Source organism: Vicia villosa, linkage group LG6 (genome assembly GCF_029867415.1).
Source record: "Vicia villosa cultivar HV-30 ecotype Madison, WI linkage group LG6, Vvil1.0, whole genome shotgun sequence".
NCBI lineage: Eukaryota > Viridiplantae > Streptophyta > Magnoliopsida > Fabales > Fabaceae > Vicia > Vicia villosa.
This window is the reverse complement of record NC_081185.1, coordinates 140,655,010-140,719,330: the sequence shown is the minus strand read 5'-3', so window position 1 is coordinate 140,719,330 and position 64,321 is coordinate 140,655,010. Positions and strand designations below refer to the sequence as shown.

Sequence of the window (64,321 nt, the reverse complement as noted above, 5' to 3'; positions counted from 1 at the left end):
TTAAAAACTCCAAATTTTGCTAAGTACGATGGTGTTTCTTTTCCTAAGCTGCACTTGAGGTCTTATGTGCAGAAGATTCAGCCTCATACTACTTATAAGAAGCTGTGGGTTCATTTCTTTCAAGAGAGTCTGTCTAAAACGCAGTTGGAATGGTTCTATCAGCTAGAAGGGACCAATATTCATACTTGGGAAGATTTGGCTGCCGCTTTCTACACGCAATACCAGCACAATGCTGACCTCGCGCCAACCCGTATGCAGTTGCAAAATATGTCCATGGGTTCTAATGAAAGTTTCAAAGAGCACGCCCAGAAATGGAGAGATCTTCCAGGCAGGGTTCAACCTCCTTTAGCTGACAGAGAATTGGTTGATATGTTCATGAGCATACTAACTCGTCTGTTCTATGCCCATTTACTTGGAAGCTCGTCATCCGGTTTCACCGATCTGATAATGATAGGGGAGCGCGTTGAAAGTGGGATTTGAAGTGGTAAAATCCAAGTAGCTGCATCTTCTGGTACTACAAAGAAGCTATTTAATGGGAAAAAGGAGTCCAATGCTATGTACGGCCACAAAGGTCGTAATAAGATTGACCGCAACCAATCTGTGGGAGCAGTTCTGATCTCTAATCCTACACCTGTGCAACAAAATCAACAACAAAATAATCAGTGTAAGCAAGACGCACCCAAGAGGCAATTTACAAAGGTCAACATGTCGTTGGCTCAGGCGTTGCAACACATGTTGAAAGCGAAGCTGATTACATTGAAAGATCCTCCTCAGAATCCCAATACTTCATCTCGTCGCTACAATCCAAATGCAAGGTGTACATATCACTCCAACTGTGCGGGACATGACACTAACAGCTGTTGGGCATTGAGGAATAAAATTCAGGATATGATTGATGCCAGGGAGATTGAGTTTGACCCTCCCGAGACTCCTAATTTGATTACCTCTCCCGTGCCTAATCACGAAAAGATCACTAGCGCTATTAATGGTTCTTATGTTTCTACTATTGATGACTTGGTAACTCCTCTATCAATTGTTAAAAAGAAGCTGTTGCAAGCTAGTTTATTTTTGGGTTGCGTTGAAAATTGCTACTATTGTGCCTCTCAGTCCAATGGTTGTGTGAAGCTGAAAGAAGGCATTCAACGTCTGATAGACAACCATACTATACTATTTGAGAAGACTCCTTTTGTAGAGGGTTTATGTGAAAGTTTGGCCCAAGGTCTGAAGCTTAAGGACGTATCTGTGGTTACTAATTCCAAAACTCTTGTGAAGACCACCTCTAAAGGTCCTGTGAAGGTTACTACCAAGCCTAGAGTGGCTCCCCTGATTATTACTACACCGGTCCGATTCCACATTCCTCTGATAAGGCTATCCGTTGGAATTATGGTGCTGATGTTTACATTCATGGCGTCAAGCAAGAACCTTTGACTGATTAAATTGCTAAAGTTACTAATTCTGATGTCGACAATATCGTTGGGACTAGTAAGGTTACTCTAAGTGGAAGGATTTTCTCCCCAAAAATCTCTCCGAAGACTATTACTACTCCAGTTCGTATCTCTGCCTCCGAGCCAATAACTGAGACTTGAGGCAAAGAACCAGTGATTGAGCCTTCCCAGATGGAGACCCCGGGTGAAACTACTATCGAAGATTCTTCCAAGTAAGAAATGGAGGAAGTGTTGAAGATTATCTGCAAGAGTGACTACAATGTTGTTGAACAGTTAGGGCATACCCCCTCCAAGATCTCTATGCTATCTTTGCTATTATCCTCTGAAGCCCATGCTCAGGCTTTGGTTAAGTTTCTGAAATCTGCACACGTGCCACAAGAAATATTTATTGATCAGTTTGAGAATTGTGTTGATAGCTTGACGATCGATAATGGGTTAGGCTTTTCTAATACCAATCTGACTCCCGCGGGCAGGAATCACAACAAAGCCATGCATGTCTCTGTTGAATGTAGGGGCACCACTCTCTCTCATGTGTTGGTGGATAATGGTTCCTCTTTGAATGTGTTACCAAAGGTTGTTCTTGACAAACTCAATTGCGAAGGGATTGTGTTGAAGCCTAGTGACGTTGTGGTGAGAGCCTTCGATGGTTCGAAAAGAATGGTGCATGGAGAGGTTGATCTCCCAATCAGAGTGGGTTCTCAGGTCTTTGACTCTACTTTCTATGTAATGGATATTCGTCCCGCCTATTCTTGTTTGCTTGGGCGCCCTTGGATACAATAGGCAGACGCTGTGACTTCTACCATACATCAGAAGTTGAAGTATCCCGCGAAAGGCAAGATTGTCACCGTGCATGGTGAAGAAGAATATGTGGTTAGTCATTTGAATACTTTCAAGTATGTTGAGATGGATGGTGAATTCCTCGCGACTCCCTATCATACATTTGAATTGGTTCCTCAGACAGTTTCTGTGGCTAAGCCGGTTCCTACCGTTCCCAAGGTTACTAGGGTACCTCTTACAATGACTTCTCTAAAGAATGTTAGGGTTGTGGTTGAATAAGGTTGTTGTACTATTTGGGGTCAGCTTCCTGACATTTCTTACAAGTTTGACAAATTTGGGTTGGGTTTCACTTCAGTGGCTCAGAAGGATGTTTGTCGTGCTCGCGCTATCCGTATCACCAACAATGGTTACCTTTAAGGCATGACTTGGCAAAACTAGAAACAAGTATGTCACATGTATTTTAAAGAGGTTATACAAATGATTTCCTTTGTACGTGGATTGAAATGGAGACATAAGAGTCACTCGAGGAAGAAGATTCGACCACATAAGTTCTCTGTGCTAATTGCCAACACCAAAGGAGCCCATGCGATTAGGTTTTCTTTCAAACCCTAGTTGTGCATCTCTAAAAAACTCGGTGCTATGCAAATACGATATTTCTTTCATCAAATTTTGTTTTGATAATTCAAATGGTAAAGGTGTAACATTATATCTCACGAACTTTTTGTCTAAAAATCAACTCTATTCAACACTTAACTGATCCAAAATTATTATTTTTCTAAAACTAAAAAAAATAGTACGTATGAAATACTATGTATGTGTGAAGTAAAATATAAGAAAAAACAATTCAAATTCTTAGAATAGAGCCTAATTAAAAATTGACAATTTTTTTTCACGATGAATTATATTTACTTTCAATTATTTTTTATTTTTTTAATATAATTATAATTACTTTTCCTATTAAGATTGCATTATATTAAATGTCATTATTATTTTTTAATATGCATACTTTTGATATTTTTCCTTATAAATAAACTAGTACTCCAGAAGAAGTATATTTATTCACAACAGACAATTTAGTTATACTCATATATTAAATGAACAAACTAAGCCTTCTATTTGAAAATATAAATAATTCTTTTTTTAAAGAAGATTAGCTGTATTCAATGCATTGAATCTAGAATATTTTCTCAATTTAAAATGCTTAACCAATGCCTCTGGGACACTCGTTAACCTGACCCTAATTTTTTTTATAATAAAATATACAAAAAAATTTAGGAACAAAGATACCAAGTGTAATCAATTAAATTGTTAATTAATTAATGTAACTGAGCAAGTAGTGCTTTTTATCGTTGTCAGCTTCATATCAACTTATTACTCCAGAACAAAAACTGGAGTAATTGACCAGAACAAAAACTATGTGAAACATATTTAGGAAATTGAAATAAATTAAATTAGGAACCATAAATTGAAATACATTAAATTAGGAACCATTTTATTACTACAGTTATACTCCTACTGTTAAAATATTAATTAGCCTTTAATTCTAAGATAGTAAAAAGAAAAGTTTAAATAAAAAAAAGTTCAAATAAAAAAAAGTTAATATAATATTAGTAAGCTTCTTCCTCCAATTCCAATTTCCAAACATCCACACACAGTTCTAACCTCACATCACATTCACACACCAAGTTCAATTCTTCAAACCCAATCTCACACACGAGCGTCGAAACCACGACCCAACAGTAGCGCGTGAAACAAAACCACCCGGTGAATGGTGAAATCCACCTCACAAACGCCATAATCCGAAAACTCAAATCGGAGAACCAAAAAGCGCGATGAGCGACCAACCGCGGTTGCAAAACGTGCGTTCTACAGCACAACTTCTCAGAGAAGCAACCTCATCTTTCTCCTCAAATCTCTTCACATTCCTCTTCCTCTCTCTCCTAATCTTCTCCTTTCGAACCATCGTCGAAAACGGTACCTCGCGTTTCATCACTTTCGTTGACCGCGATCCCGCCGTTAAGGCGCTTCTCTCCCGGATTGATCTTGCTGGTAACGTTAATCATCATCACCGTCAACGGGAGCGGCAGTATCAACCTTCGCCGGCTGCGTTACGTCGGCGTCGGCCGTTTTTGCATCTCACTCGCGTTGGAACCCTAGATGATGATTTTTTCTCCGGGGATGATGATGACGGTCGGACTTTGTTTGGGTCGAATTCTAAAGCTCCGGTTAATGGTAGCGTTGTTGCTTTCGGACCGTTTGCGGTTAATTCTGGATTCTCGGATCTTGTTGCTGATAATGGAGTTAGGGTTTTGGAAGTTGTTCGTTCGGGAATCACGTTGAGGGTGGAGGATTCTTTGATTGAAAAAGAGGATGAGGAGGAGGATGATGATGATGATGATGATGATGAGAAAGAGGAAAAGAAGGAGAAGAGTGATTTGGTGAACGGGAAACAAGAAATGGTGACTACTGTTGATTTGCAATTGTTTGTGAAGGGATTGGAGATAAATCATCGCGATACTGCGGCGTTCTTTGCTTTGTTGGGTTTGTTATCAGTTGCTTATGGGTGGGTGATTATGGTTTTTCTTGTAACGTATTCGTGTGTGTTGGGTGTTGTTATTGTTTCGGTTGTTAATGATCTTTTAGGAAGGTTTAGTTCTGCTACTGGGGTGGTTTGGGATGGTTTCAGATTAGGTCTCAAGAGAATTTCTGCGGTTGTTTTGATAAGGTGGGCAGTGAGGGACGCAGTGACTCAGCTTGTGGGAATATGGTATTTTGCTGAGATTGAGGATCAGTTTTCGTTCTTCAAGCTATTTGTTAGGTTGAAATTGATGCCTTTTTCGGTTATGTCGCCTTGGGTTAAGGGTTTTGAGAAGGAGATTTCTGGGTTTTTGTTTACTTGGTTTCTTATGGATACGTTTGTTACTTTTATATTCTCTGTGGATTTTTGGGTTGCTTTGGAGGATTTCAGAAGGGGTAGTAAAGAGATTGTGAAGGAAGGGTGTTATTTGTTGTCTTCCATGTTGTTTCAAGCTATTCAGATTAAATGCTTAGAAGCTATACTTTGTGGATCGCTTGTTAGGTGGGGTTTGGCTCGAATTTTCGGGAGAGTCTTAGCCAAGATGTTTCAGTCTACCATGGAGGTTTACTTCATGGTTACTTGGCTTGTATTCTACTTTGTGGCTAAGTCTAGGGATGCCAATCAACAGGGTAGGAGGTTTGGGCAGAGGGAAATTGAAGGTTTAATTGATGGGCACAGATGATACTTAGATGTGCTTGCATTGACAGTTTTATCGTGCGGGATTTTGATTGCGAATGCACAAGCAGCTGCAATGTTTCACAGGTTTATGTCACCTACTTATGCAGTCACGGTTGGCCATCGCCACCATTCTGTAGTTTTGTCATGCCATTAGACGTGTTGAATGTAGTTCGCCTCAAGGCCAAATTGCTTCTTGTGTATATTCTAAATGAGGATACTTCATATGTATATTATTCGTGGAATCATTTAGTTAGCTCACAAAAAGTGTTGGTGAATGGTGATGATAGTTTGTAGTCCCAAATTACAAGGTTTGAGAATGAAGAATGTTGATGATTTTTCTCCATGCAACATGGAGTTACATGTTATGATACTGATGATAAAAGTAAACCTATAGCATTTTTGTTTATTTGGTGCTGTATTCTATTTTGTAAGTACAGTTAGTGGCATGAATTGGACGTCATCTACAAGAACAAGAAAATGCACACGAATCTGCAAAAACTGGCAAAATTTGTGAGTTATGCATTTATTTTTCTCGTGTTAGGAAGTCTCCATGATGTTGATTGAGATTAAATTAACTCATGTCTGTATTTCATGATTTTCAGCATCTTTTCTGATAGGTTTTTATGTTTGCTTGCATAAATTTCATTAAATAAGTTTTGTAACAAGTAGTTACTTTGGCAGAGTTTGAATGAGAGATAAAAATTCAAGTTGAACATAATTAGGGGTATATATCTAAGTGGGGCATTCCGAGTATTGAAGTTAGTTCTTGAAACGAGTTGTGTTTAGTTATGTATTGGTAAATTGCTCGCCATGGTAAATTTTTTGACAACCGCTATAGACAATTGATGAAGGGATATATGCCATAGGTCGCAATGACATGTTTATATGTCGGATATTTGGTATTTCACCAGATTCTGCCACCTGCCATTGACAATACTGGTTTAGTTCTACAAAACTGATGTTTAGCAATCAGAATCAAATTTTTTTGTTCTCTGTTTTGTGGCTTGACATGCTTATGTTTTGTTATTTCAATGGTTTTTGGGTTTTCAACGTGTTTCCCTTTGGGGATGAAAAGGGCTCCACTGAACAAATCAGGGATATAAAGATTGTGCAAATGAATCTTGATTGCAGTTTAACGAATGGCACTGTTCCTACTAGAATATATACTATTATTGACCATGAAATCAATGAAATGAAGGGTAGTATGATATCAGTTGAGATGATTTACTTAAAATGTCTTTTGAGGGTGGTTTCCCCAAGGCAGCATGTTGAGGTTTATGGGCTATCCTGTAAAACTAAAATCTTTGCAGGTTTCCCATTCTGTTCTAATTGCTTATAACCATCCCATTGATATCGATTTAGATTATGTTTGATGTGATTTTAGATTAAAATTAAATGCAAACGGCATCATTAGGATTCTGGTTAATATATGGTTTCATTTAATAGGTTCTTTGTGAACCAGGTAATATGACCATATATTAATGCAAAAGTAAATATTACAGTATGTGGCAAAAGGGACATACATAGTCATACAATTCTGGTTTCCTTACAAATAGGAATACTGAATTGTATGAACTTGACAGTTACCAGCCTTAACAAGGATGAATGCCAAACATAAGCTACGTGGTTCTTTAGCCATGTGCCTAAATTATTTATTTATTGTAGAGATGAAGATATTTATGCTGAGTGGTAGTTTCCCAACAGCACTTATCATATGTCTAGCCAATACTGTCCCTCCTTTTATTGAATGGGCGACAGCATATACCTGTATTAGTCTTGTCTATTAAAGTTACACCTGCATTTTAGATTTTCATTCTTGTATGTGATATTATACTCAGAGTGTCAAATATAACATTTCTACTTCTCACAAAGCATATTGCAGGGCTATCTAGTTCGTAACTCGTAAATATTGTGAATTACAATTAGTCTTCCATTTTTTTTTATAAAAATATACTGTTTTTAGTTATGGTATTTATTATCTTTAGAATTTAGATGATGAATATGGCTGACTAATTCATAATCTAATCTACTGTAAGCTCTTCTTTTGGTTCCTTTCCCCAAACCCTTTCTATGCTGTAGTTTTTTTTGGTTTCTTTCACCAAACTCTTTATATGGAGTAGATTACGTATTTCCTTCAATAAGCATTTAGGTATGTGAAAATTAAATAAACTTTCCTACTCTTGTATTTTACATAAATTTGAATAAACTTTCCAACCTCCTTGCATTTTCCATTAAACACAAATAAGCAACTTTTGACATACAATGCGCAGGATATTAGTGTGAATCATGCATTTTGCATTTGTAGCATTAGTTTATACGTAAAGGGTTTGTTTGGTTTAATAGAGAGGAGAGAGGTTTTAATGAAAAGAAGAGATGGAGAGAGATATTTAAAAAAATTAGTTCGGTTTGACGAAAAGAGAAATATTAATAGAGAAATGTAAAATTACATTTTTGAAAACAAAGAACATCCATGTTCTTAAGAAAACCTAAACAGCAATCATCTTAGAAGTTAAATAAACAAGGCAATGGTCATAAATCATCAAAAATAAAATCATGTTCACACTCCATAAGAGACCATGGTTTGAACCTGCTGCCTACTACCATGAACTGAATTCCTAGTAATTGTCTTGGGGGCTGACTAAAATTGTCATTTATGCTTCAATCCAACAGAAAATGGTAGCTAGTAGTAATTAATAACCCATAAAGTCGGCCATGATACAACATCATCACAACCAATCTCCAACAACATGAAAGAAAAACACGAATTATTTTTTTAATTGTCTTCAATTTTAAAAAGATTTTTGACAATTGCATGCTCAATCTCATGGTCAATCATGCTCACAATGCTTGCGCCAACATTACACGAAGTATTTTTTTAATTGTCATCAATTTTAAAAAGACTTTTGACTAACACATTTTTTTTTCATAAACTACTAACAGAAAAGTTCACAAATAGTCAAAAAATAGGTAGAAATATAAATATAAATGTCAGGTGGTTGAAACAGCCAGAGCTAATTTTCAAACCTCTCAAATGTTTAGAAAAGGTATTAGAACATTTGTAGCCCTCAAAACCATCAAACTCTGTAGTACTATATATATTTTTTAATTTTGTTGATTAGTGAACCAGCACATTGTTTAAAGAAAAACAATTTTTTTTTAGTTTTTAATTTTTGAATATAGTGTGGCAGTTTAAACCGCCGCATGCTTAAAAAAACATTGGCTAAAATATTTTTGACTAGTGAAGTGCCACATTATTTAATAAAATAAATAATCATTGGAATTTTGGTGGCTTTTAAGGTAAGGGCTCCAACAAATCCTTCTTTCACTAGTGAACCACTTGAAGAACAAATAAGAGTCATTAGATTAATTTAATTTACAAATACTATTATACACCCTACCCACGAAATCACACCTATTTTGTTTTCCGTTCCCAAATCTACATACGCACCATCACAAAGTCCTTTTGTCTTTCTCATCTTATCATTTCCAACCAATCTTCATTGTAATATTTAATTAAATAAATTTAATTGAACCTTTTGAAACCCGTGTTTCTCAATATGAGAATGATATAAAATAAAACAACAACACTTCAAATTAAAATTTTGTTTTTTTTTCAGAGGAAGTGAATGATAACTAAAGAATGCGATAGAAATTGATTTTAGAATAGGGATAGCAACGGAACGGGTCGGTGTGAGTTTTATACTATTCAAACTCGCACTCGAAATTGGTACTCGAACCCGAAAGTTGTTCGGGTGACAAAATGACACCCACGCCCACACCCATTGAATTCGAGTTTTTTCACCCAAATCAAAACCCGCAATAAAATACATAAAATACATTTTTCTTACAATTTTCTACAACTTTCTAATATATATATATATATATATATATATATATATATATATATATATATATATATATATATATATATATATATATATATATATATATATATATATATATATATATATATATGGGACGTATCAAATGAGAACTTTGGTTATTATAAGAACTGAGAACTTCTAATAATAACTATACGATTTAAAATCAATGCTTCAGATTTCACTTTAATTTTAAGAGACAATAATTAATAGTTAGATTCTGGTTTAAATACATATCACATAGATGTATATCTGATCATTAATTTTAAATCGTATAGTTATTATTAGAAGTTCTCAGTTCTCATTTGATACGTCCCAATATATATATATATATATATATATATATATATATATATATATATATATATATATATATATATATATATAAAAGTGAATGTGATTTCGAATGCGGGTTTCACACTATTCAAACCCGCACCCAAAATATCGGATGGCACCCGAATTCAAATCCAGTCAACTTGAATTTTTATCCGTTGATTCGGGTTCGGATGCGGGTGTGCCCCGCGAGTTTGGGTCTGCTTGCTGTTTAAGAACCCTTAGCCTTTTTGATGTCAAAATGAAATCTTTATTATATATTTGAATTACAATTTTATTTGTCATAGTTGATCATTGAATTTGAGAATTATCATGTCAAAATGAAATCCGTATTATATATTTAAATTACAATTTTATTTGTCATAATTAGAATTGATCATTGAATTGAATTATCAACATCCTCAAAATTAACCTCTTTTAGACATAAGATAGTGTGAGAGTATCATTCAAGGACTCTAGATAGACCGGTTTCGTTTCTGCGAAAAATTAAAGCAGGAATTGAGGAATACGTGATAGAGAATAGAGATGAGTGGGGGAGAAAGATGGTGAAGTAGATTGTGTGAAAAAGTACACACATTTTTCTCCTTTTTGTTTTCAACTCATCTATACCTTTAATTATTTTTTAAATACATCTTACACAAAAAAAATGAATTTATAGATTTAAGAGAAATTCTTGAATGGAAACGACCATAAATCCATTTTTTTTATGTAAGCAAGGATATATTAATATAGAGAACTAAGAGTTCTCAAAACCTGTTTACACATAAACGGGAAATACCCGCCAAAAAAGAGAAATTACAAACCAATTAGAATTACGAAAGGTATAACAAAGGATCTTTGTTAAATTCGTAAAAACTACAGATGAGGTGTGTAATTTCTCCTATAAAAGACTGTTCTTTCTAGTTGGACAGGTGGCCAGCAATGATAGGCTTGATCTTCGGTGATGGTTGAGAGAAAAAAACGGGCTGTACCTGCAAGGCACTCTGATGCCAAAGTCAGTGAATGAGCAAGGAAGTATAACAGAAAGTATCAGATTTTTTTGAGAAAGAGAAAGTTACCTTGCCCTCTAGAGGTAAAGGGCTATTTATAACGGTTCCCTTGGAATGGATTGGATCCCCTACTTTCGTGGGCTTGTGCGCTTTTTGCGGCCCAAACTATAGGAGACCGTTAGACTAGGTCTATGCTCGGAATACTAGCCGTTGTCGAGGACAGGATCCCGCGTGCTCGGTTGATCACCAGTCGCGCCCGACAGAGAGGGGTATGCCTTTGCTTTGTGGACAGCGCGGGTGACATCGCTGGTTGTGGTATCTGGTTATTATGTAATCACTGGAGTGGCACTTAAGGAGCGCCTAAAAATTCCGCAGTTTGACCCATTTAACATGCTACCTGGAGGTAACTGTGGTTAGTGTTATGAATCAATGGATTGAACATAATGCCAATTTTTTTCATCGGAATGTTAATCATCTTATGGTTACTCTCACCCATATATTGCTTCACAGACAATAGAGTATCATTAGTTAGTGTCAGCATACCTTGTGGTTGCACCACTCGACCGAGGCAACTTATTACAGACCCTGACGCCAAATGATGATTTAACGGCGGCGCTATCTTTAGGACGTTATCTACAAATGAAGAAGCATGGTTGCGCAAACCTGTCATCATGATTGTTGGCATGCCATACGGGTAATCTTTAAAGCCTAGAGGTAACGTAAAACTCAGAATATAAGGGGGCCACGGATCCCCCACAATGGCATGTGTAACCCTAGGGTTTGTTGGGGTGTTCGCTAATAGTGGTAACGAAAATCCCACTCTTGGAATCAACACCGAAGTCCACGCGCTACTAGCCACTTACTCGAAGGGTTGTTTTATGTCTAGGGGATTATTTTGGTGGAAAAAGTGTTTTTTGAACGTTCCATTTCAAGGAGGGCCTTACATCTTATCAAATGCATAAAAATCCAGACACAAAAAAGATTCTCCTATAACACATGATTAACAGAGAAAATGTAACACTTTCTTGCAAAAGTTTTGAAATTTCACAAAAGGGTCCCACTAGGTGTGCAAATTTGTTTGCAGGTGTTTTGGCAAGCAATCACGAGTTTAATTAGCTTGTGAGATTAACTCGAAAAATCTTAGGATCAATCTGTGCAAATTGAATCTACGAGAAAGTGTGTGTTTGCGAATTGATTGTGCACACTTGCATTAAGACAAAAAATGACATAAACTTTAATTGAAGAAGAGTTTGGATGAAAGCAATGAATAAAAAGTGAAATAAATGACATTAAATGATAATGTGCAGTAAATGACATTAAAGTAAGAGTGTTCCATTTAAGAAAACATAAAGGCAACTAAAATAAAAGGACGCAAACTCGTACATGTTCCTCAGAAACAGTTTCACTCTTTGACTTGGGTACTCCATTTCTATAGAGAGAGATGTATGAATTTTGCGACTACAAATATAAATGTGGGAGTATGCTATTTATACTACTCTAAAGATAAATGTAGATAACGATTAATCCGTTAAATATCTGACATGATTCCCATTACTTGAACATCCATTTTCTGACTTGCTTTCATGCATATTCAGAGAGATAACTGTCGGGGAATTGGACGTCACGCTGGTAATCATCCTTCAACGGGCTTTGAACTTTTTAACCGCCTCCAAGTCTATATGATTCAGTTACAATAGAGTTTGTCAAAGAGCTTCCTTTCCTACCAGATATTTGGACTTATAAAACTATTCTATGTCTTGGACAACTGGTGACCTTATTGAATCTGACCATTTTGTAGAAATTACCTTTTCGCGATTTTGCACATGTTTAAAGGAGAGAGTGATTTTAATATTATGGATCTGATCTTGATATTTTAACAAACTAAACTTACCAAGCTTCATCGAACCCTTATGGGTCAACGTGTCTGATACGTTTAAGCACCTTCTGTCGAGAGTCCTCAAAACTTACTGAATTTCAACGTAATTACCTAGTCATCTTAATTGACTTTCTCCAGGTAGAATTTCCAGACTAACACATCCTCTAATATTTTTTATTTCTTAGTAAACAAATATCTTCTTCCGCGTTTTTGGATGACTGGTTTAGTTGAAATGTCGAGGGAAAGGTAGTGATACACAACCTTAGTATCAATTTGTGGCATGTTTTGGGAATTCCAAGAGAAAAAATCTATATTTTTTGAGAGTAGTGCGACAAGTTATTTTTGTAAGTTTATAACCATGGTATAATCCCAATGGGGGAAATTCCAGCCGCGTCTCCTCCTGAGAAGGTGTCTTCAGGAATGATAGCTGACTTGGGTGTGGGGGCGAGTTTACCACGTGCATCACTTAAGGCCGGACATTTCAACGAGAAAAAACTACATAATCTATTAGCAAAATAACAGCGAGGGCTGAATGCTAGGTAAAAGGCAAAGATTCCTTAAAATGAACATTAGACGCCACATGCTAAAATTGAGATGGCTCGGGAACAATTGCGTTAATTTAATGAACATATATTAAGAATCACAGTCAAGGCTTTAATATCAAAATGACAACGAAGTTGGAGGTTATTCAACAGGTGCCACAATCTCTATCACCAATTAATAATCTCTTATTCTTTTCTCCCATTGTGTTCCTCATTTTCACTATCTTCCACCATCGTTTGCACCTCATTAATTCATCGAGTAAGAAAGTATCATAATACTCTTGCTAATGTTGTGTTTGTTTTAAGAGAAATTATGAAGAGAGAGTTAGCAAAGAGAGAAATAGGGAAGAAATACCTAACTTATCTTATTTAGAATGCATAGAAATAGAATAAAGAGATTAAATTTTAGTAAAATCCACACCTTTTTATAGTTTTCTCTCGTATGAGAAGAAACAGACTCGGCCATGTGCCTGTGCAACATGTGCCACAACACAGGACCCCAAATGTGTAAAGAGCCTCAAAGTAAAAAATATAGACAATTTCTTTATAAGCCTCTCTGGCTTCTTAGCAACCCGTGGTGAAAATCCTAAAATACCGCTATATTTCGGAAGTGCATCTCCGAAGGCACTTTTTTTTTTTTTTGGAAAAAAAGGGTTATTTCGGAAGTGTATATCCGAAGAAAACCTTTTTTTTTAGAAAAAATGTGACTTCGGAGATGCATTTCCGAAGACGTTTTTTTTTTTTTGGGGGAAAGGGTGTCTTCGGAGATGCATATCCGAAATATTCCAATTTTTGGTCTTGGGATTTTTCGGATATGCATATCCGAAAGAACTCAGTACTTATTAAAAAATTAAAATCAAGGTGAGTCAATACAATTAATAGTATAATTAATTGTATTAATTAAAATATATTATTAAATATATATCATTATAATCAAGATATAATAATAATATTAGCCTAATAAATATTTAAATCAACACCTTATTTTTATATATAAAATTAATGATAATAATAATAAAGATATTTATTTATTTATTATTTCCTAATATATGCATTTTTTAGATTACAGTGGATGCTATCCCACCATGTATAGTTTCTAAGGGTTAGGCCTAAACTAGCTAAGATGTCGGCACAATGATTACCTTCCCGATAAATGTGGGAGGCCAAAAAACTGATAGAAGAAATGCCTTGAATGCAGTTATACTATCTATTCCGAATTTTCAAGGCACCAAAAGAGGATTAGAGAAAGCTTGAATAACAAGAAGAGAATCCGTTTCTAACAAGAAAAATTGCCAACGGGGGAAAATAGCATGCTCCATAACATGAATAGCACCCAAGGTCTCAGCAAAAAGAGCATCACCTTGGCCCAAAAAACAGGAAAAGCTGCCTAAGTGAACCCCTTTGTGATTGCGAAATAATCCTCCATACGCTGCCAAATTAGACGACGAAACACCATCCGAGTTACCTTTGAACCAAAGCTTGAGAGGAGGAGTCCAAATAACTTCTTTGACAATCGTCGGACAAGGAGGAATGATATTAAGCCGAAAAGCTTTAAGCAAACGAAAGTCATCCATATTAATCACCGAATGAGACTTAAGAGCTTTACCGGTAAGCACCACTTAAGAGAACAAACGAGACGCCATGAGCTCCCACCTATCAATGGAGTATTGAAATCTGGATTTATTTCTAGCTTTCCAAATAACGACGAATAGATTAGATATGCCAGCCAGAATGATAATTCTGGGCGTTTTAGAGCTGCGGCTGTTTACAACATTCCAACAGTCCAAGAGACATGGAATAAGAGGGATCCTAGTTTTTTTTTTGACAAAACCAACTCCAGAGCTTCTTAGCGTAACCACATTCAAAGAAGATATGATTCATATTCTCAGATTGCTTAAAGCATAAACTACACATAGAAACGATGTTCAAACCTCTACGGACCAAAAGATCATCCGTAGGCAATTTTTCCCGAATAATTCTCCAGAAAAGAAACGAAGTAGAAGGAGGAATGTTAATATGCCAAATGAGTTTTCCCCAATGAACAGAACGACGCTGCCCCGTGACTAAAGAGTACGCCCTCTGCAAGTTTAGGGTACCATCCTGAGCCAGGCACCACACACGAAGATCCTGCGTGTGATTAGTAATCACCACATTCTGAACCATGGTGTTTAGAGCAGGAAGAAGATGAATTAATGATTAAAAGTAGTTGAATGTACATAATTGAATTCATAACACTAACTAGTTTAATGATGGTTAAATTTTTTTGTCTAGTAGTATAGTGATTGAGAATTTCACCTTTAAAGATAAATAAATTGGATGTCGCGAGTTTGAATTCAAACCCCCTGCATCTAATGTGTCTGCATAGCTATGAACTGATTTAACTATATTATATCCATTATTTATAAAAGAATTTATGTAATTTTTAAAAAGAAATTTAATATATATGTTATACTTTATTTTATTAGAGATTTATTATTAAAATTAGAATAGGGCCTCCAATTTGCTTAGGCCGGCCCTGAGAAGAAATGAGATCGAAATATACTCTTTAGTTCTTTTCCCAATTATAACCCTTGTTAACCTCTTCAAAAATCAATTGCCAAGTTTTTTACATCAATATATAATATTTATAAGGCTATTTTTTAAGAAGAAAATCACTTCAAATTTTTTATGGGCAAATTGTAACGTAACATTAACATCATGTTGATAAAAAAAATTAATTTAAAAATCAAAACAAAAAATGACGCAATATTAAAAATAAATTGAATTAAAATAATTAAATAATAAATAGTTAAAATATAATAAATACGAAGCAATACATATAAATGATATGCTTAAATGTATCATAAAAGCTAAAATTAACTATTTTTGTATTTATTTTATGAAGAAAAGTTAGATAAATTTTTTAAGTGTAATTTCTTATTTTTTTAAAATTAAAATATAACAAATATACTTAAATATTATTTAAGAAGTGAAAATAGAAAAAATGCAAATGTACGGGAGAAAATTATAGATTTATCATATTTTGATTGAAAAAAAAAAGTATAAATCACGTATAAAAAATTGTATCTAAGTTTTTTCCTTATTTTATCAATAGAAAGGTGAATACTCTGATAGCTTTGAATTTAGTTGGGTACCGGTACCTAAGGATGACAAAAATATTCATACCTGCATGATGACAAAAATATTCATACCTGCAGATATCTGTGGATAAAATCTGTCGCGGATACGGGGCGGGTAGTTTAATAGATATTCACAGATAAAATAAATGGATATTTAAAAACCCATTTATTAATAGATATGAATATGAGTTTAATGTTACCGTGCCCGCGGATATGCATATCCGTTAATAAATTATAAAATTACTTAAATATTATTAGTTTATTGTACACTATCTTTTCATCTTCTAAGAAAAAACTAATCTCCTTCAACAATTCCACCGTCCAACCAACAAGTATCGCTTTTTTTCCTTCCAACCAGTGTCATTATTTCTATTCCTCCGTCGTCCGCTCTTCCACCATAACTCACAATCACATTATTATTATTATTTTTTTGTTAAAAATGAAATGTATGAGATATTATGCTTTGGTGAAAATGAAGGAAATTAATTTGATAACATTTTATTGTTAAAATCATAGAGATTTGTATGAATGTTATGTGATAATAATGTCTTGTGTCTTTAAAAGAAACTAAAAAATATTTTTTAAAAATATAACTTTAGAAAAATAGTATTATCCATGGATATTGTAAATATTTGTGGATACCTTAAAACCCACGTATTACCCGTTTAGCGGATATCCGCACGGATACGGGGCGGATATGGATATCATATTTATCCAACGGGGCAGACATGAATATCATACTACCCGTCCCCATTGATATCCATTTACATCCCTACCGATACATTCATCCAATCAAACTAGCGGGATACCCGTGCGTTCGCACGGGTACTGGTACGGTACTGATATTTGTTTTCAAAATGTAATAAAAGAAAGTTAAATTAATTTAACCAACAAATTTGATTTTATTTTTAAAAAATAATAAATTGGTGCCTATATTTTTTGTATATATAAAATTTTTAAATGAATAATTTATTTTTTTGATATAAACTTAATTTTTGTTTTACATTATTTACAAAAATATTGTTAAATATATTGATGTTCCTGTTATTAATTATTATAAATCAGTGAAAAAAATTTGTATTTATTAACAATATAAATAATAAAAAAACACATTTATGTTGTGATAGGTAGTAGTAGTAGTTTAATGTTATATTTAATTTATTAATAATATAAATTTTGATTTATATTTGGTTATATTAAATACATTGGAAAGATTTAAATATTTTATTTAACAAAAGAAAGATAATGACATAACAAATGATAGATGCTAGTATGGATAACAATTGGTAGGGTATGGATAAGGTACTATAGTACCCGTTCCCATACCTGCAGTTTGAAAAATCGTACCCGAGCACATATCTGCGTGGGCACCAACATTTGAGCTTGTTCCCATGCCCAATGGGTACCTAAATACCCATACCCATTTACCCGCATTTCTATTAAAAACTCATGATCATTAATTTATTATGTGATTTTAAGTTTTTTTTAACAACATTCATAAAAAAAATTAAAATGTTATTATTGAGGTAAGAAATTAACAAACGTTTGTATTAAAATGCGTATATATTTAATAGTGATGTATTTAATAAAATTGATAAGCATATATGTATATATAATAATAATAATAAATATATAAATATACATTATGCGGGTATGAGGGGGGTGAGACCTAAGGTACCCGTGCCTGCACCCATACTCGTTTATTTTAGTGGGTAATTACCCGTACCCATTTTACGGGTTTTTACCCTACTCGTTAATGGTAATTTTTACGGGTGCTCATTTAGGATGAGTCTAATTGTCATCCCTAGATGCTAGGTTCGGATAGAAAAGTTGATAATAATGTTTTGAATGTATAAATTAAAATTAGTGATAACTAACACACATTTTTGTATTATCACGTATATTAATTTTTTTAAAAATATTGTATCTTAAATTAAAAATATTAGTAACATTAATAATAAAAAAAAAACACACTTTTTTTTATATTTGAACTCGTAGATTGTTTTAACTATATAAACAATAATATAAATATGCCTTAAAAAACTAAATATATTTGGAGCATAAATATAGTTTTTCCATATATACAAATATTTGGATCAACCATATATTTTTCCGCATGTAAATATTAAATAACAACTTAATAGTTAAAAATATTATTTTAATTGTATAATTAAATATTAGTACCATAAATAAATACATTTTACTCGTGCTCAGATTCATATTCTGATATGGATACCCGTGTGTTCGTATGAGTACTGGTGTGTTACGCGCATATGTTTCTTAAATGTAATATGAATGAAAAAACTAAAAGACAAAATTATTTAACTAAGAAAGTTTAATATTTTTAAAAGTAAAACATATTTTTATTTATATTTGAAACATAAATATAATATTTTTAAATATACAAATATTTGGATCAAAAAATTATTTTCCCGTTTATAAATATTATTATTTGTATTTCATTCATGTAATTTTTTAATTTATAAAGTATTTATTATTATAAAATTCAACAAAAGCATCATTAGTTATTTCATTGTTTCACTTTTTTGCCTAAGTTTATGTTATCAGACACTAAATATTTCCTTACCATGCACAACTGATCAATCCATGCCTTTCACATCGCCAAAATCATATGTCATCTAAAAACGTGAAACCCCTTTAGATAGTCACATTCACCGTTGCCAGAAAACATTGCATCATCCTCGGCACGATTCATGTAAACGTTTATAACTATGAAAATTAATAACAAACTCTAACTCTCGACTTAAAAGTAAATATACCAATGGAAAGAATATAAAACTTTAATTAAAACAGAAAAAAATAAAACCTAAATCACAACAAAACACTGTCTACGGTAACTATTACGAAGAAGAATGTAAAACACAAAGAAAAAGATAAAGAAGGAAGAAGAAGAATAAGAGGTAGTGAGATTTAACTACAAATCATACTATTTAAATAATAGTATGATTTTCTTTTCTAAATTTTCAATATACATCTGTTCAATTAAAACTAATTTTCAATATGTTATTATTAATTATTTGCTATATTAATTGCGACATTGAAATTTTTTCTCTATTGGTATAGATTGCACGATAACATTCTAAGATAATAGATGATTTATTATAAACCAATAATAAATGATTTAATTACAAATAAATATTAAATAAAAGACAAAAATTGAGATAATAAAACCTACAAAGAAATTTATTTTTCTTTATGTAAATTCTTATTTCTATTGCTACACACGAGGAAGAAATTTCTTCACCATTCAACATATAAATAATAACAAATAATAAAAATTATTTCTTCAACATTCAACATATATATATATATATATATATATATATATATATATATATATATATATATATATATATATATATATATATATATATATATATATATATATATATATATATATATATATATATAACTTATGAGTAAATAAAATTAAAGAAAAAAAGATATAAATATATCATAACAGAAAGAAGAAACGAACGAAACTATAAAAAAATTAGTAGAGTTAAATGTTAATTTTTTTTTTATAGTTGGCCATCATTGTTTTTTCTCTTTAATTTGAACCAGAAATGCAAAATGATTCTCAAATTTGAAGAAGATTGTGTTTTCTTTCAATTTTTGTAATTGCCTCGTTTTACCTCAATTTGACATGTTATGTGTAGAAATGCAACTTATTAGAAATAGAACCTCAATTAAATATTTATATTTAAATTTAATTGTTATTATTTACTATAATTTGTTTAGGATTAAATAGTTATCAATAATGTAATAAATCGTAAAATAAAATAATTCAAAATGAAAAATACCTTAATTTTATTTGCAAATCCTTCATCCTTAATATGTTGATTCTCCTCTTAATCACAAAACCTTCAATTCAAATTCAAATTAACATTTAAAACAACATCAAAAAAAGTTAATATATAGCTAACCACCATAGAAGAAAACAACAATAACATTAAGCATTGAAAAAAGAAGAAGAATTAATATCATAACTGGAAAGTCAAGTTAGATACATTCAAAAAGTAAGCATTTGACTAAAAAAAATGGATATAGAAGAATTAATTAATAGAATATGAAATGATTTGTAAAATTTATGAACAATGAATGATAGAAGAAGTTAATGAATTAGTGGAATTAAAGGTGGTTTATGGATGATGGAAGAAGTTAATGAAGTAGTGGATTTAAAGGTGGTTTTTGTAAGTGGGAAAAATTTGTGGGAAAAATTAATTAGTAATTATTATTATTATTATTAATTATTAGTTTATTATTTACTTTTATTTAATTGCTTGAAGTTAGAGGCATCCACTTGGCATGATATGGAGCAAGAAGGGTATTTTAGGTTTTTAAAGAACACCTTATTTTCTTATATGATAGATACTATTATATAATGACACGTCACTTTATACAATTATTTTATTTTAAAATAAATTTAAATTCTAAATCAATTTGAACTAAGGTATCAGTATCCATTTACTTATGAGTACCTAAGAATTTATCTAATATAAAATGTTTTTAGATATGGATACTTTTTGTCTTTTCAAAAAATTATTTTAAATCTCTCTTCTCTATTTCTTACTTTTTTTTTTTTCTTATTTTAAACAATATATTAAATCTTTTATATTTCTCAATTTCTTTATCTCTTCTCAATTTCTTGTCTCACGCACCCTAAATAAATAAACTTTAACATCTTCCATAAATAGGCTGACAAATGGATTATTCATGAAAGGTGGGGGGGAATACCTGGCTCATCTCATGGATGCCAAAAGCCAATTGAATAAGTGAATATGCATTTAATTTTCTACCAAGTCGTATTACCGACACATATCATTGATGGACCAAAATTATAGGTGTAATACAATATAAATAAGATATTATTGTTGTCCCAAATTGTCAGATGTTCCGATATTATAACTAACTTTATAGAAAAATTTATATGTAATTTTATGATAATATTTTTTATTGATTATATTGAAATGAAAAATCAAATTTAATTTAAAAGAAGAAATAATAATACTAGATTGTATATTAGAAAAAATTAATAATATTGAATTAAAATCGTAAAATAATTTATAATTCAATTATTTTACGAAACTCTAATTTATAATTTAAGAGGAAAGAATAATATTTATAAAAAGAAAAAAAATATTTAAATTTTAAATATCAATATTTTTATTTTTAACCATATACTTGGGTTACTGGCAGAAAATGAAAACTTATGGAAAAAGTCACGTTAGTGTAATATTTTTAATTTTGGTTTTGGTTTTTATAACGAAATGTTTTTCAAACGTACGGTGGCAGTAGAGAAAAAGCTAAACCAAACACATCTAAATAATCACATACATACTTAATTAACTTGATAAACAAATATTATATTCAATGTTTATAATATAAGTTTTTATTTTATATTTTTTACCGACAAATAAAAAAAACATTTTCAAAATTTAGTTGACTTCCATGAATATAAAATTACATAAACACAATTAATCAAAATAATAATAAGAAAGATAAAAGGAAAATTAAAATGCCAATAGAAAAAGTACTCTTACCTTTAAGAAAAAACTATTTCATTTACTCAAACTACCAATTCTGCATTTTCTATTACAAGAGCATTAAAAAAAAAACACAAACTTCATGTTCCTGAATTTATTGATTCAAATTAACATAAACATAGTATTGGTTGGCAACAACTTGGCTAATTTGGAACGCGAGAAATAAGTTGATTTTTCAAGAAGAAGGTATCGTATTGGACGACGTCATATGGAACATCAAAACTGTAGCTTGGATTTGGCACGCTATCAGCAATAGAGGTTCTAGACACACTATTTTGTATAATTGGTTACATTCTCCTCTATATTTTCTGTGTTCTGATTAAATACTTGTTGGTCCCTTTATGTTTATGGATTGGAGTACCCCTTGTACTCCTTTAATCTAATAAAATATTGCTTATAAAAAAATTAACATAAACATAGTTGTTAGAACACTTAATATACTTTAATGAACTACATGTAACAATAACAAATAACATAAACATAGTAGGTGTTAGAACTTTAACTCTATGAACTACTAAATACTCAAATCAAAAGATGATTAATTTCTCATGTTAGACACAAACAAACACCCTTTCATGATGTGGAGAGGCAACAAAGCTAAGAATACTAAGAAAAAAATGTTCATTACAAGGAATACAAAGCTTAGAGTCAGCAATGAAATCATATTCTTCTCGAGCTTGATCCAACAAAGCTTTAAAAAGTGGATGATTAAGCAATACAACCTTGATGACAAATCTCTTACAATTCTCTCCTACATAAACAACCAAGTGACCCTTTGGAACATCCTTGGGAATAGAAGACGATAATCTAAACCAATAGTTACAAGGTGTTGTCAATAATTCATTCCTTATTTTCTTCCACTTGTTAACACACCCTCTTAGAAACTTGCACTTCATTGTACTTTGAGAGAGAAAGAGATAGAGAGAGAGGGGGGAGAGAACAAGTACATGGAGTACTTTGAAAAATGGAAAAGGTTTAAATAATTGAGGTACGGGTTTGTACCGAATTTAGAACATTTAATGGTTGACACTTGACATGGTTCTTTGCTTTTTGCAATAAAAAATAATATTATAGAATATAATCAATATCCAATGTACATTGCACCTTGATACTAATTTTCGAATAAGTATGTCTTTTTCTATATGCGTATTTTTGTAATATTATAGGAATATACTTTCTAAATACACATGTCTCCAAACAATTTCTTTTATTTATTAAAAAATATATATGAATTTCTTCAAGATAACTAAAATTTATTATTTTATTTTAATATAAATTTAAAAATACAATATAAAAAATAATAAATTTATTTTAAAGATTTTTTTTTTATAATATGTAATCTAGTCTATTTAACTAAATATACTGATAAAAAGGTCTAGGCCTTTTCTATTGGAAAAGGTAGCCTGACCTCGGCCTGTGTAGGCTAGGTCGTAGGTGTAACACCCGAGACTAACGAGAGTGGGACGTGGTCGCCAGTGCATAAGGCATGATAATGAGCGACTCTTGGTAGCTTTTAGACAAATAAAATTCACATCAGAATGAGAGGGGCCATGAGGCTGTGCAGGTATATGATTGCATATGGTTAAAGGAAGACTTATAAGAATTGATTGATACTACCTATACCAACAAGATACATCTTCTTTTAGGTAACCTAATAAATAAGAACTCCATAGTTAAGCGTGTTTGACTTGGAGTAGTATTTGATGAGTGACCTTATGAGAAGTTTCTCGTAAAACATGTGAGTGAGGAGAAAAGCATGCTGGAAAGACCCGTGTTGGTTTGTGGGGATCATTCGGTAATTCTGAAAGCAGTCTGGGGCGAATATAGCGGAAGCTGGTGGACATGTAACACCTGAGGTTGATGAGGAGAGAGAGTGGTCTCCGATGCACACGGCATGATAATGAGCGACTCCAAGCAACTTCTAGGTAAAAATTGAATTCACATTGGAATGAGAGTGATCCTGAGGTTGTGCAAGTATGAAACCGCATGGTTGAAGGAATGCCTATAAGGATTGGTTGGTAATACATATACCGACAAGATGCATCTTCTTTTCAGTAGCCTAACAAATAAGAACTCTATACTTCAGCGTGCTAGACTTAGAATAGTATTTGAATGGATGATCTTTTGGGAAGTTTCTTGAAATGCGTGTGAGTGAGGACAAAAACATGTTGAAAAGACCCATGTTAATGTATAAAGCCATTCGATAATTTTGAAAGCAGTCTGGAACATTATTGTAGACCCTGTTAGTTGATCTAACTTATTTTCACCCCTAACCAAACATTAATTTATAAAAATATGAAAGAAGTTATTGGGCCGGAAAAAAAAAGAAAAATAATCTCTGTCCTAAAAGTAATGGACTTTTTATTCCTTATCCAAACTTAATAGATTCAATAGAAACTCATCTTTCTTGAATATTACATTAATTGATGATGTGTTGATATTTGGGTACAACAATTCATACTGCTAAGTTTATATCAATTGTATTACTGACTTAAAGCACGCATACACATTGTTAGCATTAAACACATATACACGATTAGATTTCTACTCTTTTAATACTCCTCCACAAGCTCAAAAAAGGGTGTAAGTGGCTACTTTAAGTTTGGTTTGAAGGCCATTACATGTTGAAGGTACAAGAGGTTTTATACGAGTATCAGTAATCTGAGTAGTGCTTGGAACATGTTGGATCATCATCTTATTGGAATAACGTGCTCCCTTACAAAGTGTATATCAATTTCAATGCATTTAATGCATACATAAAAGATTGGATTGAGAGAAAGTCACATTGCATTCAAATTATCACATAAAAGTGTAGGTGCTAATATGTGAATAACATGCTTAGTTAATAGTGACTTTAACATTAGAAGTTCTGAAATGGTGTGTGCCAAAGCTCGATAATCGACCTCTAAATTAAACCTGGCAAAAAGTGGTTGGTTTTTAGAGCTCCATCAAACAAGGTTAGATCCATAATAGATGCACGGTCTAGAAGTTAATTTGCGATCATCTGGATCCTCTGCCCAGACATAGTCATTATAGGCTCTCAAGGAAAACTTGTGTGTCGAGGGATATTGAGATAGATTCAGGCCATGTGCCAAGGTTCCACCAAGATATCTTAGGATCTTTTTTTTCCATAGACCAATGTGAGTCTAAGGGAAAAGGTATAAACTGACATGCCTTATTCACACTAGATGAAATGTGTGTTTTAGTTAGGGTGACATATTAAAGAATGCCTATCATGGACCTATATACAGTCGAGGATCAGAGATAGAGTTCGATTCGTGTCTCCTTAGGTTGTAATTACTCAACATGGGAGTTAGCACACCATTTGCATTGCTCATGCTTACTCGAGTCATCAAGTCCTTGTTGTATTTGGATCGTGTGAGTTGAATGGGCCTTTATTTTGAGTTTTAACTTTGATCCCTAAGAGTATTCATGCATGCCTAACTTTTTCAGTGAAAATGTGACATGAAAACAATTCACGAGCGTGTGAACTAAATTTGACGAGGAACCAATGATGAGCTTGTGAACTTTTATCCCCAATGAGATTAGAAAAACAATGAATGATCATAGTTGATATGAGAGAAACCAAATTAAATGAGGGCGGGAGTGAGTTTCTCATACCATGCTCTTGTGGCTTACTAGAGTCATTATAGTGCTTTATTTAACTTGCATACTAGAATCTGGTCATGATGAAAAAATCCATGTGGTTGTGACATGTAAACTTCATATTGTAGGGATCCATTAAGAGAAGTGTTATTTATTTCAACCTATTGACGTTCCCACTTGTATGTGAGAACCAACGTAAGAGTAAACCTGATTGTAGTTGGCTTTACTAATGGAGAAAAAGTTTCATTGAAGTCTAAGTCAAATTATTAGCGGTAGCCTTTGGACACAAACATTGCTTTGTATTTGTTGACATTTCCTTCTATATTTTCCTTTACTTTGAATATCCATTTGAACCCAACTGGTTTTTTGTGAGGTGAAAGATTGTTAAGTGTTTAGTTTTTATGAAGGTGTGTTTTAGCAAGTTTTACCTAAAAAATAATTAAATAGACCATAAAATGCATGTTGCTAAAATAGACCTTCATAAAATTAAGTTTTATATATATATATATATATATATATATATATATATATATATATATATATATATATATATATATATATATATATATATATATATATATATATATATATATATATATATATATATATATATATATATATAAGGAGGGTTATATTTACTCCAGGAGTAAGTTATTATAACTTACTCCAAATCTAGACCATTGATTCTTTTCAATCTAGTGGTTAAAAATAATAAGTAATTAAATGTGGAGAGAGAAAACTATTACTTATTATTTTTAGCCATTAGATTGAGAATAATCAATGGTCTATATTTGGAGTAAGTTATAATAACTTACTCCTGGAGTAAATATAACCCTCATATATATATATATATATATATATATATATATATATATATATATATATATATATATATATATATATATATATATATATTAAGAAGGATATATTTACTCAAAGAGTAAGTGTAGAAGATTTACTCCAAATCTTAATCATTGAGATTCATTAATCTAATGATTTTAATTGATCATTTAACTTAATTATTTTTGAAAATAATTTTCTATATAAAAAATTAATTAAAGTCGTTAGATTAATGATAATTAATGGTTAAGATTTAGAGTAAGTCTTCAACACTTACTCTTTGAGTAAATATATATATTCCTCCTTATATATATTAGTATATTAATAGTATAATGTGTTAGAATTTTTATTTAAAAAAATTAATTAAATAAGCGATGTTAAATTGTAATTCCTTGTGTCGAAGCAGGTTGATGCTCGAACACAAGGTGTGTCAAAGTGTGTAACAGTTTGTTACACATAAGGTTGGTTTTAAATCTAGATAGATTTGATTTAGATTTAAAATATATTAGATTTGATTTAGCTCCAAAATAGGTATTTTGAGCTTTTATAGTTTTGGGCTTTGGCTTAGGGAGAAAGCTAACCTAAATCTATAAATAGGGAGTAACCCTCATTGTAATCAAGTTATTAACGAGTATTCACAGAAGTTGCAGTTGCAAGTGAATAACAGAATTTCCACAGATTGTGGGCAGAGAGAAACTCTGCAGAAAATACTTTCTTCTTCTCTTTTAATTTCCGCAAACCCTAATCCTACTTTTGTTCTTATTTTCTTCATTGTCATCTTTAACGATAAGGAATTACTCAAAGGTTTGAGAGTCTAATTCCAGCATCTGGTATCTAGAGCTCCGGTTGATCGATTCAAGGCAAGAAGAATGGCGATGGCAATGAATCATCTGAATGGGCATTTTCCAGCAACACTACCAATTCTGAAAGGAGATAACTATGAGAATTGGTGCAAGCAGATGAAGGTTGTATTTTGTTATCAAGATCTTTAGGATCTTGTAAAAGAAGGGATAGAACCGCTTGCAGAAGGTGCGAAGGAGGAAGAAAAGGCTGCACATAAATAATTGAAGAAGAAAGATTATAAAGCTCTCTTTATAATCCATCAATGTCTGAGTTCAAATAATTTTGAAAAGGTTAGTGATATAGAATCTTCAAAAGAAGCTTGGGAGATTCTTGAAAAATCTTTTGGAGGTGCAGAAAAGGTGAAAGAGGTGAGGTTACAAACTCACAAGAGAACGTATGAATTGCTTCAGATGGAAGATAGCAAAAGCGTAACTGATTTCTTCACTAGGGTTACTAAACTAGTGAATCAAATCAAGACATGTGGAGAAGTATTAACAACAAGAGCTGTTGTTTCAAAGATCTTGAGGTCGTTATCCCCTAAGTTCGACCACATCTTGGTAGCCATAGAAGAGTCGAAGGACTTGTCAAAGTTGACAAAAGAAGAGCTTCAAGGGACGCTTGAATCTCATGAACAAAGAATGGCTGAAAGAGCTGCAGGCAAGTCGAAGAGCGATGTGGCTCTGCAGGCTCAGTCGGCAAATGAAAAGAAAGGCAAAGGAAGCTGGACAGGAAATAAAGGTAGAGGTGGCTACAACAATTCGACTGGTCGAAATCATCAAGAAGGAAATTGGTCGAATACGAGAAAGCCCTTTTACCAAGGTAACCAAAGAGGTGGTGCTGCAGGTAGAGGAAGAGGTGGTGGTCGAAAGCCTGACAAGAGTCACATTCAATGTTTCAATTGTCAGAAGTATGGTCACAATTCGACAGCTTGTCCAGAAAAGAATAAAAGTCAAGAAAGTGATGCAAAGCTTGCAAAACAAGAAGAAGAAGAGATGTTGCTGATGGTCACAACAAAAGATGAAGATAAATTCAAGGACCAATGGTACTTGGATTCAGGATGCTCATCACATATGTCTGGAAGAAAAGATTGGTTTGTCAACATAAAACCCTCAATGAAGAACATTGTGAAATTTGCAAATGACAATACTCTAGCAGCTAAAGGTATTGGTGATGTAATGATTACGAGGAAAGATAGAAAGAGGTCAGTAATTTCCAATGTGTTGTACATACCAGGCATGAAGAGCAACTTACTCAGCATTAGGCAGTTGGTCGAAAAGAACTACAAAGTTTCGATCGAAGACAAGATGATGAGAGTTGTCGACGCAAGTGGGAGGTTAATCTTGAAGGCTCCTATGTCACAGAATAGAACCTTCAAGATCGAACTCAATGTGATGGAGCACGAGTGCCTTGCAACTGCAGCTAGTAGAGATGAATGGATATGGCATTATCGACTAGGCCATCTCAACTTCAATGACATCAGAGACTTGAGAAGAAAGAATATGGTTTCAGGACTGCCATAAATCGACATTCCAAATGAAGTATGTGAGGAATGTGTGCAGGCGAAGCAGCACAAGAATAGCTTCAGCAAGGATGCAGGAAGAAAGTCGAAGGAAATCCTAGATGTCATATACTCTGATGTATGTGGACCAATCCAGGTGGATTCGAATGGAGGTGACAAATACTTTGTTACATTCATAGATGATTTCAGTCGAAAACTATGGAATTACCTGATCAAGAAGAAAAGTGAAGTGATCGGGGTATTTGTCAAGTTCAAATCTATGGTCGAAAGACAAAGTGGTCGAAAGCTCAAGGTTTTGAGAACTGATGGTGGTGGAGAATATGTGTCGAAAGACTTCGACATGTTATGTGAGAAAGAAGGGATTGTGCATGAGGTGGTGCCACCCTACACTCCACAGTAGAATGGAACTGCAGAAAGGAAGAATCGAACCATCATGAATATGGTGAGAAGTATGTTGAAAGGCAAGCATTTACCTAAAGAATTTTGGGGAGAAGCAGTGTAGACTGCAACATACATTCTAAACAGATGTCCGACGAAGAAGCTAGAAGGAATTACTCCAGAAGAATGTTGGTCTGGTGTGAAGCCTAGCTTGATCCATCTGAAGGTATTTGGATCTATAGCACATAAACATGTTCCAGATCAGTTAAGAAGAAAACTTGATGACAAGTCGAGTCAAATGATTCTTATAGGATATCATTCGACTGGAGGATACAAATTGTTTGACCCAGTGAATAAGCAAGTAGTGATCAGCAGGGACATGATCATAGATGAGCTTAAAGAATGGGATTGGACTGAAAATGTCAAGAAGGATTCAGTGAGAATTTTTTATGATGAACCAGCTACTGAAGTCGAAAGAGAAGAAGTTCGACAAGAAGAAGTCAGAGGTGATGCAGGCCCAGGCAGACCTCAGAGAATAAGACACATGCCTGCAAGGTTGCAAGAATGTGTGATTACATCAGATGATGTAGTCAATAATGAAGGTGAGCTGGTACATTATTCTTTCTACGCAGATGTCGAACTTGTCAGTGCAACTGAGGCATTGAAGGATTCGAAGTGGGTGAAAGCTATGAATGAAGAATTGAAGTCCATCGAAGACAACAATACTTGGTCATTTGTCGAATTGCCTCAAGGCAAGAAGGCAATTGATGTGAAGTGGGTATACAAGGTGAAGTGTAATCCCAAAGGTGAAGTGACTCGACACAAGGCAAGGCTTGTGGCAAAAGGATTTCTTCAGAAGGAAGGAATTGAGTTTGATGAGGTCTTTGCACCTGTTGCCAGGATCGAAACGATCAGGTTGGTTGTTGGTCTGGTGAACATTAACAATTGGCACATGTGTCAAATGGACGTTAAATGTGCATTCCTGAATGGACCCTTGGACGAAGAAGTCTATGTTGCACAACTAGTTGGGTTTGTGAAACATGGCGAAGAGAGAAAAGTGTACAGACTGTATAAAGATCTGTATGGACTGAAGCAAGCTCCAAGAGCTTGGAATAAGAAGATCGATAGTTTCCTAAGGGAGAAAGAATTTATGAAGTGCACAACTGAACATGGGGTATATGTAAGAAGAAGCAAAAGTGAATTGCTTATACTATGTCTCTATGTCGATGACTTGTTAATAACAGGTAGCTGCAAGAAAGAGATCGAAGGCTTCAAAGGTGATCTTAGCAAGGAATTCGAAATGTCAGATTTGGGCGAAATTTCATACTTCCTTGGCATCGAATTCTACAAGAGTAGTAGAGGCTTGATGATGCATCAACGAAGATATGAAAGTGAAATTCTGAAGAGATTTGAGATGGAAGAATGCAATTCGACTTCGACACCTGCTGAAACAAGATTGCAACTGTTGAAGAATCTAGATGAAGAGGATGTCGACCCAACCCAATACATAAGACTTATTGGGTCATTGAGATACCTTTGTCACACAAGGCCTGATTTAGCATACACTGTAGGTATGATAAGTAGATTCATGCAGCAGCCAAAGATATCACACCTAGCAGCGGCGAAGAGGATACTGAGGTATCTGAAAGGAACTCTCGACTATGGCATTCTGTTTCCTGCAGCTAATGAGGGAAAAGAATGCAAATTAGTGGGTTACACCGACTCAAGTTAGTGTAGTGATGCTGAGGATCGAAAATCCACAGCTGGTTATGTGTTTATGCTAGGTGGTGCACCAGTTGCTTGGAGTTCGAGAAAGGAACCAGTAGTGGAACTATCATCGTGCGAAGCAGAGTACATAGCTGCTTCTCTTTGTGCATGTCAAGCAACATGGATGGTGAACTTGGTCGAAGAGATAACAGGTAAAGCTCATGGAGCAATTACCATGAAGATCGACAGCATGTCAGCTATCAATCTGGCGAAGAACCCGATAGCACATGGTCGAAGCAAGCACATCGAAATGAGGTTCCACTATCTTCGAGAGCAGGTAGCTAAAGGGAAGATGAATTTGGAACACTGCAGAACTGAGAATCAGATTGCAGATATCATGACGAAGGGAGTGCTGGTTGAAATATTCAGAAGACTAAGAGCTATGATGAATGTAGATAGCTTAGACACAATGAATTAGGTGGTGTGTTAAATTGTAATTCCTTGTGTCGAAGCAGGTTGTTGCTCGAACACAAGGTGTGTCGAAGTGTGTAACAGTTTGTTACACATAAGGTTCGTTTTAAATCTAGATAGATTTGATTTAGATTTAAAATATATTAGATTTGATTTAGCTCCAAAATAGGTATTTTGGGCTTTTATAGTTTTGGGTTTTGGCTTAGTGAGAAAGCTAACATAAATCTATAAATAGGGAGTAACCCTCATTGTAATCAAGTTATTAACGAGTATTCACAGAAGTTGCAGTTGCAAGTGAATAACAGAATTTTCACAGATTGTGGGCAGAGAAAAACTCTACTGAAAATACTTTCTTCTTCTCTTTTAATTTCCGCAAACCCTAATCCTACTTTTGTTCTTATTTTATTCATTGTCATCTTTAACGATAAGGAATTACTCAAAGGTTTGAGAGTCTAATTTCAACAAGCGAACTATCTCTAATTTGCTAAGACTAAATCTCATATTTTTATAGTTTAGATTTAAACGTTCGGATAATAAACAAGTTCTAATTGTTTTGTTCAAATCCATATAATTTTACAGACTTTCAAGCTAACTTTATTCACAACTAGAATTCAAGTTTTCTAATAAAACGAGATTACACTAGTACAAAAAAGGCTTTTTAAGTCGGTTAAAAATGACTTGTTAAGTCGGTTCCGTACCCGTCCTAACAATTGCCGACATAACAAGTTTTGACTTGTTAAGTCGGTTTTGGACCTGGCTTAAAAATATATTTCTTAAGTCGGATATGTATAACCGACCTAACAAGTTGGTCTTTTTAAAAAAAAAAATTATAACACTTCTTATTTTACCTGCACCTATATGTGCTCATCATCATATTATGTTCCATATCTCACTCAAATTTTAATATAAAACTATAAAAATAAAAATAATGTCATGCCAAATTATAACATCAAATTTCACCATGCTGCAACCAAACTATCACATTTTACCATGCTGCATTACTAATTATTAGCCATACTATTTAGAGTTTTATTGTTTCAAGAACCTCTGAAAATTGTATTTGTTACAATCCAGGATTTACAAGAATAATGGACAAGAAATTACCAAATGCAAATAACTATTTCCATTATGAGCAAAGGATAACTTACTTACCACAAACGGAAAATGCCCAAAAATTTCAGATCCACATTGTATAGCAGCAATGCTAGTGAGACCACCCAGAGAAGGGATCCATAAGAAACCTTTTGTTAACAACCCCTTCAAATTAAAAGTTTTCAATAATTAGAGAAAATTATGTATTTGAAAATTTGTCTATCAAAATCTCAAATTACAATAGTTTATTCCATTAACTACCTCATTTGCCACATTAGATAAAGCTTGGTATAAACCAATCCATAGAGTAGTAGTCAAAGTTGGTAAACAACTAAAATGATGAAATCATCTTCTATAAGCACATCTCTAGGTTATCATTATGCATGTGTTTTAAACCATAATAATCATATTAGTAAACATGGATAATGTGAAGATGAACTACCATGCTTTGAAAAGCATGATAAATAACTTACAGTGAAAAAAAATACAATTTTCTAATTTCCAATTTAATTATTATATTTTAAAGTTATATAAATTATATTAACATGTTGGTATCTCAGATTTTGTGCAATTCAAAATATATATATCTACCTTCGAAAGAGAAAGAGTTGAAAGATTTAAAAGGCTTAATGCTTCCAAGACAATATATTTTCATTCTCTAATTCAATTAAAACATATCATGAGTGTAATTGAGCACCATTATTGGTTCCAAATGCAATATAAGCTCTACAAGTGAGCTTGACTCATGAGATTTTTTTACACTACCAATAGACTTTGCCCGCAACAGTGCCGAGTGTTCGTGGGGAAGCACTAGACAAGATAGCTACATTGCAAACAAAAGAAAAAGTTGCTACCATTTTATTTATAATTATATTATGTTGATTTGGAAGGCAGTAGGCAATTAACGAAAAAAAGGAGAACCTTAGTCAAATCTACTACATCAGCATGGTGAATTGCATTTGATAATCCTGCAAGTTGCAAGTTCACATTAAAGAGCAGTTTTGAACATAACTGCATAAGCATGAAGTTTATTACCAGCAATACCAGATCAAAAATAGTCATATATTTTAAGCTGAAATTCTAGATCATTTTCGTCATCGGCGATACCGGGTCTAATAACCTTAGCCTGCAAACAAAGAAAATGATCATTAGGCGCAAAACAGTAAAATTTTAAGACGAGAAGAAAGAAAATGAGCCTACATCTCGTTCCCAAATGATGTAAAGACCGTCTCCGGGCTCTCCCTCACGAACAACAAGCTCTCCTTTCTCTACACAAGAAACAACCATTCAAGAACTGAAAACACTAATGCATTTAGAGTTTGAACCCCAGGCTTTAATTTAACCCTTTTCAAACCAGTTGAATGACCTAATAACAGAACTTTAGTTCGAAACATTTTCGCTTATAAATAATTCATTGGATGAAGTTGAATTAGACAACAAAACAGGGTAAAATTAACAGAATTAAAATCTCATTAGTGATTAATTTAATTACCATAGCTTTTAACAATCAAAAGTTGAGATAAATTCTTCAAAGATAATCTAGGAAGCCTTTGAAACATTTAGAAATACTTAGCATGTCTTAATATTCAAGAATAACATAGTCTTTGTTTTTGTCAATGAAGTGCTCAGGTTGATACTTAACCTTAAAATAGTGCACAAATAACAGATTTAAGCAAAAATAAAAAATAAAACATCGTGAAAATAGAGACTCCATGTGTCATGTCTCTCAGTAGATTCTTAAAAAGAAAATCTATTAATTTACCTTGCAAGTTGATGTAGGTGTAGCGCGAGAACAACGACTTTGTGTGTCATGTCTCTCAAAGGTTTCGCGGGAACTTTGAATTGTAGACTAGATAGACAAAATCAGTGATGGGTTGGAACATAGTTCTTCTAGATGATTCACACGAGCTTCAAGACAATGATGAGGTACGATTAGCTTGGCTGAAATTCATAAATACATTTCACAAGCTCTCTTTCGTTGTTCGGAATAATAGCTCTCTAAGAAAAATGAAATGTGTAAAGCTAATGTCCATAAAATTCATAAAAATAGACAAATATCAAAGAAATCCAAAAGAAAATATGATCCTAAACATATAGCAAATGACTATTGAATCAAGAGTAATTATACCATATGCATGAACAACATTGAAAATCAATGCGTATACAAATACACGATTTACAAAGAAAAGGCTCAGACCATGTCACCTTTTATGTCCACATGTGGCAAAACCCATAAAAGTAAAATACAAAAAGTTTCAAACCGTACTAATCGATTCCATTTCATTCAACTTCATACTACTAATCTAAAGATACACTCAACAAACTTTCTGATTTGTATAAACAAATAAAATGTTAATATAGATTAAAACCACACTCCAATTGGGGCAAGATCCATAAAATTAAAATACACAATAAAGGTGATGATTCAGAAGCATGAGGAAAACAAGCCAACACACAACAAAGCTTATGAAGTCACTATTGCATGGTACAAGATACCTTGCAGTCGTCATTCAATTTCGTACGCTTCAGTTTCAAATCACTTGCCCCTCTTTTACCAATGATGCATTAGACGCAAGTACACTGAGACTGCTAGAGAGAAACAAAGCCAACGACGTAGCGAGGTAACCGGTGAGACCGAGATAGAGACGAAAGAGAGTGAGAGAGAAGAGAATATGAGAGACACAAAAATAGCAACAATAACAACAAAAATTGAAATTGAAATTTCACAACAAATAAAATAAAAAGTTAGGGTTTAAAGTTTACATACATATATGAACGAGTAACCTTCAAGTTTGCAATCAAATAGAAAAGAAGATGATTATTTGCAGTGAAGAAGAAGATTGTTTCGGCCAAGAAAAAGATTGTTACGATGGTGAAGAAATTTAAGGATTTGAGTTTTGGGAATTGAAGGGATTGAGTACTAGGTTGCGACGGTGAAGAAATTGAAGGGTTTGAGTTCTGGGTTTGAAGGGTTTGAGTATTGGGATTTGAAGGGTTTGATTACTGGGTTGCGACAGTGAAGAAATTGAAGGGTGGCAGTGAAGGAGACGGTTGAAAGGGTTTGAAGGGTTCAAAGGATTTGTGAGTTTTACGTGAAGAACTTAAGCTTCGAATTGTTATTTTTTGATCCTGGATTCGATTCTCACCTACCTCATATTACAATTTAATTTGTAAAAAATAAATGATATTTCTTAGGTCAGGTGGAAGAAGCATGACTTAACATAAACGTTTTGAGACTTAAGAAGTTGAATTTTAATTTTATATTATTTTTGTATAATCTATTAAGTCAGTTAAAAAAGAACCGACCTAACAAGGTTAAACTTAATTACGAAATTGCCACCGCAACGTTTATTAAGTCAGGTGGCAGGCGAACCGACTTAAGAACAGCTGCTAAAAAGATATTTTTGTACTAGTGTTAGGAGGGTTATATTTACTTAAAATATTCACATAACTGTAATTGATGAAATGTTTTAAATTACTATTATTAAGTATTCTTTTGCAATTTTTTCTCAACTTATTTGTGTCTTTAGAATATTAATGTTTTATTCATTAATTTTTTTATTTAAATTTTTTGTTTATTATATTTGAAGTTAACTAACTACAATTAATAAAAATATTTTAATTAATGAACTTAATTTATCATTCTAACCATCGTAAAACTAAAAAAAAACAATACTTAAAATGAGATAGAGGGAGAAACATATTTCTCTAATGAGTAAACAGGTTTTGTCTTTCAGAGTTTACTGAAAGGTGGTGCTTGATCAACGACCTTTCGAAATTCTTAAAGTCCAGGCCCCACTACTTTGGGAGGAAAATCTAAGATATATTTTCTTTTTATAAAGTTAAATATAATACATATATAAGATATATATGAATATGATATGAGGAATGAGACAAGTTTAGTGGGTGAAGTACACTACTCGAAGGTCAACCCATTTATTTTCTCAAATTGTACATACTTTTATTCATGTAAAATTTAATATAAAAAACAATATATATATATATATATATATATATATATATATATATATATATATATATATATATATATATATATGGTACATACATATTTTTGGATAATTTTACCTAGGCTTTGTGATATTGAGCTTGATATATATACCTCATTTGTATGAGAATTTTGCAGTTCAAAATAGTTGTCCATAAGGCTTGTTGGGTGTTTTATCAATCGATAAGTCTTTTAGAAGTTGTGGTCGACATCTCACCACAGAACCAATTGCGAGAAGAAGTGGGAAGGTCACATGGCAGTTGCAAAAGTAGTAGGTGTCATACTCCAATTTTGACCCTAAGAGCATCTCCAATGGTGCAACGTTTTTTGTGAGACCCATTAAGCCACATCATCTTAAAGCAACTCACTTAATTTTCACTCCAATGGTGCACTTCTAAAGAATCCATATTGGGTCCCACAATTTTATTATATATATTAATATTTTATTCATATTAAATTTTATTTAATTTAAAATAATTATTTAAATTATTTAAGTTTAAATTAATATAAAATAAATAAATGACATATAATTAAAATGATAATTAAAATTAATCTCAAATAAATGATAATGAAATTAATATAAAATAAATTAACAACATATAATTAAAATGATAATTAAACATAAAATTTAAAATGATAATTAAAATTAATCTCAAATACATGACATATAATTAAAAATAATAAAAATAAATAACATAATAGAATTACTCAAATTTAATTTACATCATCCTCATGTCCAAAACTTTCTCAAATATGCTCGATTAGATCTCCTTGAAGTTTGCGATGAACTTGTTTTTTCACGAAGAGTTGCTCTTCTTTGTAGTTTTGTTGCAAGATTCGGATGAGGACCGTTAAATGTTTCCGTTGTAGAGTAGGTGTCATCTACATTATCATAAGAGTAATCAAAATCTCCTCCATATGTGTGTCGTTGGTCTTCAACAATCATATTGTGCAATATGATGCAAGCATATATGGTATGTTTGAGGGTTTCCATATGCCATGCACGCGCTGGGCCACATATAATTGCAAATCTAGATTGGAGCACTCCAAATGCCCGCTCCACATCCTTTCTAGCTGATTCTTGATGTTGAGCAAATAGTTTTCTTTTTTCTCCCTGCGACATTGAAATGGTATTGACAAATGTAGTCCACTCAGGATATATACCATCTGCTAAATAATATCCCATGTTATATGGAGTCCCATTGATTGTATAGTGCACAGTAGCAGCACGTCCTTCCAAAATATCGTTAAACACATTGGATTGGTTTAGCACATTAATGTCATTATTTGAACCTGCAATACCAAAAAATGCATGTCAAATCCATAAGTCTTGTGATGCCACTTCTTCAAGCATGATCGTAGGTTTACCATGATCACCTTGGCAAAATTGTCCTTTCCATGCAACAGGACAATTCTTCCATTCCCAATGCATACGATCAATGGAACCTAGCATGCCTGGAAATCCACGTGACTCCCCCATTTGTAAAAGATTTTTAACATCATTGTTATTAGGCCTTCTTAAATACTCGACCCCAAATACCTCATTCACGTCCCTTACAAATCTCTCTAAGCACTCAATTGCAGTGCTTTCACCAATTCGAACATATTCGTCTACAATGTCAGCGGAAGATCCATATGCCAACATACGAATAGCAGAAGTGCACTTTTGCAATGGTGAAAGACCCATTTTACCAGTTGCGTCGACCCTCATTTGAAAATATTCATCATGATTTCCAAGGGCTTCTACAATTCGAAGAAACAAATGCCTATGCATTCTGAACCTTCTACGGAATTGGGCATCCGTGTATACTGGATTTTCTGAGAAGTAGTCGTTGAATAATCGTATATGCCCTTCTTCACGATTCCGATCTATCACTGATCTTCTTGTTCGCCTTGATGAACTTCTAGATTGACGTTCCTTCTCGAGCTTTGACAACAATAGTTCTTCATCTGTGTTGTCCATAAGTTCTTCTTCAATCACCTCCCAAAAAAGTTTGTTGAGGTTGTTTGAATTGTTTGAATCCATTGAAGTGAGAGAAGGGTGATAGAAAAATGATAGAAGAGTGATAGAATGATGATAGAAGTGTGATAGAAAAATGATAGAAGAGTGAGAAAAGAATGAAAGTATATATAAGGCTAGTTTGAATAATGGCTAGTTTGAATAACGGCTAGTTTGAATAATATATATAAAAAAATACTAGAACATTGCATCTTATTACAATAGTCGTTGATACATAACAAGTACTACATAATGTTTAAATATAATAAATACTAGAACATTGCATATTATTACTATCCATATTTTTCTTTTAGGTTATTACAACGTTTTTCATGAAATTCACGTTGACTATCATTCATCTTAGAAGTGTCTGACAATATAAATTGCATTGCTTCAAACTCCATCTTTTCCTTGACTAATTTGTTTTCTTCCTCCTTAAGTCGTGCTAGATTTTCCATTACTTCCATTCTTTTATTCCTTGTATTGGAAATAACACTAGAAGGAGGTTCAGTTGCATTTGCATTTTCCTTTGCCTTACCTTTTCGTTTTGCCTCCTTTTGTCCCATTGGACGCTCCATTGGAGATGATGAGTTTAACTCATAACTTGAAGGTGTCTCTGAGTTTGGCGATGCCGTGCATGAGCCACTAGCAGGATTTTTTGTTCTCTTTGAAGAGTTTTCGGTGAATGCTCCCATCCATTTAGGTTCATCTTTTAAAAGCCGCCATGCATACTCAAGATTAAATGGTGCACCTTCATCTTGTTCATAAAAAGCATGCGCATTGATTAAGATATCTTTCTCTGATGCCCCACTTTTTTTTTTCCATGAACAGCTTGTTTATAACACCCAATAAATGTTTGAACACAACCATTTATTCGATGCCATCGAGATTTTAATTGGCCTTGTAGCTTTTCTCGTGACTGCCCACGATATTGGTTATAATTATCGGTGATTCTTAACCAAAAGCTATCAACTTTTTGATCAACTCCCACAATTGGATCCTTTGAAACATTGAGCCATGATTGCATAAGAAGTGTATCCTCTTCCCTTGTGAATATCTCTCGAGGTTTTTTTTAACAGAACGCCTTTGTTCTTTTTCAATTGTAGTATTTTCAATACCAACTTGAGTTGAAAATTGTGGGACTTGGCGTTCAGACATAAACCCATTTGGTGTTTCGGGTTCATGATGAGAAAAATTCACCCCATGAGTATTTATCTGTGGTCTAAAATATATATTTGGGTTGTTTGGTGGTGGAAAAAATACGGTAGAGTTTATTGGCGGTGGGGGAAATTGAGAAGTTTACGGATTAGAATTTTGTTGATTTTGCATGAGATGGAACATAGATTGTTGAAAATTATATTGATTAGGGTCCATTTGCCCTTAACAATAATAATTTGAACTAAGAAGATGAAAAATTTGGTAAAATATATGATCAATTGAAGGCTAATAAGAAGAAATTGTGAGAGAAAAATTAAAATACTATGAGTAAGGAATAAATTTATGAGATAAAATTTGACTAACATTTGCTTCTATTTATAACCAAATAAATTATAAAAAAAATTTTAAAAAGAAAAAGAGCCGTTGAAACAGCTTTAAGTTATATTATTATTTTATTGAAAAGTACCGTTTCTTTGTACTATAACGTTTGCATAGCTGGCGCAGTTCAATTTCCAAATCTTTCTTCCAGCTGGCGTACGAAACAGTAAAAAATTACCGTTGGAGATGGCCTAAGATCTCACTTCATTATCACCATTCATTTCATATAAAATCATTCATTCATAATTTGCTAAGCTAAAATATACAAAAATGTGTTTGCCTGTTTCACAAGATAGGTGACTGATCAAGAAAGCTTAGGCAATTAGGGTTTTGAGATTCTCAAAGGGACATAAGTTTCTCATGTTCTCAAGTGATTCCTATCATCAATATTCAAGTTCAAGGATGCTTCAAATCAAGATCAACAACTTCCAAATTCATCTGGTATACCAATTAGGGTTTTGACCTAATTCTCCGAGGAGCTTGACTTTTGGTCAAAGCTTGGTCTTGTGGCTCAAAACATGATTCAAGAATCACAAATACTTCATTATAGCCCACTCATATTATTCATTTGGCTACAATAATTTGATTCAATTGATATTGGAGAGAATGTAATTCAACTTGAAAAGTCAATTGTGTAGTGGTCAACTTTGACTTTTGGTATTTTAGGCCAAATATGGACTTTTAAGATTAAGGATCATGAAAATATGATCAATAGAGTCATCTAACCAATTTTGATCAAGAAAATTAAGGTTACTTGCAAAAGGGGTAAAAGTGAAGTTGGAAAACTCATTAATTCCACAAAATTACATGTTCAAACGCTCAACTTTGGAAGCTTGTAACTTCTTCATCAAGTCACCATTTTTTGTGCTCCAAAAGGCCAAATTGAAGATCTCATTCCATACAACAACTTTGTCCATAAGGATGAATTCTCAAAAAGTGCAAGGATTCAAAGTTATGGAGTGATCAAGTTAGGACTTCAAGGTTGTCAAACACTTCGAATTTTTCCTAAGTGTTAAGACATATTTTTCTCCAAAGTTTGTGACCATTTTTATTTATGATCTAAGATAAATATCTTCAAGTAACCAACAAGGAAGTTGAAGAATTTAACCTCATCTTTCCAAAGAATCCAAGAACTCATCCATAACAAGTGTGAGCTAGGAGATTCGAATTTAAGAAGGCACCATGGAAGTGCATTAGAGGTCCATCTTCATGTTCATGATCAAGTTCAAACCAAATCCATACCTCTACAAATCTCTTTTGAAGCCTACATTATCTCTAAATCTATTCATAATCTGAGATTTACACAAACACTTCATGCATTTGACAAAGATTTGAGGCATTGCCCATTGCATTATGCCATTTGTAGATGAAATTGCAAAAAGTCACTTAGCCATTTTGGTAAAGATCAAATTTTCTCAACCACTCTTGATTAAAGTTTTCTAAACTGACTTTGCTTGGATATGGCTCCATCTAAACCTCAGAATCAGTCCCCTAATTTCAGCAAAGCATGGCACCTCCCTTGAATCACTCCTTTCTTCACCATGAAGCAAACCATATTTTTTGAAACTTGTGGAAACCAATTGATCAAACCAGTCTTCCATTAGAATTGAGAATGATTTCTGCAAGTTATGTGAGCCATATGTAACCTCTATAAACAGAGAACCAAGCCTCAAAACTCAACACGCCAGAATTTGTTCCAAAACTCCATTGTTGCAAGCTCTCAAACCATTTCTTTGAATTTCCATCTCCTTGCAAGTTCTTTGCAAATCAACCATCCAAACACGTCCCACACAACATATAAAGCCTTTTGTTAGCATAAAACCTCAACTGAAACACATCCATTAACATCACATGACCTCACTTGTTCATCTCTGCAACTTGAGTTCTCCAGAGGAGTTGAGACACTTTCCGTTCAAAGTAGGCATTGCAAAAGCTTCCTGGGAGTCCATTGAAGCTATCATGTTCATCAAAACATCTCCAAAAGAGATCTAACTCAACATTCGATTCTCACTTCAGAGGTAAGTCAACCTAACTTTGAACTTCATATTAAGAGTATCATTTTGAGTAATTCTCAATTCTATGTTGTTAAGCATCATGTGAGGATCAAAAACCCTTAACTACCTTGCATTTGTTAATCATGATCATCATTTAATTTAATTTCGAAATTCTAGGGTTCATAGTGTTTTTCTGCAAATTAATGAGTTATCGTTAGAATTAATTAATGATTGATACATGGCTGGATTCGTGAGTAAAAACTGAGCAACTTTCATATTTAAAGTTTTGCAAATTGTTTAGATATGAGGATTTTTGAATTTAGAAATCCATGGTTGCTCAGGGTTGATGGTGAAGTCTGAAATTTGAATTTTGGACATTGTTTATATTATATATAGGGTTAATACCTATTTTACCCCCTGCCATATGGGGCGTAGTTGAAAAACCCCCCTGCAAAAAAAAAAAGTTTCAAAACATGCCTCATAAAATTTCAAAAGTTTGCATTTGAACCTTTATCACGCCACCTCACTAAAAAGTCTGATGTGGCAATTTTTTTTTAATTTTTTTAATTATTTTTAATGACATGGTTGGGCTTAGGTGGCATTTTTATTATTTTTTATTTTTTTTAATTCCACGTGGCATTTTTATTATTATTTTATTGTTTGGTTTTAGGAATGTTTAATATGAATGCTAAAAAAATGGTCCTAGTGGGTGTTGAACCCAGGACCCAGAGCAAACATGCCCAACAGCTTTACCACTAGGCTGCGTGTTCCTTTTTGTTATTCATTTGCCTTAGCTAGCTTATAATAATACCGTGTTTACGTTTATAGCTTAGTTAATATTTTCATAATTAATTATTGTAAATATTATTAGTTTATAATTACTGTATTAGTTATTAGTTAATGTTATTAATTAATATTACTTAAATTATAAAATAATAATTAATATTTATTATAAACTATTAATTAAGAAATTCATTATAAAATAATAAAATAATATTTGTTTACTAATTAGCGTTAATATTTATATATTTATATAAAATAAAATATATAAATATTAGTTAAATTAGTAAAATAATATTTTTTTACTAATTAACGCTAATTCTTATGCCCACGCATTTTCTCAATTAATTAAACTATATTTTACAATTAGTTAAATTATAAAATAATATTTATATTTAATTTAAATTATCAACAAATATTTAATTTACAATATTTTCATTATTTAATTAATATTTGTTTAATTAATATTAAATTATAATTATTAATGCTAATATAAATATTAATACTAATAACGTAAATTATAATTTACAATAATATTAATTGTTAATAGTTAAATTATGAAGACTTATTTTTACAATAACAGTAACTATTTGTAAAACAATATCAATTAGTAACTATTAGTAATAATATTTGTTTACAGTTAATTAATAATGCTAATTATTATGAAAACAATATTAATTAGTTAAATTATAAAATAATAATTACTTATTTTTACAATAACAGTAACTATTTGTAAAACAATATCAATTAGTAACTATTAGTAATAATATTTGTTTACAGTTAATTAATAATGCTAATTATTATGAAAACAATATCAATTAGTTAAATTATAAAATAACAATTAATATTTATATTAATTTAGTTTATATTTTATAATTTAATTAACATTAGAAATTTAGTTTAATGTTAGAAATTAACTATTAAAGTTATTAACGTTAAAGAGTAATATTATAACTTAGCTAAGGCAAATGAATAACTAAAAGGAACACGCAGCCTAGTGGTAAAGCTGCTGGGCATGTTTGCTCTGGGTCCTGGGTTCAACACCCACTAGGACCAATTTTTTGAGCATTCATATTTAACATTCCTAAAACCAAACAATAAAATAATAATAAAAATGCCACGTGGAATTAAAAAAAATAAAAAATAATAAAAATGCCACCTAAGCCCAACCATGTCATTAAAAATAATTAAAAAAATTAAAAAAAATTGCCACATCAGACTTTTTAGTGAGGTGGCGTGATAAAGGTTCAAATGCAAACTTTTGAAATTTTATGAGGCATGTTTTGAAACTTTTTTTTTGGCAGGGGGGTTTTTCAACTACGCCCCATATGGCAGGGGGTAGTACCGCTGGTCAAGGAGTGTGTTTGCATGTGTGAGGTCTGGGTTCGATCCCCCACACCTTTTTCTTGTTATTTATTTTTTTTAGGCTTTTACACTTGTTTTACTATTTTATATTTTAAATGCACTTGGTTATCACCACTAACACATGATTAGTGGTTAACCTTTTCATCTGTGAGTCCAAGGGCGTGAGTTCAAATCCCCTTGCCACCAAAAACCAATTTTTAATTACTAGTTTTATTTCATTTACTTACAAAATTTGATTATTTATTTAACCTAGAAAACTAATTTATTTTTAATTGATTTTCCATACACTCTTCATTTATGTTATGTATTTTGTGAATTTATTTTAAAAATTCAAAAATATTATTTATTTCACCATCTTTTAATTAAATCAAAGTGGTACCTTTTATAACTTTTAAAGGTCTTTTAATAAAAAAATTAAGAGATTCCCTTCACTAAATTGTTTGTTTATCCTTGTATGATTCAATTAGGGTTAAGTTTAGCCTCTTTTGAGGACATTAACAGAATCCCAACCAATTTTCTACTTAGTATTTAGTTTGTTTCCAAGTAAATAGACTTTGTAGATATTAAAAAACCTAAAACCCTAATTTGTGATCCTTTGATCTTTTCCTTTGACTTTAATGCAATACCTTGTCAATATTAATTTGTTCATCAATGCCATGATTATACTTTAATTCCCATGATGTCTATAGTTTGATAAAATCAATCATACATTTCAAAAACTTTGAACTTATTTGATTGAATGTTTATAAGAACCAAGGTGTTTATACTTAACAATCTAGTGATACTTTGTCCATCTTTTGTTGATTAATCACACTTTGTTCACTTGTGTATATATTTAAATGATCCACATACTTGTATCATATATACTCTTGTTATATACTTTTACCTTGATGTAATTGTTAACTAAACACACATATAAGATAATTATCTATACTTATCCATTTGATCATTACATCATACTCATACATACATGATATGATATTCAGGTATGTTATCTTTCACTTCATAACCCTTATACTTGAGTTTGTTTGTATTCATTGATATCTTTGTTCCCACTTAACTCACTTTGTTTGTATTCATGATACACATAACATGTCTCACTCACTTTGTCATGTTCGTATCAATTTATGTTTGGATCAGTCAAGTTCTCGTTGTAGCTTGGTCCTTCTAAAGTGGTATGGCCTATTGCAATGATAAGAAAATATTTCAAACTTGCGGTGGATGTTCGTTTCTTTAACCGGGATAGTATTGATTCATTGATTCTTTCGGTTTCTCTTTTAGATAGGATGAGATTTGGCGATAACAAAGGGATTGTCACCATCACAATGTTTCTATCTCGATCTTCCTAATTACAAATATTATAACCGATAGTTGGATTGGGAGGCTTGAAGGATGGATTTCTAACACAGGGATGGGAATGATATGAACTTTTGATGCAATTTCTTCGTGATCTGGCTCTTGATCAAATGAGCTTTGATCATGGAATTTCGTGGGAATTAACATTCAATTCCTAAATAAGGTACCATTGTTTTGTACAGGAACCAGAATTGTAATTGATTAATGATGATGGACTTCTGATGTGGTGATGTTGATCTCCAATACGATGGTCCAAGGGTGTACCTGTAAGGTTAGAACTCCAAGCACGAGTCATTTACAGAGTCCAAGATGAATAAAGTAAAACTATTAGATTAGAAATGTATACCTTAAGTTTTACATGTGACCATTATACATGGTGGATACTTCTATTTGGCCTTTACGATCTTGGACTTCATATATAGACCTCATTTGTACAGGGCTTGTGCCTGACCCACATTTAAAATCCTATATGTTACTTTGGAGTTATTTCAATCTCTTAACTTAATAAAATGTATATATTGGTCCCTTAATTCGTCAAAATTGTGACATGTTAGTCCTTTTCATCTAGTTAGTGAAGAAAATCTCGTGAATCGATCGCTAAATTTGTCGCTAATTAGATGAAAATTACTAACATGGTACGTTTTACAGAATTAAGGGACCAATATTGACCTTTTCTAAGTTAAGACACCATAATAAACTACAAAATTTACATATAAAATCAAAATAATTTGAGGGCCAAGGTGTGTCATGCTACTTCAAAGCCGAGGTCTGGCATCTCCCTTGCTAACCAAGCAAACAAGCCGTGGTTTCTCCATAAACATTTTACTAGAGCCTCGTGCATAGGTTCTGGTAGATCGATTCTTATCTTGATGGTTATTGAGGGGTTTCTTCTTAAATAGATGGCAAGGAAATCTACGATTTGTTCGGACATTTCTGCCTTCTTTTGAACATTTGGTGGAACAACCTCATATTTTTTTAGATCTTTATCTAAAAATGTTTCTTCTAGCCATTAATCTAGTTCTAGTGCTCCCTCATACTCTTCACTCAAGACTTGTGGCTTTTCGGGTTTTGTTTGCTTCGTGAGTTGATCTAGGAAATAAACTTGGGTTGATGTCATATCATCTTCCAAAACTACATATTGATCTTCTAGATATTGTAATTTTTATTTAAGGTGTATAGTAGAGGAAAATGCCCTAAAGTTGCCAATGAATGTTGTTTAAGGATTTAGTTGTAAATGGAAGCACATTCTATAACCAAAATTTTTATCTCGATTCTTTTCTTCTCGTTGGTGTGAATGTTTTATAGGGTTATGTTTCCATGTGATAGGATGCAACAACTCTCGTTGGACACATGGAGATCATCAATTATGAGATTTTGAGAGTGGTCACTTGTTTTGTTGAACGATCATCTTCAGAGTGGAAAGGAGATGATATGCCATTTCCCGCCATGGTCGACTAAGGCTTCAATCGGTCGAGTGTTAACTAATGAAGGGACTAATTAAGAATTTTCCTTTGTGATCGCTTGGGTCACTACTACCATCGAAAAACATCATATTAGTGAGAATGAAAGAGGATGTCGTATACAATGATTCCCATTGACTGCGCAACTGATCTTGCCCAGACAAAAATGTCCCAACGACAAGTAGGGTGATGACAAGATGATAACTTCCACCGATGTCTCAGTCTATCGAGCTCCTTCTTTGTTTTAAGGTGCGACGATCAATGGTACCTACAAAATACTCTGAAGCCCGAGTTAGTGAATGATTGAGATACACAGTAAAATGGTTTTAAGTTATCAATAGTGTGTACCTTAATATGACATTTGTGATTTTTTTATAAGGGTCCCTCTAGGGTTTCGATTGACCCTTGCTCTTTAACTCCCATTAGAACCACACATGTTAACAGATGACAAGATATATTTTGTTCTATTATCTGACGGTTCTACCTCAATTTTCTGCATGAATCAAGTATTTTTCGGGCAGCTTTATGTCTACTCTCCAGGTATTAAAACCTTATGTGCGGTAGTGAATATTTGTCTTCTAACATCATTGTTGGAAGAACATCAAAGAAACAAACATCTACGTATGTGGAAGCACACCCTCAAAAGAAGAAAAAAAAAGCAAAAATTCAAAAATAAAACTCACAAATTCATTATTCAACTTTTAATTTTTTTACAAGAACAAAAATACAAAATACCTCATACAAGTGAAAATTTTCAAAGAAAAAATTACAAACACTAAAAACTACAATTTTTAAATGGAAAATTCGCAAACCCGCTTAAGTATAATTTTTGTATGGAAAAATTGCAAACACAGTCAACTATAATTTTTAAACGAAAAAAATTGTAAATTCTCTTAATTACAATTTTTGCACGAAAAAAATTACAAACTCAAATACAAATGTTAGACGAAAAAATTATAAATCCTCTCTAAACTCTCACATAACACAATTATCCAAACCCTATTACACTCACAATGTTAGAATTGTCGTGGTCAAAAAAATTCAAACTAATTATTTCTATTTATATTGATATTCTAATTCTTTAGACTTAGATGAATATATTCTTTGACTCGACACTTTAATGTCGTCTTGGTAACAAATATCTTTTACCTTGAGCCTTTACTATTATTTTGAATAATTTCTTCTTTGAAATTGATATTGAATTGGAACAAATTAGCCATCACTTTGGTCTAGACCCGATTTCAATCCTTCCTTAGTCAAGGTAGAAACAACAATTAATGAGTGTTCTATCAATTTCTTTCAAAGAAAGAAGCTGAATGGCAAAGCCTTACATTTTGTATTGGAATCCAATGCAATCCGTATACTTGCTAGTTGTATATGTTGAGACTTGAGACCCAAAAATGAAATGGATTTTTTGATGAGTTTAAAATTTTACAATCTCTGCGTTATCCTCATGCATTCAGGAAATGGGCTGTGCCATTCTTTGTATTGTACTATAAGAGATGAAAGGAAACATAGATATATGGTTGCAGAGAGGAGAATGGGAGTCACAGTTATATACCCTGAAATTTTGGTCCCTCTGGCTCTGCCGATGAATGCGAGACCATTTTTTAACTGCAGCCAACCTGACAATACAAATGAGTCAGGTCAGGACCCTCATTTGTACTTGTAGTATCCCATCATTTAATACTCTATTAATTAACTAATTACTAAATGGATATAGTTAACTATTGCTAAATTGATATATATGTGTTGAATTTTGTTTCTTCTATGTCAATTATAAATTAATTATTTAATTGTTGTTTCATTAAATATTTGATTTTTGACCCGTCTCCCTTTAGGGCTATATTCGATTTTTTTAAAAGGATTTATTCATTTATATACACATTGATCTTAAATATAATTACAAACTTATTTAACTTATTGAAATTTAATAGACTATTTTGTGAAGTATTAAATATGGAATTCAAAGGCAACCTCTCAAATTTTAATTTTAAACTCTATGTTTGAAGAGAAAAGAAAAGAAGTACAAAAGAAAAAGTAAAAAAGTAAATGACTAGACCAAAACTCTTCCTACAAAAGGGAAACAAACAAGAGGGAAGATTAGCAAAACCTAAAGTTAGAAAGGTCTAACTTATTTCTAACAAGATCTTATCTAATTTTTTTTTTTTGAATGAGGCAAAGTATCATTAAAAATAAAAGGTAAGGTACATAAAGAAAGAAGGGATAAAAATCAAAACCCTCTCAACTCAATGGGAAGTAAATCTAAAGAAGGGCAATCCAAATCTATTCTTTACAAAATCAGCTCTTTTAAAAAGAGAAATAGAGTAAAAAAGAATAAAATCGAAAATAATAAGACCATGATTAGCAAGAGAGTCTGCACAAGTGTTCCTTCTATATAAATATGTGAAACCATAAAAAACTTCTAAGGGATAATATTCACACAATTGATTCATCTAGAGAGAACCTGTCAAAGAAATTTAAAAGGAATCCAGAAGATCTTGTCTAATGACTAAAGGGAGAAGATCCCACCAATGGAAGTCTGGGAGAGACAGGTCTATAAAAATAAGTCTATTAGCCAGAGATATATAATTGATCCATCTCTTTTGAATATGCCTAAGACTAATTTGGTTGACTTATAAGCCAACGTAGTTAAATTAGCTTAGTCATGTTTGGCATGTAAGAGAATAAATGAAATTGTTTGAGAATACTAAGACTCAATAGTGTCAAAAAGTCTCATATTTATTAATAATGTGAAGACTTAAGTAAAACTTTATATACGTACTACTTTAAAATTCCGAATGAGTTTGTTATGTATCTCTCAAAATATATGTTACTCATAAAAAAACTCAAAATAAAAAAAAAAAACTCGAAATAAAAATACTCAAAATAAAGAAATCCAAAACTTGAGTGCTTCAAAAAAAAAAAAACTAAATAAAAATACTCCCTTGTGTTATCCATGGTCGTTATTTTATTGACAACGTCAAGATTAATATAGGAAAGTGAATTTATATGTACAAGGGAATATGACCGTTTGAATTAACTATATAACCACGTACTTTTCATTGCAATTTTTTTATGAATGTTCTAAAACAAGTGATAAAGATTTCCAAGAACTCCATCAACCCATTCATGGCTCCAAAAGTTGACTAAAACTACTTTTTCTTTACACAACTAATTTGAAACTTGAAAGCAATGCATATTATATTATTTAAAATGTCTTACTTCCTCCGTAACAATTAATAAACAAAAGATAACATTTCACACTTAATAATAAATAGTTGTTTATTTTGATTATCATTTATGAAGTCTAATTTCTCAATAAAAATATTAATTAATAGACTCATTAAATCAACTAAGTTGATTAGTGTATAATAACATAAGATACAGAGATACTTTAAACTCACGTCATCTCATTTGAAAATTGAATTTTAGACAATATATTATATGATAAAAAATATTGATTAATATAATCAAATTAACTTTATACTTCATATTAGAAATATCCTAAAGTCCTACAATGGTTGGAGATAGAGTATTAAAATAGTATATATAAAAAAACATTCCTCACCTTACCAACCGATTTTATAAGGATAAATTAGATCAAATTCTAATATGCACCATATAATATCAAAATTAATTTTGTTACAATTTTGCTATATACAAAATATAATCCATTTATGCATTGAAGTTAACAATTCATTTGACCTGCTTTGATGTCCTTTCACATGCATTTCAGTGTTCACATAAACTCGTGTTTGAGGCCCCATTGTCATAATTTCATGACTGTCCCCACACACATCTCTCCATTAATTCCTCTCCATGCTCTCTTTTAGGAAGCAATATACCCCTCGACTTATTCTGAGGAACTTGGATTGGTTAGATTAGTGTTTCAGATCCAATATATATATTTCACTGTCGGTTGTGCAAGAGGTAACATTGGAATGAATTTGTGACTTTCGTTGAAAATATATATGTTCAAGAAGTCCCACGTTGTTTAGTTTTGTGAAGGAAGAGAGAGTTCAAGGCTATATATAAGATTCAAGTTTTTCTTTACAAGATGCACCAGCCGTGAGATGTAGTTAAATATTTATTTTGGAGAGTGTGGGTGTACTGGGAGTGTTATTCTCTGGTTGTCTATTAACAACTGTCGTGATTTTTCCACATTAATCTCTTGTGTTGTTATTTTATTCCTCTTTTTTTCTCTATGTTTGTTATTTTTCCAACAATTAATATTAGAGTTTGTTGTGTTGATAAAAACACGAGAGATTAACGTGGAAATTTCAAAACAGGATAAAAAACCACAACAATTATCAATAGACAACCAGAGAATAATATTATGTGAAAATTGTTACAACACATAATATACCATCAAATACCTCAAGTCCCCAGTACAGTCACACCTTCCAAAATAATATTTAACTACATCTCACAACACTCTAATACAGGAGCATAAGAGAACAAAGAAAATCAAATACAAACTTAAAGTGTTTTAGACTGGTGCATCTTGTAAAGAAAAATTTGAATCCTATTTATAGCATTAGACACCCTCTTCCTTCACAAAACTAAGCAATGTGGGACTTCTTCAACATATATATTTTCAACCAAACCCAACAATCTCCACCTTATTTGAAAATAATACGTAAGCTTTCATTGTCATCACCGACAATTATATTCCACCATAAAGAGTATCAACATATATATTTTCAACAAATATCATCAATTTCCACCTTGATTGACAATTATATTCCATCATAAAGAGTACAATCACTTGAAGCTAGACCACTCCAAGAATTTTCACATTCTCTTCACCGACAATCATAGTTTTTAAAACTTGAAGCTAAATCACTTCAAGAATTTCACATTGTCTTCACCGACAATAATATACTTTATCTTGAAGAATAAATTTCACTTGAATCTAAACCACTCCAAGAATTTCCACATGCCGAAAACCAGGTTAAAAACTTATGGTGTAACTTTTTTGTTGGCATGAAGCTCTTCAACCATCGACATAATTTTACACCTTGTGTAATCTTGATTTTATCGAGGCATCTTTGACTTGAACTTTCCACAAGTCAAAAAATAATTCTTCCATCAATTTTCTCTAACGCAAACTGCACAGTGGAACTTATGGCTGCAACTCGACAACTCTTTCACAATACCAACCTTCTTTTCTGATGTGAAAAATCAGACAAAACTGCAACCACAAAGCATACTAAGAACACCTATCTCCTGATCGAACCAAAAACTCTGATACCAGTTGTTGGAAAAATAACTAATATAGAGAAAAAAGAGAAACAAAATAACAACACAAGAGATTAACATGAAAAATACAAAATCAGAGAAAAAACCTCGGTCAATAGAACTAGAAATAACATATGAAAATTGTTACAACACATAATATACCCTTAAATACTCCAGGTCCCTAGTACACTCACACCCTCCAAAACAAATATTTAACTACATCTCACAACACTCTAATACAAGAGCATAAAAGAACAAAGAAAGTCAAATACAAGCTTAAAGTGCTTTTGACTGGTGCATCTTGTAAAGAAAAACTTGAATCCTATATATAGCCCTGGACTCCCTCTTCCTTCACAAAACTAAGCAATGTGGGACTTCTTCAACATATATATTTTCAACCAAACCCAACAATCTCCACTTTGATTGAAAATAATACGTCGAGCTCTCATTGTCGTCACCGACAATCATACACTACTATAAAAAGTATCAACATGTATATTTTCAACAAATCGCATCATGAATGAATTCAAGTATACCAAAACTATTTTACTGTTATCCTTATAATTCATTTGTAAAATAAAATTGTTCTAAAATAAATAATTTTTTAATTTATAATATAATACTACTTACTTTTTAAATTTTACTTTAAATTTTGCAAAGAGTATTTTAATAAAAGCATTTTTTATTTCTTTTTTATATTTTTTAATTAGTGTGAAATAATCAAGTGAACAATGAGACAAGGGAATTAAATAAAAATAAATATTTTTATAACAATTAATAAATGGACTTTATTTTCTACTATTTATTTTAAAACATAATACAAATTTATTAAGTAAACTTCTTATTTTAAATAAAAGATTAAATTAATTATGCGTATTAAATATTTTTGTATTTAATAAATGATACTTTAAAAATAATAAGAATAGTTAAAATTAATATATTTTACTTATAATAATCATAAAGCTTTTAAATTTTTTTTTATCAAATAACTTTGCATTAATTCAAAAGCAAAAGAGATACAAGGTGATAGTTCGGATCGAGCCCATTAAACCGACAAAAAAATCAAAATTGAACACACTATATCATTAAATTTGTTATACGTGTTCTAAGCTTCTTTTATTTTTTTGCTATACCACCCTCTATAAGCAATCATCTCTAAACTCGTATCCACTATTTTTGTATTATCTACACTATTATTATCAAAAACACGCATCATTCCTAAACTTTCATATGCCATAAGCAGTCTTTACAATATCCAAGTCAAAAAGGTTAGCCCTCCAATCTTTGCCTTTACAATGCGTAACAATCCAATGTATCTCTTCATGTCACTCCCTTATATCATGTATCACTTGTAACCACTCTAATTACACCATATAATTTTCAGAACCGGTCATCCAAAAAATACATGCACTACTACAAAATGTGAAAACAACAACGTCAAAGTCACCACGATTCACCCCAAAAACGTGGTGGCACTTCTAAACTCAGGCGCTAACAATTGTTTTTTATTAAAAATTTTAAGGTTATAATTACGGTTAATTTTCTAACATTGGTGATATAACCCAGCTTTCTTGGGTACGATCCTCATGTTCCTCAAATAGTTAATTCATTTTACGTTAATGCGCGCCAATTCAATTTTATTTATATTTAATTAAAAAATAATAGGTATATCACTACGGCTCCTTTATAAAACCGTTTTTACACACTAGCGCTTCTTTATATATGTTAAACACTAAGTATCCATTTTTCCACTGAAAAAAAAAACAAACCTTAACACCAATGCCGTCGTCAGATAGAAGACAAGAACACCCTTACACATTGTTGTTATTCAGTTTCATTTCAAATATCGCATTTGAAGACAAAATAATCCAAAGGTTTTACTATGTCTTCTTCCACTGTAAAATCTAGATTTGGAATTTTTTGTGTTTCTGATAGTCGTACGGTTTCGTACCAATGTAAAAAGGGACAGAATAAAGGAAGGCTTTTTTGGAGATGTCCATTTTGGAGGAATGATGAAACATGTAATTTGTTCATATAGGATGAAAACATGAGAGAAAATTTGGGAAATGAAGATGAGAATATTATGAAGTCAGAATTGGAAGCTGTGGGCTATTTGAAGGTTATGTATGAAGATTCAAAAAAGAAGAACAAGAATTTGAAGAACAGACTGAAGTCAAAGAGATTTTTCTGGAAATTTGAAATTGTTCTGTTTTCTTATCTCCTTAATGTTTAGTATTTACTTTGTTATGAAATACAATAGTTGAAGTAGGGTTTTAAATTTGAAAATTTTACACTAATTCTTATCTGCTTTATGTTTAATATTTACTTTGTTATGAAATGTAATAGTTGAATATGCAATAAACTTGACAGGAATGCAACTAAAAGACAGTTTCTTACGAGTAAGTTCATCGCAAACTGTTGAACTTTCAATTACAATTATATGTTTGTTAGTTTATCCAATTTGTAGTTTAAGCTGATAGTTTAAGTTGATAGTTTAAGCAGATAGTTTAAGTTGACAACCTTAAGACAATTGAACAGAAAGATTAAAACTTCATTACATAAACTTACATTACATAATCAAAAACCATAATCATATTTAAACCCTCTTGCTGAGATAAAATTAGACCAATCATTGTCGGCCTCATTAGAATCGAAAAAATTAATTATTTTCCTCAACTTTCTTCTTCTTTTTCTTCTTCTTTTTCTTCTTCTTCTTATCCTCACCCTGAGAGCTCTCATTAGTCTAACATCACCCTTTTCAACAACATCTTGAATGTGATGTTGGTTTTTCACCACAACACCATCTACAACAACATCTTAACACATGTTGATTCCTTTGAATGAAGTTGTTTTTGTGTTTTGGTTCTTCCGCTTTTATATTGTTTCTTCCAATTCTTCATCTTCTTCTCTTTGAAGTTTAAAAACCAAATATGCTCATTATTGTTTCTTTAATTCTACACGCTTTCTATTCTCTTTGGAAGTTGGAAAAATTGCATACCTCGAGCTGTTCAAATTTATTGTGTACATATAATACAAATTTTGAAAACAATTCAAAAATGGTGTTCTGTTGATCCTAATATGATGCGATTGACATTTATTCACATATAATATCACAACGGTTATTAGGAATAACCGCTGTTAAAGAGCGCGTGATTTCCGGTTTACTACGACGGTCACTGGATCGTGATTGAAAGTGTCACATATACTACCACACGCTACATAACAACGCTTGGTCCTGTGTGATTATATATCTTTCCCAGCCATTGTTAAATTCTTTTTCCGTAGTAGTGATGGTTAATACTCTCAGCCTGTGGACAGAAACAACATTGATTAGTATCCAACATACCAAAGCGACATAACCTATCCTTGGTGGGCAATCTTCCATAACAGGCTAACCATAGAGTCATCAAAGCTATTGGTCTCGCAGCGTTACCACTGAACAACTTCTTTCAACTCACCTGCACCAACTCTACAGTACGCATCTTCAAATACATCATCTTCATACTGAACTTCTTCCGAGCCACCATGCTATCCCAAACTGACCTCACTCTATTCTCACCATTGCGTTGTTGGAGGATGGATTTCATAATCCAAGAGTGATTAGCCTGACTCTGTAGCTCCATCAGTGTATCACGTTTCATATACTATATATGCACTCATTTGATTGACATGTTATCAGCTTTTGTGCATAAGTTCTATAGGAGCTTCAACCTTGTGATATTATTCCACACTTGCATATTTATAATATGTAGATCACCATAATTTCTATGCATGCACATGTTGTTTCATGTAACAAGAATTTTTCTTCTCACTTCTATCCCACCTGTCTAGAGAAATGTTCTACTATCAGCCTCTATTTTATGTATTACACACTTGCGGAGAGGAAGGTTTTGCATTCAATAACTAGTTATGGCACAAGACGCATTCTTAATGATCTGCACCCTTCCCGCCTAACTCAAAAGATTTGTGCTCCAAATGATTAATCCTTCCAACTATTTTATCCACAAGTAGCATATAATGATGGATAAAGAGGTGCTTAATTGTTAAGGGTACTCCCCAATATTTGAAGGGAAGTTCCTTCCTCAAAATTTTCCAGCAGCTTAATTTCATCTTTAATATTATCTTCCACATCTCTAAAATACAACCTTCATTTTTCTCAGGTTCACAAACATACCACTGGACATAAAATTTGTTAAGGGCCATCATCATAAGCTCCTCAGATTTTACATCACCACGAGCAAACAACAACACATCATCTACAAATGTTAAATTTGTAAGACACAACTTTTCACACTTTGCGTGATGGTTGAAGTACTCCATTATGATTACAAAAAGCAACAGGGATAACAATCCCTCCGAGCTTGCATAACTTTGGTATAAGCACCATTAACATTGAACATGTAAGACACAGACGAAACCATTAATATTACCCATCTAGTGAATTTCATAGGCATGTGTTATACCCCAAAATTTGCCCACATATTTTTCAAGAAAACTCCAATCTGAAAATTAAGGGTCTCATATAATCATGGATTTTTATTTCAACAAAGATCCTGACATATGAAATACTTAGTTTTTAGAATTTTTCTTATACAGTAATTTGGCTTGCAGTTGAATTTATTCTTACGCAAACACCAAATACTGTTTATTACTTCACACATGCTATTTATTTATTTACAGATAAATGGTACTGACATAATTGGTACAGAGTTAAATCTTTTTTGCAGGCGCAGAATCAGGAAACTCAGACTGTACTGGTAACAAGTAGATTATTATTATCTTTTGTTTCCCACTAATTTTTGTACTATATTCCATTATTTGCAAAAATCTTTTCAAATCTCTTTTTCAAAAATCAAATCTCTCCTTTTTCCAACACTATCATACACTTTCTTTCAAATCTTACTTCCACTCAAATTTTCCTTTTGTACGGAATCACATCATTCCCCAACGTCTCTTTCCTTCTTTCCATTCTATAAATACCTCTCATTTTCTTCCATAAAATCTCACATCAAATTCTAATTCATTTCTCAAATTTCCACTTCATAATCCATCTTCTCTTCTTCCCTAACAAGAATGGCAAAATGGATAGAGACACTGTCTCTTGCAGTCATCACCATTGCTACGGTGATCATGACTTTTTTCTGCCTGCATAGTCCGGAGGAGTGTGGACCTGCAATGGTTATGCTCCCAATCATCTACATGTTATTGTTCATAGCATGGGTTATCAATCGTCATTCTTAAAATTTGCCGTATTTCTCATTTCTTAAATGTACCGTTTATTCGTCGTACTGTTCAATATAGTATGTAATATTTGTACTGTCAGTATTAAATGTTGTACTATTTGTCATAATATTGCTTAATTACTAAGATAATATTTTGTGTGTTTTCTGCCAGTCAAATATTCTTATTTCTGTGCATTAAATGATTTTCAGGGTTATTATCGGTAATTTTGCCCGCATACCGTAAATATTAGTTATTTATTATGTCTATGTTTTTTTTAACAAGTCATGTAAATAAACTTTCATTTTTCACATAAAACAAAAAAACAAAAATAACAAAAAATAAAATTAACTTTGACTGTTGATTTTTCACTCTAACTGCTGCATCAATACCTGGACAGTCAGTTGACAGCCAAACTGCTGGCGGTACAATTCTCAGTGTTTTGTACCATCAATCAAATCAATATTTCACAATTCAAAATTCCAAGATCTTTTGTGCTAGAAGTCTTCTGAATATCACGCGATTAGCAGAGACTCAACACTGCACAAAAATCAGGTACGCTTAACTGTCTCCTACACAAACAGTCCCTAATCAGGGTTTTTCTTGTTTTTACAGGAGCAACAAGTTTTTGAGAGCTCAAATGGATTTCATACACATCCATATATCTCAAAGTACCATCATACAAATTTTCAAACTTCAATTCACTCAGACGCACCGTCAGCAGCTCAAACAGTCAACAGACGACCCGTTTGACCAAAAAGTCAACAGACAGTCAAAAATGAAATTTTTTGTCAAAGTCCATATTTTGTCAAAGGATTCATCATTTGATCATTGGATGATCATAATTCATCAAGGAAAGATCAAAAATCAACAAAACCCTAAGATTCAAAATTAGGGTTTTTGCTTGAAAAGTCAACTCAACTTTGACTGATCATAACTCTCTCATCCTTCATCCAAAAAATTCAAACCAAAGCTTGTTTTGAAGGAAATTCAATTATCTTTCAAATGCCATTGATCCCATGGTCATTGGATTCACCATTTGAAAAATATGATCAAAGACATTACAGGTCATTTTCAAAGTCAACAAAAAGACACTTTTTTCAAAAGGACACACAAGGAGCTTCAAAAATCATTTTGACATGAGACCAAAGACATTGGTTAGAGGACTCTTTGAGGTTTCCAAAAAGTGCAAGAACTCCTTCATATGACAAAAATTGAGGGATTTACACCTTGTTGAAGTTGGCTAAATTTTGGAAAAATACATGAAATCAACATTGTTCAAAATTGCATTTTTTCCAAATGGGGCCAAGTTTTCAGCATTCAAACATCATTTCCATGATGTTATGGGCCTCCCACGACCAAGACTAAGCCCATGCCTTTTTTTATCCATTTTTGCATGATTTTATCTTACTTTAAGATTAAAATTAAAAGGAAAATGCATGGATAAATGGTAGCTTACAATCTAAGCATGACTCACCCAAGGAACCTTCAATTTTCTGCAGAGGATTGGTGCACAAGGCAAGAGCATTGAATGGAGTCAAGACTTGGTCAAAAATTCAAGGTTTTTAATATTTAAAAACCAAGTTTTCAACAAAGGCAACAAAGATTCTTAGCTTCACTTCCAAGCAGCCTTTGGCCTATAAAAGAAGTGGAATACATCAGCAACCAGGGAGACACGAAAAGATAGCAAGAGCATAGCCATCAACTTCACAAAATTCTCAAAAATCTCATAACTTCTGTAATTTTCAAATCTCATATTCCAATCAATATCAATACAAAACAATCATTCCAATCATCTTCTAAGAACATATAAAGTAAGAATAAACTCTTTGTGTGGTCCCATGAGAGTCGTAACACATGCATAGTGTTCTTCATGTTCATACTTAAATAATTTTCGTTTTCCTATATTTAATCAACCTCCATGTGATCTAATCATTCCAATGAGTTCATGTGGTCCTATAAGCTAGATCTGGGCCTTAACATGTGAGCTCCCACGTGAGAATCGTTCCATGCCATTAACGAGTGTTCATGCGTACCAAAGCTTTAACCTCTTCGAATCCATAGTTACAGTGACCAAATGGCAAAACTAACATCACCATCGTGTTCAGGAGGTGATTTTAAGTAGATCTGGGTCACTTGTTTTTATCTCTAACGTTTATTTTTGCAGGTGTGAGAAGCTACCAAAAGTGACGTTTTACTGTACAAATAGGGGAGGTTAAAAACCCCCGCTATTTGTTTAATAAATAAGGCAGACGGAGGTTGAAGACGACCACGCGTCCAAGTGTGGTTCGTCCGTCAAAAGTTGACCTTTCTATCTGCACGCGTGGCAGATTTCCTTCTCCTCATTCGCTGGTCAGCCAGCGTGGGTCCCAGTGTGGACTTTGAATATCTGACTAATCATGTGCACTGATTCCCACATGGCTACCATGCTCCCTCATGATCTGAACCCTTAGATCAATCTCCAAGCCAATCCAACGCGTCAGACAAGCAGCCCTATGCTATGGACTTCATTGATTTTCACACAGGATCAGTATCCTTTTTACATTTCTATTTTATTTTAATTTCTTTGTTAAATTAATTAAAAATAGTTTTAAAAATCCAAAAAATACACAAAAAATATTTTTAGACTTCTAAAATAATATATTATTTTCTGAAATAAAAATATTTTAGTTTTCTTCAAAATTTCAATATTTTGCATAATTAATTAGTATATATTTATATATTTGCTTTTTAATTATTCTAACCAATCAAAAAATCCTAAAAAAAATTATTCTTTGTGTTAAATATTGTTTATATATTATAAGCTAATTTTGTACATATTTTGAATAATTTTCTTCTTAAGTTTTAATTATTTGTATAATTATTTGCATAATTATGTTTTAATTAACTTAAATCAATTTCAAATCAATTTCAAAAATTCAAAAAAAATTAGTTTTGTTTTAAAATTAATTAACAAATATTTTGTACATATTTTAAACTTAATTTCTAGGTTTAAATCTATTTTCATCTTTTTTCTTCATTTTAATTTAATTAATCATGCATTAATTATAATTAAAATCAATCATAAAAATCCAAAAACATGCCTTTTATTTTCTTGCAATTTAAATTCCTAGATAAATGTATAGGATGTCAAATTCATGTAAATAGGCTAGTTTACGTTTCCTGCAAAATCGATGTAATAGCGTAGATTTACTTTCCGCACTTTACATTTCCGCATTTTACTTTCCAGCATACATATAAACTGCGTGTATGTCAAAGATAAAATTGAACCGTTAGATCACTAACTTCAAAGATAAATATCTGAATCCAATCACAATCACACTTGCACCTCTTCAGGTAATCCCTTCTCATTCCTTTCAAAATCAAAGTCAAAATTCCACTGTTTTGAGTACAAAATCGAACCTTGCTTTTATATCCGGTGAAAGGATAGATTTTTAAAGGAAATAGGTGTTTACGGTGATTTCCGGTAAACAACCGCTAGTCCTCCAAACTATAATAAATATGATTTGGTTACTCGCAGGATCGACTAGATTGATCCTAGGACACATAGTCAATTAGATTGTTATCAATATTCTTTAGAACCATGTTCATGATTCGTTGTCTTCGACAAATGTTATTCGATTGAAAACATACACTTTTAGTGATGACTTGATTATATGTGATTATGACTTTAAAATGTAAACAACGCAGATAACGTAACATGCAATTCTGTTTAAATGTAAAGAATCTTAAAACATAAAACTGTTAAAGATCTTGAAAGTAAATAACATGAAAGTAAATAACATGAAAGTAAATAACATGAAAGTAAATAACATGAAAGTAAATAACATGAAAGTAAATAACATGAAAGTAAAGATACAGTAATGTAAATGACAAGAAGTAAATAGAATGCAAGAATTTAAAGATATTCGAAAACGAAAAGCAATAAAAGATAATACTCATGTATTAAGATGGTGGTGTCATACGTACATTTTCTCAGCGAACTCGTTCTCGTTAACGCTTGATACTTGAGTAAATATGTGAGTGATTTGTACAAAATGAACACACGGAATTCTATCATAAAAAACTCCTATTTATACTAGTTTCGACCATAACGGCCCTACGCTAATCCGCTGCCACGTTTCTCATAAGAACTTCCAGCGATGACATCTGTGAATAAGCAGTTACGCAACTATCTTCGAATTTCAAATCTTCCCGCCTGAGTCCATCTTCGACGCGTGGCAGTATGTTAATAAACACTTACTAACAAACACGCTAAATAATAATACTTAAGCAAATTTATAAATTTTGTCTAAGTCTTCGAGGATATGTCCTTCCAATAGCTTTCAGTAGCCATCACCTTCATAAAAAACTTAGACGTTTCTTGCTATCGAAACATGGCCATCAGTAGCCATTTTATATTTCTCAGAGATGGTCATCAGTAACCACCTTGCCTTCGATCATACACTCCTTCGAAGCACATATATTTGTTCAACGAAATCTTCAGCTAACAAATTGCCCCCAATAAATGCCTGTTTCGAAGATCAACAGAAATAGGCGTTTTTTGCCATCATAAGATTTCGTCTCTTATTAAATTTTTGATAGTTCCAAGACTACTGACTAAACGTCATAATCATTGATAATCTCTGTTTCCGAAACGTCTTGTCATTCTCAAAATGTCTTCTCATAACTTACATTCCCACGTCCTTGACCTTACTTCCTGATCATTACTCCTATATACTAGGAGTAAGGCTGAATCTTTCGACCGCCATTGGATTAAATCATCATTCGCCACGTGTCCTTTGGGTTTTACCCAAAAGATTTAAAAAGGATTTCCGTTAAACCTTTAAATACTTTGGACTTGCATTCTTTTTACAACTTCTCATTCCTATTTCTCTGTCTTCTTCATCAAACAAAGGAACCAACATCTTCAAACTTTTCAAATCTGAATTTCTAAAAACTCGTCCGATGGCTTCATCTTCCAATGTTCTTCAACCTGCTCTAAAGCTCCAATCCACCACACGGTCTGGTGAACACGAACACATTCCAAACCCTAACGTTGAAGAAGTTCGCGCTATCTACGCTTCCCAGGTAATCATACCCTTTGAACTTTCTGGAAAATCTTTTGCTTTTATGGGTCCATTGCCGGGTGAAGATAACCAAACCCTAAGTAGGTTCTTCCCTGCTTATTATAAGACTAGGCCATTAGTGAGCAAAGCTAACACAAATGAAGAGGGTTGCTCTCCTTCAGGAGAATCTGCTAATGTTGAAGAAACTTCAACCGTAGCCCCTTTGGCTTTGCCAAAAATTAGGTTAAATTATATGACCAACTTTGTGAAAGTGTTTAGGTCACTCCCTTTAGCCAAAGATCCTGACTTGTACTTTGCCTGGTTAGAAAAAGTAGAGAAAACAGGCTTAACATATAACCAACCCATGCTAGTAGCAGCGGTCCATTTCTGGGATGCTTCCCACAACACTTTCCACCTCCCATGTGGAATGGTCACCCCTACTCTCTTCGATGTAGCTGCGATTACAGGACTTCGACCAACTGGGGAAGACTTCGATCCCACTGAGATGGATGTTGACACAATTGGCTTTAATAATTCGACAGTTACTTATACTGCGTTTATCCAACAACATCATGTTACCGCGAACGAAGAAGTCTCTGATGACGAACATATTGCCTTCTTGGCGCTATGGCTTTCGCGATGTGCTTTCTGCTCAAGATCCATACAAGTTGCAAAGAGATATCTTTGCATGGCTAATCAATTGCATAATGGAAAAAAGCTCAATCTTGGCCAACTACTTCTGGGATTTCTTTATGAAAACCTTAGCGAAGCTGCAAACCTTACCAAGAATTACCAATCTGGTACCTTACTTTATGCTGGACCTTTCTGGCTTTTGCAACTGTGGCTAAATGCTACGTTCGAAGCTCATCTTCCGTTTCGAGGGAAAGTCAAGGAGGAAAATGACAAAATCAGGAATCGAACTATTGAAGGAACTAGGTTGGCTTACCTGACTCCAAAAGAAGAGCCTGGGAAACTTCAAGAATACTTCTTAGCGTATATGATGATGTTTGCCCAGCGTCGTCAATTCGATCCGTCTATGGCTCCGTTTGTACATAGAACCAAGGGTCCTGAATGGTTTACTCAGAAATTCCCACCAACATCTCAGGATCAACAAACTGAGCTTATGGAAATTTGGGAATCTTTTCTGACTCCAAGGTTGTTCCTCCACCGTCTTCGACCATCGAAAGGGCAATGCATTCTTGTGTGCTATCAACCAAATTTGGTTTCACGACAGTTTGGATTGGTCCAAATAAAACCAAAATGCTTATATGAGAAAAGGAGTCATATGTGCTTCCACACCTTATACTTGTCAGAAGAAGAATGTGAAACAAAAGTTAACAGATATGCTGGCGTCACCAAACTTTCCCCTATTCCTTTCGAACCTTCCTTTTACTGTACACCAGACTTCCATCAATGGTGGACGAATTATTATACTTCTCAAATCTTTGATGCTGATAGTTTGACGCAGGAACTAACTGCAGCTTTTGCTGATGTGCAGGAGACTTTTCGTAAAGGTACTACAACTCATATTAAAGAAATACAAGCTTTCCAAAAAATTTTTGAAACTATCTATAGGCCTGATGATCTTAGTCGGACCGTTCATGAGGCTGCAATCACTTTGCGCGAAAAGTTTTCCGCCAAACTGGATAAGTTGAAATTGCCCTCGTATGTTCGACCAGAACTACGTTATGAAGTGGCTTTCAAACTTAATCCTCCAAAATTTCCTCCACTGCCAAGCGCGGATTTTGGTGTGGCTTTGAGCCCCCCTTTTCCAGATTGGTTTGTGTGTGGCAACGTTTTAAAAGATCTTCAAAACAGTAGTAAAAAACGCGCTGAACGGGTGGTTCCGACTAAGCATACCTTGGATACTTTCAAAGGACATCTCCATATAGATCTCGAACACGTTCGTGTCTTGACTCCAATACCTGAAGGTTTGGATTCAGACAATCTTTTCGACTGACTTTTCCTTTTTGGCTGGTATACTAATTTCAGTTTCGACTACAGCTGTTGCTCATAGGAGGAAGATCAAAGAGACTCCTGCCCAAAAGAATCCTGGGACATCCCAAAGCGAC

General features: G+C 32.7%; 2 protein-coding genes, 1 long non-coding RNA gene and 1 pseudogene across 14 annotated transcripts; 1 reads left to right on the top strand and 3 right to left on the bottom strand.

Annotated features, from left to right (window-relative positions):
• Positions 1–3,844: 3,844 nt before the first annotated feature.
• On the top strand, positions 3,845–6,079 carry LOC131610244 (uncharacterized). Its single transcript, XM_058882136.1, has one exon. It carries the CDS (start codon positions 4,055–4,057, stop codon positions 5,480–5,482), a length of 1,428 nt encoding a protein of 475 aa, XP_058738119.1. The 5' UTR covers positions 3,845–4,054; the 3' UTR covers positions 5,483–6,079.
• Positions 6,080–20,087: 14,008 nt separating this feature from the next.
• Positions 20,088–35,457, bottom strand: LOC131610243 (uncharacterized). 12 transcript variants are annotated; one of them, XR_009286434.1, is made up of 7 exons: positions 35,009–35,457; positions 34,738–34,827; positions 34,004–34,239; positions 33,442–33,509; positions 33,163–33,367; positions 32,302–32,406; positions 20,088–20,103 (listed from the first exon to the last, which is right to left on the bottom strand). It is a non-coding gene; the product is annotated as an uncharacterized LOC131610243 (long non-coding RNA). The 12 variants fall into 12 exon arrangements; XR_009286429.1 differs by lacking the exon at positions 20,088–20,103 and having other exon boundaries at positions 32,332–32,406; positions 33,163–33,209; positions 33,286–33,367; XR_009286425.1 differs by having other exon boundaries at positions 32,302–33,367.
• Positions 35,458–36,977: 1,520 nt separating this feature from the next.
• On the bottom strand, positions 36,978–38,273 carry LOC131614811 (uncharacterized). Its single transcript, XM_058886360.1, has 2 exons — positions 37,625–38,273; positions 36,978–37,540 (listed from the first exon to the last, which is right to left on the bottom strand). The coding sequence occupies exons 1-2, from the start codon at positions 38,271–38,273 to the stop codon at positions 36,978–36,980; spliced, it is 1,212 nt and encodes a 403-aa protein (XP_058742343.1).
• Positions 38,274–38,539: 266 nt separating this feature from the next.
• On the bottom strand, positions 38,540–39,620 carry LOC131615255 (glutathione S-transferase T2-like; annotated as a pseudogene).
• Between the last annotated feature and the right edge of the window lie 24,701 nt (positions 39,621–64,321).

Bases quoted from the DNA above. Each gene is read 5' to 3' on its own strand.
- LOC131610244 (XM_058882136.1), top strand. From the start codon at position 4,055: ATGAGCGACCAACCGCGGTTGCAAAACGTGCGTTCTACAGCACAACTT.
- LOC131614811 (XM_058886360.1), bottom strand. From the start codon at position 38,273: ATGGATTCAAACAATTCAAACAACCTCAACAAACTTTTTTGGGAGGTG. The intron at 37,541-37,624 runs GTGATCATGGTA...TTGGTATTGCAG, and splicing joins GAAAGGACAATTTTGCCAAG to GTTCAAATAATGACATTAAT.